At 37.6% G+C, this 52,662-nt stretch overlaps 1 protein-coding gene across 1 annotated transcript; it reads left to right on the top strand.

Moving 5' to 3' along the window:
- Window positions 1-3,066: 3,066 nt before the first annotated feature.
- DOPEY1 (dopey family member 1) lies at window positions 3,067-51,841 on the top strand (the record flags this gene model as incomplete). The annotated part of the gene is made up of 37 exons (XM_010085733.1): window positions 3,067-3,260; window positions 4,515-4,696; window positions 6,292-6,462; window positions 8,224-8,413; window positions 8,993-9,091; window positions 10,214-10,313; window positions 12,271-12,380; window positions 13,536-13,644; window positions 15,328-15,448; window positions 15,833-15,952; window positions 18,867-18,981; window positions 19,417-19,446; window positions 19,835-20,068; window positions 23,176-23,800; window positions 26,823-27,097; window positions 27,770-27,922; window positions 29,189-29,289; window positions 30,568-30,827; window positions 31,512-33,519; window positions 33,907-34,018; window positions 35,009-35,188; window positions 37,426-37,551; window positions 37,893-38,027; window positions 38,548-38,603; window positions 39,106-39,210; window positions 40,707-40,773; window positions 41,085-41,229; window positions 41,497-41,576; window positions 42,136-42,245; window positions 42,403-42,552; window positions 43,700-43,761; window positions 44,396-44,548; window positions 45,734-45,870; window positions 47,500-47,555; window positions 48,482-48,646; window positions 49,740-49,869; window positions 51,782-51,841. Coding segments are annotated over exons 1-37 (7,170 nt in total), but the record flags the coding sequence as incomplete, so codon positions are not given.
- Between the last annotated feature and the right edge of the window lie 821 nt (window positions 51,842-52,662).

Below are 52,662 nucleotides of genomic sequence, written 5' to 3'. Positions count from 1 at the left end.
CTTTCCCTATAACCTCAAATTATATAAAACATTTTTTTTAGGAGGAAAAATGAGACTGTAAGCATAGAGCAGTAAGAAAAAATAGAGTATGTTTTTCTTCTCCTCTGTGCAAAACTTCATAATGATTAAAGTTTCCGATAACATATGAATAAATGTAAATATCAATGACAGGACTAGAGTGAGTTCATTCATATCAGCTGGTGTGCAATAGACTTGTCTGAAAGTACAGGTTATTCACTCAAAGTTGTTACTGTTTTTTGGTTTTAAATAGGAAGAGAATGTTCTGATCATTTAGTAAGTCTGAAAAAAGCTACCTGTTTAACCCTGTGTTCCTGCTGGTTTTGTCTAACCTTTGGTAATCCTGAATTAGGCCACTCTCAGCTTTCAGTTTTTTCAAGCGCTGGAGGAAGGCAGAGGCCTGTTTTCTCTCAGCCGTAGGTGGTTGCGTTTGTGCTTTAGCTGGATAAAAAAAAGGATGCTGATGCTTTCTTCACTCAGGAGGCATTATTCGCTGTGTCAAGTTCTTTCTCCATCCTTTGTGCCTGGAAAAATGAGAATTGTGCTGCTTTTGTATATTGGTCCTTTCTTCTTTTCTAGTGTTTATACTTTATCTTACTTTTGGAGATCAGGCACTGGTGGTTGTGCATCTGTCTCTTTGAGAAATCTGTTGGCACTCTACAGCTTTTTCAAAGCAAACTTGATCTCCTTCTGGACTTAATCCAAAGAAGGATGGTTATTATAAAATGAAGCCATGTGGACAAAAAGCGAGATCTAAGTGCTTTATGCCAGTGGGGTGTGGCAAAATCTATCAGTTTGGTACCCAGAATATGCTTTGTTTAAAATAATGGTTTGCATTTCTGTTCTGTTTTGGAGACAATCTGTAGTTAGTCTGCCATCAGAATCAAGAGTACTAAAGGTTTGTAATTCCTGTCCTTTTTATTCACTTCTGCTGTCCCCGCTCCTTTTCTGCCTTTTGTCTGTAACTATACACATCTTTTCTTGTTTTTCTTCTTTCTTGCAACTTCCCTTACAATGCTGAGAAATCAGGAGATGATTGATTTGAGGACAAAAATAGTAAAATGATAAAGAAATGAGTAATGTGTAATTTTGGTTGTTCTGTAGCAGAAAAGATAAACGTGGTGAAAGAAGACAGGCTTGTCTGGCTCCTTAGATGTGCCCATGCGTGAAAGGTTAGGGGTGACAGAGTTCCTCTCTGCGACCCCGTGTGGCAGTGTACTGACTCTGACTGAAGCACCACTTTTTAGTGTCCTTCTGTTACTAAAAAAAAGTGCTGAAAAGTTAAAACAGTACTAATAGTGAAGTAGTTTGTAGGTTTTCGGGTTGTTCCGAGAACATGGCAAGGAGTTGGCCTTCAGGTAGCTGAAAATACCAGGTAGCCAGTCCTAGGGTTTTATGTTGTTCGGTCAGTGGTGTCTCCTGATGGGAATTGTTGACAAAGTTCTTTAATAACAGCTTCATAGCCATCTTGGTGACAGCACTATTTGAAGGGAGACGTGGATATATTGCAAATCAAATAAGGATTTTTATATGTCCGCGTAAAACATTTCAAATTGATTGTATATGACAAAAACAGAAAAGTGTTTCATGGTTTTGGTGCATCTTGCACAACTGGGGCATTGGACTAGATGACCTTTAAAGGTCCTTTCTGTCCCAAACTCTTTTATGATTATATTCTTATGATACATGAAGTAATACAAGTGGAATTGGTAGTCTTTTCCAATTGGTCCAAAAACACTTGAACTTTTTCCTGAGCAGAATTTAAAGATAAGTGCTTTTATTGTCTCCATCAACTGTCGAACCACCATAAATCAGAATGTCCCTCTATTTCTGCCAATTCTTCTGCTCTATTCTTTCACAGGCATTTTTCATTTCAAACAGGCCTGCTAGTTTGTTATATTGCTGCTCATTGGGAATAGGGGCCAACAGGGCACGTTCTCCAGTTGTTTTGGAAGGGCTCACTGAAGCCGCTGTTTCCAGCATGATTCTCTTTCTTGTACCTGGTCGGCACTCTGGTGAATATAGCTTCTTTATACCTGTTCCATGGTTGGTTTGGTTTTTTTGGTCTCCTGTGCTTCAGCCTGCGCTTCCACACACAATTGCCTTACCATTTTCCTTTAATCAAGACAGAAGAGAGCTGCATCTGCTGAGCATGAAGTCTCTTCTGAAACTGCGAGAACTCCCAAAAGACTCCCATTAAAAGAAGCACAAAAGCTTCTTTCCTGTCACAATGGGATTTCCCATTAGGAATTGTAATTGCTTGGGGTTAAAGTGGCTTTAAAAACATATTCTTTTTAATAGTAATTGAATGTCATGAAGTAAATGGTTTATGACCTATAAAAGTATGAGGTCGTGGTTCTGGAACTAGAATATCTTCATGACTTGGTGTAGACTACTGTGGGATGAAAATATATAGAGCAAATTGCAAAAGCCTCTGATTGCAGAACACTGGTAAACATATGCTTTTGGCGTGTGGACGACGGTAGTATAAAAACAAAATAGAGTTGCATTACTGAATTAGAATACCAGGTCTTGTAAAAGGAAATGTTGATGCATGAAAGTACTCCTGAACAGTGTGTGACGATTGTACGTGTCCTTCATTCTTGTCTTCTGCCTGGAAGTGATTTGTAAAGATTGGTATCTTCTGTTTTTCAGAAGGGCTGATCTGTGGAAAGGTGGGTCTTGCTGGTTAGGGTTCCAGAGGAGGAAAAAAGAAAACAAAATGTTTCTTTATTGCATTGTTTAGAATAAGCAGTGCTTTTTGGGAGGGGCAGGGCATTAATTTTCTAGGGATTTTTATTTGTTTTGTTTTGGGGGGGTCTTTTTTGGTTTTTTATTTTTTAACCAGGACTTGATTACAAATGTACCGTTTTGAACATTTATTAAATATTTGTGTGCAATGTATTAGCTTTTGTGTAGGATTTGCTGTAAACTGCTTTCAGATTGATATTTCATAATGCCTTTCAAAAAATTGTCGTGCTCTTTATACAAAATTGTTTTAATAAGATGTCTCTGGAAACAATGGTTTCAGGGTTTTTGTTTTTGAACAGGTAATGCCTGTACATGAATTGCCAGCTAGTCTCTAGTGGGGACACCGTGGGAGGATGAACACAGAGGAGCTGGAGCTACTGACAGATTCCAAGTACAGAAACTATGTAGCAGCTGTTGACAAAGCACTGAAGAACTTTGAGTATTCCAGCGAATGGGCGGATTTGATATCAGCACTTGGAAAGCTAAACAAGGTATGCCTGGCGAGTGCTCTTGGAAGAGATTCGGGAACGGACAAAGGGTACTGTTGTAAAAATACAGAAGGACAAAGTTTTAGCAGTCTTATATTTTTGCAAATATTTAAGCAGTCTGAGCCAAATGTTGGGTGTGTGCAAGGAGCGAACAAATCAAACAAACGCCTTTCTAAGGCTTACAGTTGAACCCTTTGTAGTTGTAAGTAAAGGGAAAAGTTATTTACATTTCTAGTGGAAATAAATGCAACGTCTTTTTTATTACTAACATTTACATCTAGAGTAAATCAATGTTATTGAAATAGTGCAAAAAATAGTAGCCAGTATAAATATCAGCAACATTTTAATAAAGCATGAGTTATAAAATGGGGCTCAAATCATTCATTAATCAGAGTGTTATTGTTCTCATTTGTTTTAACAGTTAATAAGTTGAATGTGTAGTATTATCAAAGTCTTTAATAGCAGTTTACAAATGAATACAGATCCTGATGTCCATAAAAATTTTGTTCTAATCAGTTCTACATATTTCTGGGGATCTCCGGTCAGGTCATAGAGTTCCCTTTACACACATTTTACTAATGTGAAGCTTTGCAGAATTTGGTGTAGAAAATTAAAGGTCTGAAGCATTTACATTCTATCCCTTAAACTTTGTGGAAAATCAAGAATGACGGTACAGCTGGCAATACCTATGGCATAATGGCATAATTCTTTGTATAAACTCCTATGTCTCTTTTTTTTTTTTGATTGTAACAGTTCTTGCTGCATGTGTATACAAAGTGAAGGCTATGATATTGCGAAAGAAAAATCTAAAGATGTAAATGCAATTCAGTGTTCCAGTCCTGAAGTGACTACCTAGTTTCAGGCAGTGGTAAAGTTTTTTATCTTGTCTAGCTCTTTGATGGTTTCCTGAAGTTATCTTTGAGCTACTGGCAATTGATTTTAACAAATGGAGGTAGTAATTTTTGTCCTCAAAAGGATGATTAAGATGAAATGGACAAGCTGTAATTAAGGAGCCTATTGCAAGTGAAGTTTTAAATACCCTGGCAATTCCATCTATAGCAAGTGTACAAGTGAAAGGCATTCCAAAGAAAAAGCTCCATGGTACTTTTTTTTTTCTCCTGTGTTATAACCTAGTTATGTCTTGTAACCTAGGTATGTGTTGTGACTCACTGACCGTGTTCAGGAACCCATTTATTAAATGTGCATTTGACGTTTAACTTGTTTTGTGCTGTGTTTCTTACTGTGTTGATTTATCAGGTACTACAGAACAACGCAAAGTACCAAGTAGTACCGAAAAAGCTGACTATAGGAAAGCGCTTAGCACAATGTCTTCATCCAGCTTTGCCGGGAGGGGTTCATCGGAAGGCACTTGAAACATACGAGATAATTTTCAAAATCATTGGACCCAAACGTTTGGCCAAAGATCTTTTCCTCTACAGGTATAATGGTTTAAATAACTCCATTCCAAATGCAGAGTTGAGATGCTTTTGGTTTCCTGCATTTTATATTAATAATATTGCTTTCTTCTAGCAAGAGTCAGTCAATTTTTCTCATGTTACTGGTGCTTGTGTAGAACTCTTCTCCCAAATATTGTATATCAGAAGATAAACAGGTCAGGATTTTCTCAGTTCTGTGTTTCCACTTGTTTTTAAAGATTCTGTGAACTCGTAGCTCATTGTTTTTGCTTGTGCAGTGATTCAGTAGCTGCAATACCTTGTTAACAGTCAGTTCTAGGGTCGTGGAAAATGTTGCGTTGTGTAATGTAACTTTTAGCCATTGTTACTGGTGCTTGGTGGAAGACTGACATTCACGTTAGGGCATTTTCAGAGATTCCAGTACTTTCATGAAAGCAGAATGACAGTGTCTGAACCTCAGATATTGAAGGATGAGTAGCAGCCTTACAAAGAAAGGCTGTGTGGTAGTGTGCTGGCCATTGAACAAAAAGACATTTTCTGCAGAAAAGAGAAATCAGTTGTCAATGATGAAACAGTAGTTCTTCTAGATAGATAAAGGCAAAAAATAATTTTTACAAATATTTTTGTACTTTGCAAAGATTATTTTTTTCCTGTAACATGGATAACATTGTATCCACAAAGATATTTTTTTTTTTAATAGTAGACTTGTACACCCTTGTCTCACACTTACCTTTTTCACTTTTCTTTCACTTTCTTCTTCATGTGTTAGGGGTCTTCTGACCTGAGTCCTCAGTGATTTTGAAAATTACTGTTGTGTTCACATGCCTTTGATTATTGGTTGTAATGTTTGTAATAATTTATGATATTTAGTAGCAATAGCAAAAATGTTTTTAGTTATGTAGGTAACTTCTTAGCTGGTCACATTTGTAACTTTCATGAATTTACACTTACATTCGTAGTAAACTCAAAACATAGGGCTAGTGTTTTCTGTCCTTTAAATGCTACATAATGAGTAGTGGGTTTATTGTTAGCTTGAGAACCTTATTTCAGACTGAATTTCTGAGGTAAATATATACTTTGTTGCTACTTAATGTGTCTTAGAATTTATCTTTAGGTTACTTAGTGAAGTAAAACATCATTATTTTTCTTATATAAAAGTATTTATGTAAATTTCCTCAAATGAAGTATTTCTATAAATTTACTCAAATGTTCTCATGTATTTTGGGTTTTTTTATTTTCATAAAAAGTGTAAAGAAAATTTTTTTAAAATACATTTTCCATTGTGATGTAATTCAGCATGGGCAAAATTAACATTTTGTCTTGCAGAGATGCTTCTGGTTTATCTTTTTTTTTTTTATTGGTGAAAGACACAGTTATCTCTGGGCTTTCAGTGCTTGCTATCACAATACTAATAAAACTTATAGTATTAATCTTGACATACCAACCTGTCAGTCTGGAAGGCAGTCTTATTGTGTGGTGGTCTATGCCTGTGCAAAATTCTAAGATGAAAACTTGATAGCTATAACTACACTGGACATGCCTGTAACAGTCTTAAGATAAATGAAATTGTCTCCCATGAGAATCTTCCTAAAAAATAAAACAAATTTATTTTTTCACAGTTCTGGACTATTTCCACTCCTTGCCAATGCCGCTATGTCTGTCAAGCCAACATTATTGAGTCTGTATGAGATTTATTACCTCCCTTTGGGGAAAACATTGAAACCAGGACTGCAAGGACTCTTAACTGGGATTCTGCCTGGGTTAGAGGAGGGGTCAGAGTATTATGAAAGGTAAGGACAGATATGTTGGACTGTTGGACTCGATCATCTTAAAGGTCTTTTCCAACCTGAGTGATTCTATGATTCTTGTTATGGATTGAGATATGTAACACGTTAGGAAAATGCTTCTTGTTTCTTTTCCATAGGTTTCCTCTAAGGTAGTTCTGCCATATGTATTTCAGGCCAGAAGTAATACTTTAACTGAATTTAAGATAACAAACAAAGCTTCCATCATTAAGATTTACTTGTTATTGTATCTAAATTGCCATTAAATCACCTATGTAAGAGACAGCAATAATCCACCTATCTTTATAGGTTATCGCTCTATTTCTAGCAGAGTGGTCAGGGAGGTAATAGCTCTTCTTATCCAGCAAGCCTAAGCCCCAGCTGAGTGTCCTGGTTTTGGCTGGAACAGAGTTAACTTTCTTCATAGTAGCTAGTAAGGGGCCATGTTTTGGATGTGTGCTGAGAAGGCAGCTGATAACATACTGATGTTTATAGTTGTTGCCAGGACAGTCAAGGACGTTTCCAGCTTCTCATGTTTTGCCGGTATGCAGGTGCAGGAGAAGCTTGGAGGGAGCACAGCCCGCAAGTGCTGGCTTAGGATTCCACCTTAGGTTTAGGATTGAGACCCAAATTGGCCAATGGTATATTCCATATCATGCACGTCATGCCCAGTATGAAGGGCTATCTGGAAGCTCTTCTCTTTCATTCAGCTCTTGGCCTCTCAGGCTCTTTTTTCTGGGATTGTGGTTTTGAGACACTCTCTGGTCCAGGATTGTTAGCCGGGAATGAGCTGGGCCTTGTTCATCAGGTGGTGAGCAGTATCACTGTGTATTACTCATTTGTATATCTGTATATGTTCCTATTATTATCATTATTATTTATTTTTAGTTTTGTTGTAGTTTAGTTATTAAATTTTTTTATCACAACCCACGAGTCTCTCTTCCCTTTACACCTTTAACTATCTCCCCCATTGGGATGGAGGGCAAGGGAGTGGCTGCATGGTGTTCACTGCTAGCTGGGTTTAAACCACGACATTGTTATCTTGACTGTGGTTTCTGGGGTGCTGGGGTAGAATCTTAACTTGTTAAAGGATGAAGTTATGCTCCAAGACTTTAAGTTCTTGGAATTGTTCACACACTTACATATTCTTGTTATTTCCAACTTCAAAAGCTGGAATTTTCATGGCTTGTATGTGAAGAACAATTTAGCGCTGACTTCTTCTATTTCTGTGTAGGTAGATACACACAGTGTAGCCCGCCATAGGGTGCAGAGAAGCTGCCATGTGAGTGGGAAGAAATGAGGACAGGGGAAGAGATTGCTTGTGCTCAAAGAATTGTGGTATTTTTATGCCCTGTTATTGTCAGAAGTGCTCAGTACAGGGAATGAGAGGGCAAAAGTTGCTTGATTCTTTTCTTCAGGAGCTATGCTTTCCTGCTGTCTCTCTGAAGCCTCTGTCTGGAGCAACACTTGGCTTTAATTAGCAGATGAGGAAGTTGTTTGGCTCTTTGAACATAAGGACCATATAAGGGGAAGCTGTGGGCAGGCAGAAGCGTTTTGCAAGCCACGTTGGCCCACAGGCTTGCTAGCTGGATCGCTTTGTTCAGGCTGCATTATAAGGTTCAGTGTATAACTGAACCTTCTCTTGGCCTCTCAAAGGAAAGTTTTTTACCTTCTTGTAACAATTTTTTTTTATATTCATTAAAATTGGGGGGCAAGGGCAAGGTCTGTGATACATGCCCTAATTCAGCTGACTTGATTTCACTGCAGAACCAACACCCTGTTGGAGAAGGTTGCCTCGGCTGTGGATCAGTCGGCGTTCTACAGTGCTCTCTGGGGCAGCCTCCTCACAAGCCCTGCGGTTCGCTTACCTGGGATCACCTATGTCCTCTCCCATTTGAACAGGAAGCTTTCCATGGAGGATCAACTCTACATAATCGGCAGTGACATCGAATTAATGGTAATGTTTTGTTGAAACAGTGAAGACATGGGTGTTACTTTTTTATATAATAGTATACTTCCAGGGGGTTTTGATGTCTTCTCTATCTTTGACCATGGCCTTTGAAGAGATAAAAATGCATATTTATTTATTATAGCTCCTGTTAAGCTGATGTTTTTGTGCATGATAAAATTGTTGCAAAGCCAAGTTAATGTTTCAGAACTGCTTAGGGTTTGTATTAAACTTTCCATTCCTGACACACTTCAGTTAGAAGTGATGAAGTTTGGTTTTATTTTTTGAAAAATATCGAGAATATTATTTTGTCTTTTAAACTTAAGATATTAATTGGTAATAAAAAAAGCAAAAGCTTACTGTTTGTGTAGTTCAGGGTATCTATGTTGATTTTATGTTTCCTCAGTGGTGAAACTTTTTATTTCCCTGTTTTATCTTGTTTCATTATTCAAAATTTTAAAATTACTTTATTTCATACATATCACTATTTATAAACAAATGTTCTTATTTTATGAGTTGTCTCTTTTATCTACCTTCTTAAAATAATAGAGTAAATAACTCTTTTGGGGGGGTCTGCTGTTACTTCAGGTGGAAGCAGTAAGCACATCAGTGCAAGATACCAGTGTTTTAGTACAGAGGAGCACGTTGGATCTTATCCTTTTTTGTTTTCCTTTCCACATGAGCCAGGTAGGTTATTAACATAAGAGATGAATTAGCAAACTCCTAAACGTTACTCCACTTCTTGAGTCAGTAGCATTATTTGATCAGTCTTTGTTAATGATATTCTCCAAGCTTGAACAAGAGCCATATGTAAGTTTCTCTGATGGGATTGGCTATTCTCATGTTGTGATCTCTGCCCTTCTGCTTTTTAACTTGATGTCTTAACTTTGGCTTTAACAGAAGTTAAAGTTAACTTCAATATAAATTATGAATTTTAGTCTTTGCAGAAGCTTTTAATTTGCTCTAATTTGATTGGAAAACAAATTATCTGTTCATGTGCAAGTTTCCAATTCTCAGTGTTCAAAAGCAGCAAAAGTTAATCCTCTTAGCATAGCTGATTCAGAACACCAGAGAATTGAAAATGTTTATTGGTTTTGGGTGAGTAGTTAGCCCTAGCAGTAGTGGGAGATAGACCTTACAACTTCTAGGTACAAATTTTTTCTTGGACTGCATTTGTTATTAGTCACTTCCTGTATTTAAATGATCCAAGATTTATTTTACTTCTGGAGGAAAACTTGTACAAGGTTGATTCTCACATTGTTAAAAATTATGGAAATGCTGCGCTTTCCTGTAAAAAGAATTGTGTTCTTTCTTGTGGAAGTGGTTTATTCACATTTATCAGTTACTATAGGAATATTTGGAATGTCTCTGTTTAGGTGCTAGAATGGTGAAATTATCAATACAGCTTTTTTTTAAATATTAAGACTTACACAAGCATTTAACGTAGTAAGAGATTGAAAGGTATTTAAAATTGTTCAGTGATTTTTTTTTTTAAACTGGATTTTAGTTGAATTTTCTCCCAAGGCTTTTACCTAGTAAACAAAATGAATGTCTTGTTACAAAAATGATCTGTTAATGGAATCAAGAATTTTTGCTGTTCATAAAGGGTTCATACTATTACAAAGTATCTATTCCAAATAATAATCATATTTTGTTTTTCTAATAGCAAGATTGTGTTTTCTTGTACTATTCTGAATTCAGAAATGTCAGAACATGGTATTAACTGTGTTTTAGAGCACATTAAGCTGTTAGCATGGAAAAAGTATTACTTTCCATAGTTAAATTTAATCGTATTTCTGACTTCTTCAGGCAACACGTCCAGACATGATCAGAATTTTGTCAGCAGCCCTTCATGTAGTATTGCGCAGGGATATGTCACTGAACAGAAGGCTTTATGCATGGCTTCTAGGTAGGTTTGTATTTCATTTCATTGTTGACCAAAAGTGGAGGAAGGATCATGTGTTCATTAGCGGTATTTTGCCTTATTGTGCAGAAAGATTCTTGGGTAAATTAAATACTTGATTTGTATCCTAAGGAAGAAAGGCACTATCTCCATGGACATAAGAGATGAAAAATGTCATGCTGGAACTCTTTCCTCTTAAATGATTGGTACATTTTCCTATAGCAGCAATTATGGGCCACACTTGGGGTAGAGCATGGTGCGCTAGGCCCATGTAAACAGACGCTGAAAGGCAACTTTTGTCTCTCTAGAAATATAAAATGGGAAATACAGGGAACAGGCATCATAGAGTGTAAATGGCAGTTGAAACACAACAGCATGGAAGGGACGAAAATAAAAGAATGTTGAAAAATGTTGATATTACATTGATGGAGGCTTGAGTATGCAAATCTTAAGCTTCATTAGATATTTGCAAGGTTGAATTAACAAATCACTAATCACTTATGTTCTCCATGCAACTAGAACATTATTTCAATGCCTTTTTGGGTAAAAATCAATGACAGGGTACGCACTTTTACGTCTACCAAATGGCAGAATATCTATACAATACACATTTAATTTTTTCATGTGAAACCATCGTGTGTGATCAGAAGAGGGTAGCAGAGAACAGTATCTCCTTAGAAGACTAACTATTTAGGGAATATTTAGAAATCTAGAAATTAGAAAATTTTAGAAAACATTTATTCAGCCTTGTTATTTTAAGGAAATGAAGCCTGTGGTCACATGGAACTGGCCTGTTACTTTTTAAAACCACTTCCATCCCACTTTGAGAGAAGTCGGAATCTCTGACATGGGGGTTCCTAAGAGTGTCACAGAAACTGGAGACTAAATGAAGAGACATAAATTGTTTCCCTACTCGAGGGGAAGACTGTTTTGCAGTCTGTTGTTACTTCTTTTGTTTGGCTTCCCAGCTCACCATCAAGCACATGTGTGCTTCTCAGGCTACCCAGAACCCTTCCCAGCAACTCTTGCATCGTTCTCAGCCGATAGTTAGGACATCAGAGGCAGGTAGCCTGTGGGTGGTCAGGGAGCAAGGAAGTAAGAAGCACATGAGAGAGAACTGAAGTTAGGAAGGGAGGGATGAAGTTAGCAAGAGTGTTTTGCATGAGGGGATTGGTTTTGTTGCTGTAGAAATTGCAGGGATTTAGAAGATAAATATTTAAAAATCATGGTTTCTTTAGTTAATAATTTCTCAAGACACTGACTTGCAAATTCCTTATCTTTTAAAGAAAGGCAGTGAAATGCACTGTCATGCTGCATACCTACATTTTCCAGTTTAGGAGAAAAAATAATTTCCAGATTAAACACTGCACTAATGATTCATCTTTTTTTTTAATCTTTTTTTTTTCCTTAAACCTAATTTTTATAGAATAAAAATTTTACTTGATAAAAGAAAAGGTACAAACTTAGAAAACAAAGATCTAGCTCCTTAATGTAATTTTGAATAACAAAATTGATTTTGTGTAATATGACTGATATTCTGAGTGCCTTAGTCATGACAGCGTGTTTTGGTGATCATCTCTTTATATTTAAAATACTGAATTTTGTGGTCTCATAATAATATTAATATTGAAATATTTTAGTAGGACGGGTTTTTTTGAAGATACTCCAGGACTATGTGGTTCAGGCAGTGTTTGTGAACATTTATTTCTTTTGTGCAAGTAGTAATTTGGTTAATGTTGCATAAAACTAAAGTTTGTAATTTGTGTGCAAACTGCTTGCATGGAAGTATCACTTAGTTTCCTGTATTAAACTCTATAAAATCATCTTTCTCTTGCCAACACTACTTGGACTTCATCTTGGTAAGTTATCAGTGCCAGTGTGTTGATTTCTAGTTTAAAGAAATTGTTAAAATATTCTGTTAAGAGACAGATACTTATTTGCCTTGCCTTCTGTTTGCTTGAAGGTTTTGATAATAACGGTGCCCTCGTAGGACCCAGAAGTACAAGGCACAGCAATCCTGAGGAGCATGCCACTTACTATTTCAACACCTTCTCTAAGGAGATGTTAGTCCAGGTAGCTATATGATGTTTTATTGTGGCGTATATCTTCATAAGTGGATGCTGATCAGAGTTGCTTCTTTTGACTTGCCATTTCAATGTGACCATATAACCTCTGTCTTTTTTGAGATAATGTTTCCTACTCTTCTAAAACCTTCTTAGTGGAGAAATGAAGATGTGGAATAATGTATTCCTTTAGAATAACAGTATGATCAGGACAAATATTAGATTTCCATCTCTCCCCTTCTGCAATGAATGTAGCATATATGGAAGATATTTGATGGTGAGCGCATTGGAGCCTGTTCTTACACAAAACGGAATTGGAGAATTCTCTTCAATATATGGCAATGAGAGCAGGGATTTCAATATTAGTAGCTGACACAAGAATGTTTATCTCATCACAACTTCAAGCTGATATCCAGCACAGGGCTAGCACTTTCAGTTTTACCTGAAGGTAATGAGATCTTCTGTTTACTGATGAGGAAAAGACCCCAGAAGTCCAGTGCAGCAAGGAATCCTTGACACACTCTCACCCTTCTCTTGTCACCCTTCTGCCTCCCATGGCAGGTTATTCACAAATTATCCAAGCGTAGAGGCCTGAATGAGATACAGTTTCACATGTACTTTTATACAAAATGTGGTGAGCTTTTAGCAACATTTAGGCATTTATTGATAGGTTGTGGTCTTCCTTTTAAATCTGTCTATCTTTCTAGTTTAGTCAGTGTCATTTGAGCTTTTCTGTCTGCAAAAACTAACAGTGTAGGGTTGATATAGTCCATCTGATTTTTTTTTTTCATAGCAGGCACTATTGCTACAGTAGAATCGAGAGTGGCTGCTTTTTATAACGGTGATTACTCACTTGTGTGTCCTTAATATCTACATGCCTTACCTTCTCAAACAATTTCTTCATCACATTTCATGTTTTCTCTTTTATTCATATGAAATTTTGAGTTGCCATCTGTTTATAATATTTTCTTTTAACTTTATACAAGTTGTGAAGTTCTGTTCCACAGAAATATTCTCACGGGCAAGTTTAAGAGAATACTTAAGCATGGAGAGAATGAGCTGCAGTGAGAATTTTCCCTTTATATGCAGCTTTTATTACGTCTTTCCTTCAAAACTGTTTTCTGGTTTTGTTTTTGTTTTCCTGATATGCTTTTGCTCTTTGTAGGCAATGGTTGGAATATTACAAGTTAATGTGCATGGAGAAGAAAGCACATTAATGCAAGACTTAAAGCCTTTTCGAATTCTTATTAGTTTGCTGGATAAGCCTGAACTAGGTAATTTTCACATGATTTCTAGTCTTTAACTTGTTTTACATGGTTTTGCTTTGATAATTTTTCTCTTTTTTTGGTCAAATTAAAAAAGCTGTATTGTTAATGACAGTCTTAGTACTGGCAGGGCAGATAGATTTCTTAGACCTTCCAAGCTAATAATTTAGTGTATTCATTAGTTTTACCTTTTACCAAATGCAACTTCTTTTACATTCAACACAGGAAATAGTAAGTTAAAGTTATAGAAAGAACTGACTGCGTTTTGGGAGAAGTGCAGATTGGATCTTTTCCATTTCTTTAATCAAATAGTGACTTTCACTATTTTAAATCTCAGATGTTGGTTTTGGGAATAATCTGTTCTTTCTTCTAATATGCACGTAGAGGTGAAAGATATTAACAACAAAACAATTTTCTTTTTTTAAGAATATTTTATCCAGAGGAAGAAAGTATTTTTTTGGTTTTGTGGGTGGTTGTGGGTTTTTTGTTTTGTTTTTTTGTTTGTTTGTTTTGGTTTGGTTTGGTTTTGGTTTAAATTTCATTTCCCCTGTTTAAAGTGTTTAAATGCCCTTTTTAGCAAGTGAGTGCAGAGGACTGTGGGATGAGTACATGAAGCTAAAGTATTGACAAGAATTAAGTGTTGAAAATCTTGCCTTTTTCTTTGGAATAACAGTTTTGGAGGTGACTGAAGATACCAAAATAATTTTTGAAGTCTATCCTAAAATTTGGGGATGGGATATACGTGCATAAAAATACAACAATTAAAGAGTACAACTTGAAAGGAAATGGTTAAGACAGGCCACAAAGAACAAAATATCTGACAAGAATTTGTCATCTTCATGGTCGTTTGTGGTTTCTGGGGGTCAGTTTAAATTTTCCAAGGCAAATGTGTACATTAAGATTTCATGAAGTAAGCAGAGCTATGAGGATTCTTTCAGCAAAATGGGGTGGAAGAAGCTAATGGGATTTGTACTTAACTCAGTGAGAGCATTCTCACTGAAAGCAGCTCAGTGAGGCTAGGAGAAGGCATGAAAAAACAAAGGATATTTCAAGCAGATCACTTTGTGAATCCTTTCAAAATACGTTTGTGGTTGTTTTTTTTTTTTCTTCAAACTTGCCATTTAGCTCAAATGTAAAGGAGGTGCTGTTTCAAAAAGTATCCTGCAGACTATATCTGGAATTAAAGAAACCTTGACTCAAATTGAAAGGAAGGAAGATGCTAAAAATATTTTACCTTGTATTATTTGTATGTAAATATTTGAACGAACTAACTTGTGGGTGGGTATTTGAAACTGTTTACTTAAAAGCTACCTTTAGTCTGGAACCCATATAGTTACATTTACATGTTACTGAGCTGAACTAATAATCCCTCCAAGAGGATGTCTTAACTTGAACATGGGCTACAGTGATGTGACTGCCTGGCTTTTGAACTAGGTGTGTTTGTATCCAGCCATCAGTGTACACATCCTGTATCCTCTGCTTTTGCTTCGTATATGCTCAGGTATTACAATTGCCTGTGTATGTCTGGAATGGAAAAAAGACTTCTGAAATTGAGATGGTTTATGAAATTGAACAGAAGAAATTTTATGGTGTCAGTGACCAAAGCTATCTAAAGACCTGTGTAGTTTTCAGATGTGGACTGTTAGCAGTGCTATAGTGAATAAGACAGTAATTGCTGATATTTCTCCCTAGGCCCTGCCATCCTAGAGGATGTATTGATCGAAGTGTTTCGAACGTTATATACACAGTGCAAAGCAGAATTGGAGCTTCAGGCAGAACCTTCTTTCAACAAAGATCACACACAGCTAAGCAGGTGGATAATTAGTTGTTGTAATGTATTTTGTATTTAAAAAAAACCCAAAACACAACATATATACACATACATGTTTTGAAACCTGTGGGACTGTGACCTGATTTTTTCATGATACAAGTCCCATTAACATTAATTGCAACTTCTGTGTTCAGTGCAATGGTTTGAAGAGCTATAGCTTTATTTTTTAAAAAAATGTTTGGTGTACATTTTACTCTATGAGAAAAAAGTGTGCTTGATACAGCTGGATGGCAGTATGACAACGGTATAGATTAGTTGTGGCGTTCTTTACATCTGTGTTCAGTGGGTAAACTCACTGTGATGTGTAGTTATGTAACTTGGAAGTGAAATGTAAAAATATAAAATGTTCTTTTTATTTTCTTTCAGCAAACTGAGAGAAAACAAGAAAACAGCAGAATTGATTAAAACTGCCAATCTTCTCTTTAATTCCTTTGAGCCTTATTATATGTGGGATTACATTGCTCGTTGGTTTGAAGAATGTTGTAGGTAGGTTGTAATACTTAATCTCTGCAAAGTTAAAGTTGACTTTCATTTTACAGCTTGTTTTTTGGGTTTTTTTTTTGGTTTTTTTTCTTCAGAGGAATTAGTCTAATGGAATCATTTAGGCTGTAAGTCTCTTCGTTCCCCATCCCTTTAACTTTGATCTTTTGGCCAGTTTCAATCAGTTGTGATTGGTAGTCTCAGCAATGTGAGTTCATGATCTCAGTGTCTGGGTAAAATCAGGAGACAGAAATTAACACATATCCTGAAGGGAAGATTTGAGAGTGATTTCAAAGCTAGTTGTTGTTCTTTCCGGCCAGTACAGGATGACTCCCTGGTCACCTAGCAACCCAGTCAGCTTCACCAAAAGTAACTTGCGGAATCTGTTGTCTTTTGCCCTGATCTTTTAGGGAAGAAAATGTGTGTCAGTCCCATACACGGCAAGGAGGGCATGGGAGGGAATGTAGTAAATGAGGGAGAACTGAAAATATTAACAGGTGGAAGGGGACCAGGTGACTACAGGAGAGAAGGGGTTGTTGCTGTGGCAAGGTATAGATGATGTAGGGATTTCAAATTAAATTTGTAAAAAACAAAGTTTTTTGGTTAGGTTTTTTTTTTTCCATTGTTCTTGGAACAGCTCAGTGTTTTAAAAATTTGACACCAACTTGTCTGTGAACCAACAGCATGCTGTTGAAAGTAAAGCAAACTGTGTCTGGGACTATGTTAGGGGGAGCGTGGTCAGCAGGTGAAAGGAAGTTATTTTTCCCTTCACATAGTGTTTCTAAAGTCATACATGGAATATTGTGTCCAGCTTTGGACACCCCAATGGAGGAGGAGTGTTGAGATACTGAAGAAGCTCTAGTAGAGGACTGCTAAAATGGTCAGTCATAGGACACATGACCTGCAGGGAAGGTTGAGGTAAGTGGGTTTGGTTTAGCTTGGCAAAGAGGGGGCTCAAATCGCAGCCTATGACTTCTTGAAGGGCACTTACAAAGATGATACAGCCATACTTTTGGTGATGGCTGACAGAGAAACAAGGAGCAGCAACAAGTGTTGTCTCGGGGGTTCAGGTTGGACTTTTAGAAGAGCTTTGCTAGGAACATAGTGCAGCAGTGGAAGAGGCTATCCAGAAAGGCTGTGGAGCTTCCCTGGGAGATTTCCAGGGCTCTTCTAGACAAAACTGTGGGTGAATTTACCCAGTGTTGTTAGCAGTCGTGCTCAGTGTGAGAGGCAGGACTAGGTGAAATCCCTTCCAACGTGTCTGTGACTTAGTTTTGTGTATTGGACTGAACTGCTAAATTAAAGAAAGCAGTCTACAACCAACTAACAAGCAGATGAGAATTTCTCTACATGTAAGTAGGTGTTACTGTAAGCATAGATACCAGGTTGGCTTATTAACAAAAAAAATGGAATCTGGAGAATGGTTTTGGGTTTTTTTTTTTTTTAGTACATGGGTGTTATGTAAATTATTGTCTTTGTGTTGAAAAAGATGCACCGTTAAGTGAAAACATAACCAATTGATTTTAAGCAGTGAATTTGTAAGTTATCTTTATATCATCTAGTCTGATTGCTAAATCACAGTTACTGCTTTTAAAGCAATTTAGATATCCCTCTGAATTTGTCTTGGGCTTTTTCTTATGCCTTTCCCCCACTAAAAGTTAAAAATAGGATTTCTTGTATCTGATATTTTCTCCCTTCTAAGTGTTGTTCACTGCTATTGATCCTTCTCTCAAAGCGATTTTTGGTAAGGGGCTCAGAGACTTGAAGTCAAGTCATCTTTTATGAAGTATTACAGTGGAACAAATCTGCGAGTAATTTATGAAATAGATCTTTCTGGGTAGGAGCACAGAATGTGAAAAAATAATTTGTGGTATGATTTACATGAAGGAACCATTTCACTAAACTGTAAAACAGTTAGTTTTATGAAGAGAGTTATCTATTGTTAGAGAGATAGACTAACCCAGTGGAGGTGTGGATTAAGTAGAGTGCTACTTTTAAAACATAGGTTACTGACAGCATGCAATTTAAATATGATTTTAAAAATTTTTTCTAATCTTTTGATAAATACATACTGCCACTGTTTCATACTTAGTTTCTATAATGCTTCTATTATTTCAAATAAATCCTTTTTTCAGTCATGGCATATATGTTCATAAACTCTTCCAAAACAGAGAGAAAGGATTAGCATAACTATTGCTGAAAATGGGACACTGCCCTCACCACCACCTCCAGCAGAATAAATGAATTGGAGAAACAAAATATTATTCCTTTGCTCATCCTTTGTTTATAATATTGTCCGATTGTGACATGATTTCACAGGGGACTTGTGTTCAGTCTGTCCTGTCCTGGTCTGTCCTTTGCTGCTAGCCAGTCTCAAAACCATGACACTCTCTTACTTCACTCAGAAATAAAACTCAACAAGTTATGAATTGTCAGTAGTAAAACAATGCCGTCAGCTGACGTGGACATTTAGAAGAGTCTGTTCTGTTTTCATCTTGCACAGCCTTAAAGCTTCGTGGGCCTTTTATTTCACTTTCGGTTGTATTTATCACGAGGGCTTAATGCCTTGGGTTTAGATCTCTTCAAAATTCCTGTGCCTGCAGTAACACTATCCCTTAAATGTGTTACCGGTGCCCATGCTCATACCAGTAAATATTGCTGTATATGATGGAGTCACAAATACAATTTTCTGTGGCCTGAATTTTATGGATGAAGACTTGTTTACAGTGAAAAGACTGGTTGCTGCTTTTTTGGAAAGCATGCAATGAAGCCAAATGAGCTACTTACCAGTAAAATGAGAGATTGCTCATTTGTTTAAAAGAATTATCCCTGATGTGTACAGCTTGGCATTAAGTTCCAGAAACATGGTCAGTGTAAGGGATGGGGAAAAATCCTGTGAAACCCTATTTGCATTTTGCAGGAGGACATTACATGCCAGACTTCAGACTGGGCCTGGAGGTGGCAGTGAGCAACCTGAGTTACCCCTGACACATTTCTGCTTGTTAGTGGATTTTTTGTTGGATATAGTTTCTTTGGTAAGAACTGCTTTATTCATTGCTAATACTGGGACTCTATAATCTACAGAAATAGTGTGTCTGCCTTATTAACTTTTTCCTGAAAATATATTCCCATAAATTGGAGGGCACCTTTAGAAGAAGTTTTGGGTTCATTGTATGATTCTTGATAGACTGGTTGGATATAACAACAGTGTTTTTTATGATGTTTGTACCTGAAAATGTTTGTCTGTCCTTGATTTCTTTTTGCTAAAACTACACTGTATTCATTACAAGTATAGTCTTTTGTAGTTTGATATGCTAGTTTAGATGTGCAATTTTCTTTTAAGGGTCTTGTGAATGTCATTATAAGATGTATCTTCTTTTCCTGTTGCCGTTGCTTAATGTAGCAAAGACTGTTGGAACTGTTTTTTCTATACCTGTCTTTCCTCAATTCTTTGCTTTCTCATTTCAAAGCCTACTAGAAGTATGAGAGTGCTGTGTCAGGTATGGCAATCAGCCTGTTTTCCCTTAGTTCTTAATAACTTGTTTATCTTTCGTTCTTACACTGTTATATTAAGGTTATTAAAATAATAATAGTAGTAGCGTTCTTTAGCCTTATTGTTATGTTTTGTGATGTGTAATGAGCAAAATGTAGAATTCTGAAAAAGAGCTAAATATATTTGTTGGTTAACCAACTGTACAGTTAATTTTGTAATTATTTTTGAGTAAAGCATGTGTTTCTCATTCTGAGATATTAAGATTTTAATTTTCCTTTTTATGTTTTCCATATGTTTAGAACACAGTTAAGCAAATGATAGGTACCATTGTTATAGAAAATAACTTTCAGCGTGGAATTTGTGTTACAGTTAGTGTTTTCCTGTTGCTTTGGTAGGAGACTTACATTGAAATACAGACAGAACACTTGCCTCAGCTGTTGCTCAGGATGATTTCTGCGTTGACGAGCCATCTTCATACTTTGCACTTGTCCGAGCTTACTGATTCTCTCAGACTCTGCTCGAAGATCCTCAGTAAGGTTCAGCCTCCATTGCTCTCTGCTGGTACAGATGGTATCCTGCAGCTTCCTAGTGGACACAGCAGCTCCATCAAAGAATGGGAAAATAAAAAGGTAACTGATTATGTTTTGCAGCATCTTGTAAAAATACTTTTTGTTTGGAAAGGAAAAGTGGGCTTGCTAAGTGTGTGCTGCACCACCTACAAGTCATTGATTAGATTTAGTTTAACAATACATGTTACATGTGAAACTTGGGTCATCAAAAGAAATCATAATTGGGGACTTTATTTGGTAAAAGGTCTTGATTCTTAAGGGATTTTATCTATATTTAATATTACGCATTATAAATCAGTTCAGAATCAGGGCCTAAGAATGAACTAATCAACTAAAGTTTGAAGCTGTAATGCACTTCGAGTCTGATCACATAGAATAACTTGACTCAAAATAATTCTCTGTTTTGACTATGTATCAGGCATATGTAAATTCTCCTCTCATCCAATTTCTGTGCATCAAGTTAACAGCCATCAGTTATTTTACTGTCACATATAATAAAGAAATAGAAGAAACAAACCAGCCAGCAGCTCTTTCTCTTTTAACATTGTCCAGTTTAGTCCACGCAACCATGGCTCTGTAAGGTATGCTAAGTGACATGCCCTGAAATCCTTGTTCTCTCATAGATCCAGCTGAAGAAACTGGAGGAACATCATAGAATAATTTAGGTTGGGAGTGACAGTTGCAGGTCACTGCTCAAAGCAGGGCTGATTTCAAAGTTAGATTCTACTTTAAAGCTAGGTCAGGTCATTCAGGATCATATCCAGCTTAGTTTTGGATATCTCCAAGGATGAAGATTCCACAACTTCTCTGTACAGGTTGTGTGTTTGCGCTGTGTTATTTAATCAGAATTTCCATTGTTACAACTTGCTTGTTGCCTCTTATTCTTTCACTGTGGATTTCTAAGCATGCATCCATCTTTTCAACTACCTAGTGGGAAGTCACAGACAGCAATAAAGACACTGTCTTCCTCTCCGCAACTCTCAGCATTCTTAAGACTGAGCAAATCCAACTCTGAGCTTTCCTCCTATGTCATGTGCTCCTATGGTGGCCCTCCACTGGACTTAGTACATCAATGTCTGGTTTGTACTAATCACCGCAAACTTGGACACGGTATTCCAGATGTGGTCTTAATCCTGCTGAGCAGAGGGGACTGATCACTTCCCTTATTTTGCTAATACAGTCCCATCTGCGGTTGCCTTCTTCACCAGAAGGGTCCACTGCTGGCTCCTGTTCACCTTGTCCATTAGGACTACAACATCCTTTATGCAGGATCCTATCCTTTTACTTTCTAGTAGCTGATAGCTGCCTGGTTTTGTTCTTTTGCCTTTTTTTTTTTAATAAAGCCTATTTTGTTTGAATGATATTGCCCTTTGAACCCTCAATGACCTTTTTCTTTGAGTTACCATGGCCTCATATGTGGCGATGTCTTCTGTTAAGAGATAGTGAAATTAATTAGCATGTTTGGGATCTCCTTGACGTTGTATTCTGTAAGACAGGATCACCCTTCATGTCTTTCCAAGCCTTTTAGTACATATTAACACCGGAAACAGTGAAAGCTATCTCAAATTATCATTTTAATTCTTACTCCATCTCTGGTAAAGCAAGATGTAATTCACCATTAGATAATGATGTATCTGTTTTTATTTATTAATGAAAAAGTTGTTCAGATTTTTAGATTATGTTCAAATTCTGTATTTAAGATGACTAATGATTAGTATGGCAGACAGCAAGACAGCTTTATGGGCCCACTAGATTTCGGGCAACATCTGCCATCACTGGTAAGATAGCTAATTGAGAAGCATGTGGACATGTTCTTTACCTGCATTGACTCCCGCTGGTCCATGCGTTTCTGTTTAAGTTGTTTCCCTATTCACCTCACACCTCAGCCAGGAGGCAGAAACTGTGCTACCAGTTGCCAACAAGGCTACGGGGGGCTAGAGCAGCCCAGAAAGCCACTGAGGGTTCTTTTTCAGTAGAAATCATTCATCAGATTTGTGCATATTCTGAACTGATGAGGAATTAAGATGCACGGTGAATTGTGAAGAACAAGGGTTTCTGGGAGATTATTATTTTTCTTCTTTCTAGTTGCAAATGGTTAGCAGTTTTAAACTGAATGTTTATTTCTTCTTTTATAATTATAACTTTGTATTTGAAGGAAATCCCCAACTTACAAATCTCAGGATTGGTATATAAAAAGAATGATGCTAGTTAGTTATAATTATACCATATATACATCTATGAATTAAGATTCCATCGACATTTAAGAGACAATTTTTTCAGTCAAAGAGCGTAAATTTTATTGAGGAATTGAGTTGGCTTTATTAGTATAAATGTGAAAGTGGGAAAAATGTTTTTTTTAAGTTATGAAAGATTTTATTCTTCATTTACAGCTCCACAGTTCGCTTTTTTTATGGTTTTTTGACAACTTTTAGTTGTAATGTTAAATGACATTTATCCTGCCTTCCTAATGAAAGAAAAGTTTAATAGTTGTGGTTCTCCTATCAGTAGTGTATTTAGACAGTTATTAGGTTAAAATAATATCTAATGTGATTATTTGCTTGTACAGTGGGAACTCCAAAAGCATGATCAGAGCAGTGTATGCTTTTTCCTGCTCTCTCAAGTCTTCCCGTTCTTCTTGGCTGACATCTCCTTTTTGTCTCCTTTGCCTCCAGGCATTCTTTACTCCTTTCTGACTGCAGTAGTTTCTGATTAACAGATAAATAGCTTGTCCTTTTGTAGAATGTGCTAAAATTTAAAGTATTAAAAGAATCTTACTAGCTGAAGTGACCATAAGCAACATAGTTCAATGTCCTGCTTCCTGCTGGAAGTGAGGTGTTTTCTTTAATGTATTAATATTTTGGTTTATGATGCTGTATAAATTAGTAATACCTGTGCCTGTGCATTTCAGCACTTTTTTCATAAAAAATAGACATGATTATGATATGAAGAAAATGTTATAAGGAATAATATTTAAGGTATTTTACTTTTTTTTTCATAGTTAGCTTGGTCTGGCAAGTTTACTGAAACACCAAACATAATTTTTGCATAAAATGTATTTATATTAATAAAAAAAATGTGGAATAAAATTGTTGCTTTCAAATGGAGAAATTTTCTCACTAGGACCTCAATAACCCATTTTGAACAATCATTAAACTTATCTCACTCAGGTGCCGTCAGTTTTACTTGAAAATCCTAATGATGTGTTTGAGGATGGTGAAAATCCTCCAAGCAGTCGATCATCAGAAAGCGGATTCACTGAGTTTGTACAATACCAGGCAGATACAACTGATGACATTGACAGAGCACTGAACGAAGGTCACGGTGCACCTGGCATTCCTATTATTGGTAGCACGTCCTCAGAGACTGAGACGGCATCAACTGTAGGATCAGAGGAGACCATTGTACAGCCTCCTTCCATAATGACACAGGGGACAGCAACTCGAAGTGGGAAAACGATCCAAAAGACTGCAATGCAGTGCTGTTTGGAGTATGTCCAACAGTTTTTAACCAGATTTATCAACCTGTATATCATTCAGAGTAATTCCTTGTCTCAGCCCTTAGGGGCAGAGCTTCCAGTAGACCCCACTAGAGAGCAAGGACAGACCACAAAATGGGACAGAGAATCACAAGGTGATGCTAAGGTGAAGAAGACTAACAAGAAAAAAACACCGAAAGAATACCTTCCTGCCTTTATTGCTGCTTGTCAGCTGTATCTTGAATGTTCAAGCTTTCCTGTTTACATTGCTGAAGGAAACCATACTTCGGAATTACATCCTGGGAAGCCTGAAGTTGGTAAGCTGCGCTCTTCTTTGTTCTTTGCTTTTAAAATATGGGGGCTTGTTTTGTTTTGTTTTTCAAAAAAAATTTAAAGTAATAGTATTTGTGCTTTGTGTGTGGTGCTGTTTACTGTTCCTCTCAGAAGTGTAAGTTTCCTTCTGTATGAATTGGTTTGTTTTCTGGAAACTAAACTATTTTCTCTGAGATTTTAAGAATATTGCTGGCATGGTATTTGACACTAATTAATATTGGGGTGACAAATATAAATTATACAAACCGAAGCCTGAGAGTAGAATCTGGATTTTCAGATGTTCCTCTTTACTGTATGGATCCGTGATGTTTTCTGTGTCATATTTTGTAATAGCCACAGCTGACATCAAGTATGTTTTTAGCTTTGCTTTATCAATTTTGGATTGCTGTGCACATTGATCACTTTGTGCAATACATAGAAATTAAAGCTTCTGTCCAATAAAAATCAAGCCAGATAAGAAATTAATTAATTTAACTTCACTCCTATTAAAGGAACAGTTCTTGCAAAAAATTATTCTAGCTACAGTTGCATTAGAAAACAAAACAAAAATGGTGGGTTTTGTGCAGTGTGTGTTCACAGGTAGGTGAGCACATTCAGATACAGAAATGTGATTAAACTGTTGAAGTTCTGGATTACTGTAAAATGTGACATTTTAGATGGACAATCATTTTTACAGTTTGTAAACTCTTCAGTTTACAGTTCTAATTTTGATTCCACTTCTGACCTGTAGCTTGAGAGCTGCTGCCTTAAAATGATATCATGGTGGATATCCTTGAAGTATGCAAGAAATAGTTACAACGATTTTGGCTATTGTCACAGTCATCTACTGTGATTTTTTTTTTTTTTTTTTTTCCCCTAGGAAACTTCATGGTTGCAGCTTTTTGTTCTTAGCCACAACTTTAAAAATCTGTTAAAGGCTAAGGGGTGGGCACTGCTTCGAGATGAAGTTTTTTGGCTTTTGGAAATAAGCATGATAAATTAACATGACTGCTTCTTCTATTTCTGTAGTCTTTGAGACGTGTTCTATATGTCTTCCTTATACAGCCAGGAGCAGAGCATATCTTTGACTTTGAGATCCAAACATATCAAATGTTTATGTCAGTTGAAGGCAAGTTGGTTACAGCTGTTTATTCATTAAGGGTACTGAAATGCTACACGACCACTGCCTTTTGTAAAACATCTAACACAGGATATTTGTGCTTCTATATGATCTGCCTGACCCTGAAAAATGTGATTGTACTTATTTACTTATTTGTTCCAAAGACTAGCAACCTACAAATCAGTGTTGTGGCAGAAGTCTAAAAATATTTTAAAAATCAGCACTTTGCTTATTACTTTTCTGTGGATATAGCATTTTTGATTATCGTTGTCTTGAAAACTCTGAAGCAGAAAGCCTGTAGATGTTGAGTGGGATGTGCCTTGCATGAAGGCAGCAGTGATTCCAGGAATCCTTTTCACTTTGTTAAATGTCTTGGATTTGCCTTGCTTGTTCATCGTCTGAATCTTCCTATTTGTGATGTTGCATTTGCAGTCTATTAAACAACATGACTTTGAGGAGGAAGCGTAAATTATAGGTGGTTGAAATAAAAAGGATTTTGTTTCAAACGTAAACATCTGTTGTACGGAGTGGCAGGGCAGATGGGAATAGCGATGGGAATGGGGCTTCATAGCTATCCCAGGAGTCCTGCTTCCCGTAACGAGCGTGCCGACGCAACAGAGAATGGAGAGTGGGAGCAGGTAGTTACCATAGTTTGCACATCAGCCTTTTCTTCATCTATTGATATGTTTTTCTACTGCAGAAGAGGCTGGTTTTATGTTCCTTAATTTGGAACATACTTTGGTGGGTTGCATTAGTGATGTGACCCAATTGCCTTTAATCAATGGTGAGAGTCATCAGTCTGTTTATTTGAAGGAGGCAGATCAATCTGATATTGATAGAACATAATTGTGGTTAAATTTTGCTGTATGCTTAATTTCTCAGATAAATGTGTGCTGGTTTTAATTGAAGAAATTAAAAAGGGAACTGAGTCAAACTCAGAATAATGTTTATGTCTGTAAACTCTAGAACACTCTGTGGATTTGTTAGGTATGTGTAGGCTCCAGTTTACATTGCAAAATTAACTTGTGGCTATAAATTAGAAATTGCATCATCCTTCTCTTAATTCAAAATAGATGCTGTTATTTGATCCTATTAAATGGCACTTCACTTTGGTCCGATTCTAGAAGCATTTGCCTATTTTTAGGAACATGATCAACAGAGTTCTTTTAAGTTTGGTACCTCTAAAATAACAGGGTGCATTATTCACTTGGAGAGTTGACTGTGAACTTCAGAGAAAAATGCTTTCATTGTCAGTACTAAGTGAGGGGACAGTAAAAAGGGGAAAACAACCACCTACAGTGAAAGTAGAGTATGGTCTAATAGGATCAAGTTTCTGCCACATAAATTTTCACAGATACTTCTAAAGTGTTACTAGGAAAATCTCTATATTTTTTGTCAGTTTGAATGTATGTCAATAATTTTGTGTTTACATTTTAATATCTATATAATATATAGTATATATAAAGTTATTATATACATATGTAATAGTACAGAATTATTCCAGACTGCAAACTACAATGTTAAGACTTGATTGCTCATCAAGAATTTCCTGAAAAAGGAAAGTGAACGGAAGGATGAGTGAAGTTTTAAAAGTCCAGTTTTGTCTAAAACATGAAATTGCGTGGATGCATTTCCATTAAATTTATTTTTCTTTTCTTTGTTCAAATTTGCTTATTCATTTTTGGTTATGAAATGTTTGAACTGATACAGTATTGCATTCTTAATTAGATTGTTTTAAAGATAGAAGTATCTTTCTCTTGCATACGTTTTCCTAAACCCGCACCAATACCTAGGTTGAACTATGAAAGACGAAAGAGAATTGTGCATGTGGTTATAGGATGTAAGAGGAAAAATTCATAGTATTTAAAATGGTTAAATGAATGTATCGTCTGTGATTTTTATTTCAGACTGTGAACAAGTACAGCCTCCACTGTGGCTACAGACTTTAATGAATGCTTGCAAGCAAGCAAGTGATTTCAGTGTGCAGGGTGTTACTATTTCCCTTGTGATGGACTTGGTTGGATTGACTCAATCTGTTGCTCTCGTCACTGGAGAAAATCTGAACAGTGTGGAGACTACTCAGCCTCTTAGCCCTAACCAGGGAAGAGTGGCTGTGGTCATCAGACCTCCTCTTACTCAAGGCAATCTGAGATATATGGCTGAAAAGACAGATTTCTTTAAGGTACAGTGTGGTATCTCATTGCTGTTTTTGTTAGACTTCTTTTCCTGGCTGGTGAAGACTGACAGTCTTGGCCACTTTACCATTGTTGGTATGGTAAACCAAATTTTCTTGCTGAGTATTTTGATAATAGTTGTAACTTGTGTTAGACTCTAAATGGAAAGATATAGTAAGTTTTCCCACTGTGATTGTCTTACTGACTGCTTGGGTGAAAATCCTTGTTTGAATGAATATTTTAAAAATATAATTTATATTTTAAAATATAAATAACACCTGATTGAATAGCATCATTCATTAGCAAAGGTATGAAACTGAGATGTGCATAATGTAGGACTCTGGCACAATCTCTGCATTTGTGTAACTTATGTAAGAAATCATTTACAAAAGATAGCAGCAGAGTGAATTATAGTTCAGTGAAAATTTATTTCTGGAGATATCTGTGAGTTCTGACTCCTAACAGGAGTTTTTTACATAGGAAGTTATTACAGTGTTTCAAACAGTTCCTCAAACAAAAATATGAACCAAAAAGAACATTTTTATAGATTGCCTGTTGGTCATATGGTGTCATGAGATGTAATGTCTCTCATCACTGCATGAGCTCAACATAGTCTAGAGGAAAACAAGGGATGATACTCATTCACTTGTCTCTTGCAACTTTTCTTTTCATGTACAAAGCATATAGCTTTAACTCTTTGGGACCAGCTGGGTGATGGAACTCCTCAGCATCATCAGAAGAGTGTGGAGCTCTTTTACCAGCTGCACAATCTCGTTCCGTCTTCTAGCATTTGTGAAGATGTTATTAGTCAGCAGCTGACTCACAGAGACAAGGCAAGTTGTTCATATATTTACTAAAAGATGACTTAAATATATAACTACAGGTATAGTTATTTACCTGTAGTTATATATTTAGAAAAAGGACTTGGTGCCTCGGAAGGCATAAATAACTTCACTATTGAAAAAATATAGCCTTACATTCATTGTTTCCAACATAAAAAATACTGTTACCTTTTTTATTTGCATGCAGAACAGTCATCTGTTTCTGTTTGGTAATTTCACTCTTTATTCAGCAGATGTGAATTGTTTTGTGTACCTGCATATATTTTGCAGCAGTGTTGTGGGTCCTTTCTCCTGTGAGAAGTGTGTTTTTTCTAAATGCATGTGAAGCTTGCTTTGCTTTCCAGAATGCTGCTGTTTCCCTTAGGTTTTTTTTTTCTAGACTGTGATCAGTCTCATGTCCTTTCTGTAATTTTCAGGTTTTACAGCTTTTACTTAAAGTTTTCATTATTGTGGCAGATATTGGTTGTATTAGCCATTGCCTAGCCATGTATTTGTACCGTAGCATGGCGTTTACTATTGTTTGCAGCCTTGCTGGAATAACACTTTGCCTTGATCAACCACAATAAAGAAATAAAGGCATAAAAATTGCTGGTTTAATACCATTTTCACCATGAAATATTCTGCATATTGTTACTAGTCATTAGAAGTCCTTTGGGCAGTAAGCATGTCCTGTTTGTCCAAATAAAACTCCAAGTTCCAGAGCTAAATTTGGCATGTTAGTGATGAACTCAATTTACATCGTATCTGGCTAGACAATTCTTATGTCTCTTTCTAGCCAACTTATTTTCATTCCCTTATTTCCATGGATACCGTGTTTAATCCCGTCATTCCAGACATTATCTCTAAGAAATCCAGTTCTTTCTCTGCCTCTGTGTGCTTGAGTTTTCATATTGAAAACTGTGATCTCTTCTGGTGCCTGATACATACAGATAAACCCACTGGAAACAGAGCTGTGCAACTTGTGAGAGTAAAATCAGTATTGTTCAAGATATGACATTGTGTATTTAAAACTTTTTCAAGGTAAACTGTGAAATTAAAGCAGCCAAGGTCAAGATGGGGGAGAATCCTTTCATGCTACTAAGTTGTTCACATGGACCTATTGCTGCCTATTACTGTTTTTAATGTTAGAAAATAGGATTTTAAGTTAATTTTAATAATTTCATTATATATTTTAAGCTGCTGTATACCTCTTGTTTTTCCAGTTCTTATCAGAGGCTGTTGTATTCTGATAGATCTAATTTATAATTTGATCCACAGAAAGTAAGAATGGAAGCTCATTCAAAGTTTGCGGTTCTGTGGCATCTCACCCGTGACCTTCATATTAACAAGTCTTCTTCCTTTGGCCGTACCTTTGACAGGTTGGTGATTGCAAGCAGAATTCACTTGAAATAATTTTGCTTCAAAATCTTTTAACTTCATTATTCTAGCAGCATAGAGTGTTTAGAAATTGGAGAACTACAGTGTAACTGTGAGAGCGAGGAAGGAGGATGATTAATGAATTTGTGTCAAACAACGTGATTTTCACAATGATGATTATGTAAGCTGTAAATTTTTCTGGTAGCTGTAAAGAGTAGGACAGGAATGGTCACACAATTCACGTATCACTGTGGTTGAAATATTTGGGTATATTGAAAGTAGTATGTGAGTTCTTGCTATGATTTGGTGAAAACAAAAGAGAGAGAGGTGAACCCAGAAGTGAATTTTATGAGAGTGGAAAGTAACAGTAAAGCTAAGAAAACTGAAGAACAAAATTGCAAGTAAGCACTAAGAGAAAGTTCTTTTGTTTAATCTGTGTGTTTCGTGTAAGATCTCATTTATGGCAAGCAGCAGAGGATTTCTGGTTTGTGTTCTGGTATCAGAGTACCTTCTTAGAGTCTGATTCATTCAGCTTTTTCTGAACTAGTCTGGTCTTCCTCAGCTAGCACAAATGTTGTGGAAAGTGCTTATTTAAATTTCCTAATGTATACTTAGCTGGAGGAAGTGGAGTAAAAAGGTTCTTATTTCTTTGGCTTGATACTGTCACTCCTTGCAGAAGTGGTGATAAATCCTGTACATACAGCTAAGAGCTTATGAACATGTGCTACTGGAGCATGTAAAACAGTTGGTAAAATTCAGAGTCCCATTTATATAATATTGTTTTTCCCCAAGTCTGAAAAGGATTCTAAAGGCTACAACTATTACAAGAAGAAAACAGGAAGTGGTGAATTGTCAAGTATATTTCTCTTCTCTGTTGTTGAAGAAAAGGTCTTTGAATAGGTTATCTTTTCTATATATCTGTGTGAGCTGGCTTTTAAAGTTTTATCTTTTTTGTACTGCACTGGCACTTAGTAGGCAACCAAAGCTTGTTATGCTAGTAGCTGTACAAATACTTGAACTGACTGTGCAATTGCTACTATTAGAGCAGTTATCGTAACTGACTTTATCACCAGCTCTTCCTGGCCATTTCTTCATTAGGCTAGACTAAAATATAAAACTGCACGTTGCAAAGTTTGAATTCCAAAGAAAATCCTGTTTTGTATGGAGAAGGCCCTGGAGTATGTACTGATATGTTGAAAATTATCATATATAGGATTAAAATGGGATTATTCTGGGAGTAGTGTAGAATTCATGCTAAATTATTCTTCTTTCTATTCTAGATCTTTGTTTATCATGCTGGACAGCCTTAATAGCTTGGATGGTTCTACGTGGTCAGTGGGACAAGCCTGGTTAAATCAAGTGCTTCAAAGACATGATATTGCAAGGGTTCTTGAACCTTTGCTCCTACTGCTTCTCCATCCAAAAACTCAGCGAGTTTCTGTTCAGCGAGTACAGGCTGAATGTTACTGGACTAAATCTCCCTATCACCCTGAAGAAGAAAATGAAAAGCACTTTATGCAGAAGTTTAGCTGTGCTGATGGTATGTACACAAGAAGACTAGGAAGTTCCTAATTAATTTATTTATTTTCTATTTGCATGCAACATCAAAAACGTAGTAAAAATTTTTGAGGGTAACTCGCAAGACAAAGTGCTGGAATAATTACTGCTTATATGTGCATTTGTGCATGTTTTTTCTAATTCAAGTTTGGATGTCCCAAGTATTGTGGAAGTTTTATTGTTCTCAAATGAAGATGATATGCAAGTATTTTAATGCAGAGCATTTCTTTATGTCTTACTGAACTTCAGTAGAACTTAAGAATATGCCTTGAAGTTTAACCATGAAATGCTTTTATGAACTAGGACTGCTGATGTGGGGCTGTCTGAAAACACGCTGATCAGGTTTGAAGGTGTTTGCGTGTATTGTGTAATTTTAGTAACATACTAATAATTTTTTTTTTTTTTGTGAAAACACCAGCAGATAAGACTGCATAAGGCTTCATGTTGTTTCGCTAAGGTCTACTGCTAAAGTGATCATGCTTTGGTTATGTGAATGTGTGTGTCTTTTGCATATTAACATTTTTTTTTTCCGCTGTGAAGCGGAAAGACACTATCTACTATGCCTCTATAATTTGAGGTTTCAATAATAGTTTAAATTCTAATTCTAAATTCTTATTCTGAAGAGCAAAAGTATTATGTCTAATTTTTTTGTGTGTTTTTCTTTAAGCATTTTCCCACGTGCCTATAAGCCAAGGACAACTTATTATACCTAAAGAAGGCAATGAAAAACAGCTCACTATGGATGAAATGGAGAACTTCAGCCTGACTGTCAACCCTCTGAGTGACAGACTTTCCTTGTTGAGTACCAGCAGTGAGACCATACCAATGGTTGTGTCTGATTTTGACCTTCCTGACCATCAGGTTGAAATACTTCAGAGTTCTGACTCTGGCTGTTCTCAGTCATCTACGGGAGACAACATCAGTTATGAGGTGGAAACAGAAAGCCTGAGTGCTCAGGATAGCTCTCAGACACTGAGAGAAGACTCACCAGATGAAATTGTGCAACAAGTGGTTACAGATCTTATATGCAAAGTTGTAAGTGGTCTTGGAGAAGAGGTTGAACCAGTTAAACATAATGTACATTCTGAGGATACTTCATGTAAGTTCAGTCCTTTGGATAACTCTGTAGAGGTGAGAAAAAATGAAGATCAAAATATTCAAAGTAGCCAGAGTAGTTTGCTTAGTAATGACAGCTCCCAATTGCTATCGGCCTCAACTGAGACTGGACTTGAGAGCTTAAGAGATGAAATTTCCAGAAATAACTCTTCACCCTGTATTGCAGAAAGCCAGCAATCCCTCTCTGATCTCACTCTTGCTTCCACTGAATCAAAGTCCAGAAAGCGAAGCCACAGTAGTATTCAGTTCAGCTTTAAAGGAAAGGTACCAGAAAAAATGTCAGAAAAAGAAACAATTGTTAAAGAGGCTGGTAAGCAACCAGGTGCAAAACCTAAGGTGAAAATAGCCAAAAAGAAAGATGAAGAGAAGAAGAAAGCACAAACAGAAAAGCTTAAACAAACAAATGTCTTCTTTAGTGATGGTCTTGATTTAGAAAATTGGTACAGTTGTGGGGAAGGAGAAATTTCAGAAATAGAAAGTGATGTGGGGTCTCCAGGAATGCGAAAATCTCCCAACTTTAATATCCATCCATTGTATCAACATGTGCTGCTTTATCTCCAGCTGTATGACTCTTCAAGGACATTGTATGCTTTTTCTGCAATTAAAGCAATTCTGAAAACAAATCCTTCAGCTTTTGTAAGTGCTATCTCCACTACCAGTGTCAACAATGCTTACACTCCTCAGCTGTCATTGCTCCAGAATCTTCTAGCCAGGCATCGAATATCTGTCATGGGCAAGGATTTCTACAGTCACATCCCAGTGGATTCTAACCATAACTTTCGGAGCTCTATGTACATAGAAATCCTTATCTCCTTGTGTTTATACTATATGCGGAGCCACTATCCGACTCATGTTAAAGTAACCTCACAGGACCTAATAGGAAACCGTAATATGCAAATGATGAGTATAGAAATTCTGACACTTCTCTTTGCTGAGTTGGCAAAAGTGATAGAAAGCTCTGCAAAGGGCTTTCCTAGTTTTATTTCAGACATGTTGTCCAAGTGCAAGGTTCAGAAGGTGATCCTGCATTGCCTGCTATCATCTATCTTCAGTGCACAGAAATGGCACAGTGAAAAGATGGCTGGAAAAAACATAGTGGCTGTAGAAGAAGGTTTCTCTGAAGACAGCCTTATCAATTTTTCTGAAGATGAATTTGACAATGGTAGTACTCTGCAGTCACAGCTTTTAAAAGTACTTCAACGGCTGATTGTGCTGGAACACAGAGTAATGACTGTGCCTGAGGAAAATGAAACAGGCTTTGACTTTGTCATAACAGACTTAGAGCACATCGGTCCCCAGCAGCCGATGACTTCTCTTCAGTATTTACATTCCCAGCCAATAACTTGCCAAGGCGTGTTTCTCTGCGCAGTGATACGAGCTTTACACCAGCACTGTGCCTGTAAAATGCATCCCCAGTGGATCGGCCTTATCACTTCTACGTTGCCTTACATGGGAAAAGTTCTTCAAAGAGTGGTTGTTTCAGTGACTCTTCAGCTCTGCAGGAACTTGGATAATTTAATTCAGCAGTATAAATATGAAACAGGATTATCTGATAATAGGTATGTGTATGTAGAGATGGATAATCTTTTTAAGCATGTTTGTTGGGGAGGGACTCTTTATCAGGGAGTGTAGTGATAGGATGAAGGGTAACAGTTTTAAGCTGAAGGAGGGCAGATTTAAATTAGATATTAGGAGGAAGTTTTTTTCTGTGAGGGTGGTGAGACACTGGAACAGGCTGCCCAGAGAAGCTGTGGATGCCCCATCCCTGGAGGGGTTCAAAGCCAGGCTGGATGAGGCTTTGGGCAACCTGGGCTGGTGGGAGGTGTCCCTGCCCATGGCAGGGGGTTGGAACTGGATGATTTTTAAGGTCCTTTCCAACCCAAACTACCCTATGATTCTTTACAATCAGATTAACCCATTAAAAAAAAATGAATTTCTTATTTTAGGCCTCTCTGGATGGCATCAGTCACTCCTCCAGATATGGTTCTTACTTTATTAGAAGGGATCACGACCATAATTCATTACTGCCTCCTGGATCCATCTACGCAGTATCATCAGGTAAACATATCTGGGTGTCTGAGAGGTTCCTATGCAGTCTATGTCAAATTAAGGACCGTGATTATATTAGCAGACATGAAGATCTGAGTGGGAAAGATACAAAATGTAATGTCTTAGCTGTAAGTATGTTTTTGTTGGTAAAATACACATCTCAAACTGAAAAATAATTTTCTGCTAATTATACTTTTAAGAGAATAGTCTTAGATTTGTTTGTTTGTTTGTTTTGGTTTGGGTTTGGGCTTTGGTTTTTTTGTTATCCTGAAATAACTAAAGTAGAAATTCCTTAATTTGCAGACCTCTAAAATGCCACTTTTTAGAGCTGGCTTTGTCTTGTGGAACTTCTCAGACTGATGCCTGTCCTGTTACTTTCTGGCTAGACTGTGTTCATCTTGCAATACTTCAAAACATTCTCTTTCTGCTCCTTCTGTATATTCCCAATTTGTCTTTTTAGTCAAACAATACTTCTAGGTCTGATATTTTGAGTATAGTCTTTGTTAAGAATTTGGCCAGATTCATTCTGCAAGAAAATTTTTGTCTTGCCCTCTGCAATCGTGGTTTTGGTGATATGGTGTTTTTTTGTAGTTTTTGTACCCCTTTGTCTTCCATTCATTTAAGTCATAAAAGTAACTGAAAAGTGTTTATTGTCTGTGCAAGTAAATAATTTTGCCTAGAGTATCAGTTACACTTAAAATTCTGAAATAATTGTTTTGCAAAGGTATAGGCAGATGGTACAGAATTGATTGCTGTAGACATGAGGCCTCGTGTTCAGAATGGATTTGATATTAAACAACTGAGCCAAAAGATTCTTTAACTATTATTTTTAATAGACTCAAAACCTGCACATACTGTAAGAATTATTGAAAAACTGTTTTGAAAAAGAAAGTTAAGGTTGAAAGCTTCTCTGTTAAGTCTCATTTTACACTATTTTACTTACGCTATTTGTGTAGTTATTTAATGCTCTTCCTCCTCTCTCCCCTTCAAATCCACTAGCTTTTGGTTAATGTAGATCAGAAGCACTTGATCGAAGCACGAAATGGGATCCTGTCTATCTTGCATATGATCATGTCTTCTGTGACTTTGCTGTGGAGCATCCTTCACCTTGCGGATTCTTCAGAGAAAACTACAGCTGCTGCTGCATCCATTACCATTATTAATCTTGGGTCAACAAAGGTCAGAATATCAGGGATAATATCATTTAAGTTGTTCATTAATACCTTTGTCAAACTAAATCCAATTCCATTCCCTTAAGTGTAAATTGAGTTTTGATACCTTTGTCCTCATCTACTCACCCACCCCACAAACGAGGCTTTTATGAATGGGTGTTGAATCTGCTTTTAAACTCGAGTGTATCAATTCAAGATAATGTCTCACCTCTTTGCTTTCTACAAAGAAAATAAAATCTGTCCTGAAAAAAAATTAAGCCACCCTTTTTTTTGCCTCAAAAGATATAAAATATTAATGTAAAATCTTAGCAAAAGAGAACTCTCCTCTTAAAATATCTAATACTAAGACACTTATGAACTAGTTCCTTTAGTCATTCAGTTGCCATACAGTGATGTGACTGTGCGTGGGGAAATGTCATAGCAGATAGCGAGCTGGTAATTGTAAAGAAAAGAACCTGAGTAGGGGTCACATAGGACTCTACGGAGAACACTGCCTAGCCCTCTTATTGGAAGCAGTTCGAACTTCTTATACTTCACATTATTAAATAGGAAAGTGTCATTTAGATTTGAAATCTTTTAAAATAAGATTTCCTCAGTTAATTTAAAATCTGTCAGATGCTGTTTGTGATAATGCTGTGTTACATCCTTTTCAACCTTCATCATTCAGATTGAAGGAATGAAAAAATAACTTATCTAAGGCTCCATGTCTTTGCACAGACAGCATCCATGGTCATATTTGTGCTGGACAGAGGGTTTCCTGCTCACTGAAAGGAAGGGGGTCTGTACTTGTTGATAGCCTATAATATTGTGCTGCTTCTGTGGAAAAAAATACAAGCTTTTGTACTCTGGTTAAACATCAACTCTTCTGTACACCCCAGCTTTTCTTTAATTTGCCCAAATCCCTAGTATTCAAAAGAGCATTCAACATGTCCTGTATATGAAGAAGTCCAGTTTGAATTTAGCTTGTTTGGTGTAGTATCAGAATAAGTTATTTTACTTTTTCACCTCATTGCTTTCAGGTAGTGCTGCTGTAGGTGCCTTGGAGATGGTAGATGTGGTTAAACACACACAAAACTGGAACTCTACAGAATTGTGTGCCTAAACAAGCTTTTTAAGCTTCATTGCAACTAGGTTGCTTTGGCAAACACACTCTTGGCAGGTGCATGAAGCTTATAGTTAAGCTCTGGAATCATACAGAGCAGTTTCCTGCAAGCTTAGACAATTCCTACTGAAATATCTCTGACCAAGATAAAAATGGTTTTCAGAAAACCGGTAGAAAGTACATTTTTGTCTGAAATCTTCATGTCATAGAAAACAGGCCAAGACAGATTAGGAAATACATTTCCTGACCCAAGTGTGCCTCAATAACTTCTGACATGCTTAAAAACCACATTATTAAGAGTTTCAGCAGTATTTCAGCCTTCCAGAGTAGTGTGTTCTTCTAAATCTTTATCTCACTTGCTACAAAGCAAGTCCATTGCTATTTGTAGCAGACATGAACATCATCTTCCTTTCTTCTTCCTAATGACCTCGTCCACATTTGATAACTGTTATATCTCCACTTATATGTTTTTCTCCTGGCTGTAGACAAACCCATTTCTGCCCCTTCTTGTAGGCTGTATTCCATAGCATCTTTCTTTCTATAGTTTGAGTTCTGTCAGTTTGTGGTACATTTTTTGAAGCAAGATGTCCAAAACTGGACATGGTGTGTGGTATATTCTTTCAGGGGAAATATTTAATGTCTTTCATGGGGTATTGCTATTTATGAATGCTCTTTTCCCCTTCCTTGCAGAGTTGTCATGGTGAGTTTGTGATCCATTATTATCGCAAGATTTTTTTTCTGTAGCACCATTATCTAAACAATTCTTCATCCTGAATCACTAAAGTTGTTTATCCCTATCTTTGCATGCGAAGATCAAGCCTTTATTGCAGCTTATCTTTTTTCAGGATGCTTTTTGAGTTTGTAACGTCGCTTTTAGTTCTGTACCTTTCTGTCAGTTGCTTCCCACTTCATTACCATCTGTAAATTTAACAAGTGTATTTTATTTTCCCTTGTCTCAGTCATGAATTAAATGGTTGAAGAGTACCACATGTAGAATAGAGCTTTATGACCCCTCTGAGTGTCCTTCAATTTTTATAAAAGTTAGTGGTTGTTACCATCCAAGTATGTCTTTCTAACTCTGTTTTGAACATAATGCGGAGGTGCTTACCTAAAGGTCTATGTGTTCTGCTTCCACATTTCAGAATTTGAGGCAGCAGATTCTTGAACTTTTGGGTCCAATTTCGATGAATCATGGTGTTCACTTCATGGCTGCTATTGCGTTTGTATGGAATGAAAGGAGGCAAAATAAAAATCCTTCTAGGACAAAGGTACGTGAATGCTACAGTGGTCACTTCAAATAGTGGTAATAGCTTTAATGTTTTAGAAGGAGTAAGGAGAAAATTCAGACATTCCACTGAAAAAAATACACAGTACGAAATATGGAGAATGTTTATATTGTATTTCTAATTGTCAACTGTACTGTCAGGGAGCTAGCATTTTATTTTAGAATGGGATAATCCTCCTGAATTCTTCAGGAAAATAATAAGTGATTCCAAGTCTCTAGATGAACTGTTAGTAACTAACATTTCAATTCTATGAGGCCAGCTGCCTTCATTTTGGCATGGACATCGTCTGATGATAATCCGTGCCATACATTTGATTCTTTTAGGTTATTCCTACAGCAGGAGAAGAACAGCTTCTGCTGGTTGAGCTAGTTCGCTCTATCAGTGTTATGAGAACGGAGACGGTCATACAAACAGTGAAAGAAGTTTTGAAGCAGCCTCCAGCCATTGCAAAGGACAAGGTATGAAAACTGTAGAGATGCTATTGATTTATTTAATGTCCTCTTGCTGAAGCTTAGAACACTGATGATATGGATACTTCATTCACAAAGCTGAGCAGTACCATGTGAAAATTTTCACGATATCTGGTAGGTGGATGAACTTTTGGAGGGAAGTCATACCTCCTTAAGTCGTCATCATTTACTGAACAACTCCAGAATCCTGTTTCCTGCTTCTTTACAAGACTGAGTTTTGTGGGGATAGGGTGCTTGCATTAGGGAAGCAGGTGCATACCCTAGCATCAGGTTGGTTTATTTTATGGTGGAAAAGGGAAGTGGGGAAAAGAGGGAATAATAAAAAAGAGAAAAATAACTTCATGGACAGATTGCCTAAATGGACATTTGTAATGTCCTGTTAATGAATTAAGCTGTATCTTCAGACACTGCAGTAACATCATAGCATTGTCAGTTTTGCCCTGGCAAGGGAGGGGAAAAAAAGTCACTTGCTTCTTCCTGATGACACAGGTTGTGTATCTTTTTCTAGAAACATCTTTCCCTGGAAGTCTGCATGTTGCAGTTTTTCTATGCTTACACTCAAAGGTAAGACAAGAAGTTAAGTTTTATTTCTGTCATCAAGAAGCAGATGGACAATTGGAATATTTCACATCTTTTTATAATCCCTAGAATGAGAAAGAGCCTGTGTAATGTAAATTGTGAAGAAAAAATGGTTTTGAACTGTAGTTATAAAATATAGTATGTAGTTATATTTAGTGGGTTACCCAATTGTGCATCATCTTTCTTCCCTGACCTAAAAATCCTGCAGAAAATCTGCCCCCTGTCCAAGGAAAGCTGGCCTTAATTGTGCCATAACTCATTGGTGCCACTTCAAGCTTGGATTGAAAAGCATACCTTTCGAGTACACTGTTCTTCTGCCTTCCTCCTTTTCTTAATGACTTGAGGTAGGCACCTAATATTAAATGAAAAGCCAAAGAATCTGTATGAATGTTGATTCACAGATTTGTGAATTTGAGGTAGAAAGAAAATGAGGAATACCAGAAGGAGATGATGCTGTATTCATTACCATAACTGCTCTTTCTCTTAGGATTCCAGTGACCAGCTTAGTAGATAGCTGGGCAGCACTGCTGCTTCTGTTAAAGGATTCCATCCAGGTTGGCCTTCCAGCTCCAGGACAGTTCCTCATACTTGGGTAAGTGATCTTGATACTTGCAATTTCCAAATAAGCTCAAATGTAAGTGTGTGAAATCATACTGAAGTGTCAGTGTTTTCAAATCTCTATCACTTATTTTTGAGTGGGAGCTGTTGCCTTAGTTCCATGCATTTTATCAAATTAGTTTCTTCTTTGAGGAATGGTTAAGTATGTTACATTTTATATTATAATATGATATAAGCTATGAGCTGACCTTACTGGTTATTTGAGTGATTCAGGCTCTTTAAACAGTAGATTTACACCAAGCTTGACACCAAGCTGACTGGTGAGGTTGACACCCCTGAGGGACAGGATGCCATCCAAAGGAACCTTGACAACCTGGAAAATTGGGCCTGTGAAAACCTCATGAGGTTCAAGAAGGCCAAATGTAAGGCCCTACACATGGGTTGGGGCAACCCCCAGTATCGATACAGGCTGGGGATGGAGAGATTGAGAGCAGCCCTGCAGAGAAAGACCTGGGTGTCCTGGTGGATGAGAAGTTGGACATAAGCTGGCAATGTGCACTTGCAGCCCAGAAAGCCAACTGTAACCTGGGCTGCATCAAAAGAAGCATGACCAGCAGGTCGAGGGAGATGATTCTGCCTCTCAGTTCTGCTCTTGTGAGACCCCACCTGGACTACTCTGGGACTACTCTGTCCAGCTCTGGAGCCCTCAGCACAGGAAGGATGTGGACCTGTTGTTCAGCTTGGAGAAGAGAAGACTCCGAGGAGGCCTGACTGCGACTTTCAGTACCTAAAGGGGCTTATAAGAAAGATGGGGATAAACTGTTTAACAGGGCCTGTAACAATAGGACAAGGGGTAATGGTTTTAAACTAAAAGAGGAGAGGTTTAGACTAGATATAAGGAAAAAGTATTTTACACTTAGGGTGGTGAAACAGTGGAACAGATTGCCCAGGGAGGTGGTAGATGCCCCTTCCCTGGAAGCATTCAAGTTCAGGTTAGATGGGGCTCTGGGCAACCTGATCTAGTGGAGGATGTCCCTGGTTCCTGCAGAGGGGTTGGACTAGATGACCTCCATGGTCCCTTCCAACTCAAACTATTCTATGATTTAAGTTTCAGATTTTTCTTAGAAAATAACTACAATGACTATTTCTCAGGTATGTGTAGATTTGCAGTCCACTCGAAAGGATTCATTACTAGCGTGAAGGCTGTTTGTGGAGTGTTAGAAGTAAAATATTGAATATGGTTGTCTGTATAAAGCTTCAAGGACCATTTTCTTGAATTTTTGGAATTTATCTTCCATAGTAAACTGTCTCTAAAGATACTTTTGTGTATAGTGTGGTAAAACTGTTATGGTATGATCAAAATTAAGAAACTCGAAAGTTGTTCTCTAGAATACTAATAAGTAGCAATGACTGAAGGTTTAGTGAATAAGTATTGTGCACATAAATCTCTTCAGATTTGTCCTAGCTCTTAAAATCACTGCATAATGTATTGTGAGAAAAAAATCTGTATCTACTTCTGTATTTTTTCAGTGTTCTTAATGAGTTCATTATGAAAAACCCAAGCCTGGAGAATAAGAAAGATCAAAGAGATCTCCAGGTAAGAACTTTGTTGTATATGTGTCTCTTTTGGAAAATACTGAACAATAAATGCTTGAATGTACTAGAATTATCTGATACATCAGTTCTGTCTGAAATAACTCTTTAGTGTCTTCTGCTTAGTACTGTTTACAATCTAGGGAAAAAGATCTCATTTTCTGTGGAGTTATTAATCACTGAAAGTATAGAACAGAAGTGATTTGAAAGCAGTTTTATACTTAGTTATATAGATTTTCTACAAAAACACATCGGACAACAAATGCAGCCCTTCTGCACAAAGTTCTTAAAAGCTTGGGTTTTTTTTTCTGCCAGGATGTAACGCACAAGATAGTGGATGCCATTGGGGCAATTGCTGGTTCTTCCTTGGAACAGACTACTTGGCTAAGACGAAACTTGGAGGTTAAGCCTTCCCCCAAGATCATGGTTGATGGAAACAACTTAGAATCAGATGTTGAAGGTAGTTTTATTTTCATCTTTATTTTAAACAAAACATTGATTTTTCAGACCAAAATGAACAAAGAGGACAGCTCTAATATATTTGAATACATTAAAAATGCTTCAGTATTGTCCAGGCTTGACTTGTATCTGGCAAAGACAGTGACACACGGACAGTGTATATGGCAAAGTCTGTACATCTTCAAAATATATGCTATTAAAATATTCTTGTAAGGTAAATAATGGCTTAAGAAAACTAACTTTGGACATGTTTTTTTTTGTCATTTAGATATGTTGTCTCCAGCAATGGAAACTTCGAACATAACTCCATCTGTTTATAGTGTCCATGCGTTGACCTTACTTTCTGAGGTAAGTGTCTCCTCAGATGTAATAAATACTGGCTTATAATAGACTTCTGTATTGTGAAAAGCTTTGGACTAGAAGCCTGGGAAAGAGATTTAATGGGAAGCACTGATGTGAATGGATTCTGGATCCTGTCATGTAACAATATATAAAACTTAGTTATTAACCCAGTTATAAAGATTCAGTGAGATGGATGAGATGTAAAACACAGCCATTCAGATGTGTAGTATAGGAAATTTTTTTTGGTGGCAGACTTTGTGTATTGTTAGTGGTATGTGTTACATACTGCTGATAACTGCAGTTAATCTTCGCTTTTTTGTTGTTTGTTTGTAGCTTATTCTGTAGAATGCTTTGCCTGGGAGCTTATGCTTCTGAGTTTTTTTATCTTAGTTTGTTGTAAAAATGACAGGATCTTTATACTCTGGATTTTATATAGTACCTGAAATATGGTCACTTCTATCACTAACTTGAATGTTCAGTAAAGGAAATTGTACAAAAAATGCCAAATAGTAGATAAAAAACGATTTGAGGGTGCATGATAACATATCTTCCTCTGCTTTTGTAGGTTTTGGCTCATCTCTTGGATATGGTTTTCTACAGTGATGAAAAAGAGAGGGTTATTCCTTTGCTTGTAAATATTATGCACTATGTTGTTCCCTACCTCCGTAATCACAGGTATCTTTACAATTTATTGAATTATGTAGATCTCTGTAGCCAGTTGAAATTTAGTGGGTGACGAGTTGAAACAGGCATGATAAGGATTAAATGTTTATCAAGCTTTCTATAAAGTAACAATTCAAAATTGTTTCATGTTGACTTTTTTTTTGTTTAGTGCTCACAATGCATCCAGCTATCGAGCCTGTGTCCAGTTATTAAGCAGTCTTAGTGGGTATCAGTATACAAGGAGAGCATGGAAAAAAGAAGCATTTGACCTCTTTATGGATTCCAGTTTCTTCCAGATGGATGCTTCGTGTGTTAACCAGTAAGACTTTCTTTTTCCTGCTTATATCGATGGCTGTTACAAATTTTATGCACACCATTACACAAGAGTATGTATAATGTGGAGCAAAATTTCTCTCCAGGTATCTGTTGAGAGAAATAAAGAAGAATGTACTGTGTTTTAGATTTACCACATGAAATATGAAATTCGCTTACTCGAGATGTATTTCTATGCACTAGTCCATTTTTTTTTTAATTTAAAGATTTTTAAAATGTATTTATTCTATGAGAAAAAAAGTCGTTAACGCTTATCCCATGGGCAGGGACACCCTCCACTAGCCCAGGTTGCCCAAAGCCTCATCCAGCCTGGCCTTGAACCCCTCCAGGGATGGGGCATCCACAGCTTCTCTGGGCAACCTGGGCCACTGCCTCACCACCCTCACAGTGAAAAATTTCTTCCTCATATCTAATCTAAATCTGCCCTTTTTCAGCTTAAAACCAGTACCCTTGTCCTATCACTGCACTCCCTGATAAGGCGTGCCTCGCCTTCTCTTCTCCAGGCTGAACAACCCCAACTCTCTCAGCGTGTCCTTGTATGGGAGGTGCTCCAGCCCTCTGACCATCTTTGTGGCCCTTCTCTGGACTCTCACCAACAGGTCCAGGTCTTTTTTATGTTGGAGGCCCCAGAGCTGGATGCAGTACTCTAGGTGGGGTCTCACAGAAGCAGAGTAGAGGGGGAGAATCACCTCCCTTGACCTTCTGGTCACACTTCTTTTGATACGGCCCAGGTTACAGTTGGCTTTCTGGGCTCTGAGCACACACTGCCAGCTCATATTCAGTTTTACATCCACCAGTACCCCCAAGTGCTTCTCCCCAGGATTGCTCTCAATCCACTCACCACCCAGCCTGTATCCATGTTTGAGATTGCTGAACTTCGTGAGGTTTGCATGGGCCCATCTCTCAAGCCTGTCAAAGTCTCTCTGGATGACATTCCTAATTTTCTTTGAGAAGGGGCTTCAAACAGTATAGTTTCAGATCAAATTGCACCGAGTCAATGGTACCTGTGTAGCAGAGAAGTTGGATTGGAAGCCTTAGCCTGAATTAAAGAGCCAAAAAATCTCTGTAAATATGCCTGCGAATTCCTGCTTTTTTCTTGCTTTTCTGATTTGTGAACAATCTTCCTCTTTTAGTTGGAGAGCTATTATGGATAATTTGATGACACATGACAAAACCACATTCAGAGATTTGATGAGTAAGTATTTGTTGATGTAGTAGTGACTTTTCTCTAAGGGAAACACTAAAAAGAGGGAAAACAAATATCTTGAAGAAAACATTTGTTCAACATTTATTCCAATCTGTTTGGTTTAATCAATGTTTTTCATGTTTTCTTCAACTACTTGTTTCTGGAGATCCATAAAGAAGTTCACTTGAAGTGAGAGAATCTGAGACCATCCTGGCACAGTGAATTTTGCCTATGTGGCAAAGTTGATTAAGCAGAGTGGGTGGGGGTGGTTTTGGGCTTTTTGTTTGTTTGTTGGGATTTTTTTTAACATCTGACACTAATTCCCCTTAAGGAAAAATTGACTCTGCACACTACAAACTTCTGAGAATCTATACCTGCAAATTGTGTTGAAAAAAAAATAAATAGCTAAACTCCCTCCCAAAAGCCCCCAAACTCAGACACTGTTGTATATATTTACAAGTTCTCTTTCAACATGTGTTTTAAGTCACTGTGGTTAAAAATACAAATTGCAGAACATGGGTTGTCTTAACATCTGCTTTCAAACTACATTAATGCAATGAAAGTGAGAGCTATTTGTGCCTTAAAGTGAAACAGAGGGGCGATGTTTGAAGTTCACCTCTGCACCATGCATTTTCTCTTTCAGCACGAGTGGCTGTGGCTCAGAGCAGTTCACTCAATCTGTTTGCTAATCGAGATGCAGAGCTGGAACAGCGTGCTATGCTCCTGAAGAGACTGGCTTTTGCAATTTTTAGTAGTGAGATAGACCAATACCAGAAATACCTTCCAGACATACAAGGTCAGTAAAAATGTATCATTTCATGGACTTCTGGACTCTGATGTTAACTGAGGTATATTTCTATGGCAGGGTAACAGGAGGTTGTTTGTCTCCTGGAAAATTGGTGTGTGGTACTATTTCCGTGGCTGGATGCGAAGTTTCTGCGTATTTTGGTTGTTTTCAGTCTTAAGTGACTACAAGCTACACACATTTTGTGATTACCAATAGACTTTTATCCAGATTATTTCACTGATCTGTCATTTTATACCTTGATCAATGTCCTTGGGTACCTGCAACATGCATTTTGATATCAACATCAGAGGTACAAAACACCTATCAAGTAGGGATAAATAGAAAGGTGACCTTGAAATTTTGAATTCTTGACTTTTCTAGCTGTTCTGTTTAACTGTCCTCTTTATCACTGAAGAATATCTCTTCCAGTGACCTTTTACATTACATGAATTGGGAAGGGGAGCTGCTGGTTTTATTCTAAGATGACACAAATAGTTACAGCAGCAGTTTCTAGATGTTAGTGCTGCCAAGGTGGAGACTTTGGTCTCTTCCTCCATGTGGAAAGTCAATTGCACTGTCTGTCTTGTTTCATTTTGTCCAGGATTTATTCTTTGAATTTTTTTTTTCACAGTCAAGTCAGTAGCCAGGCTTACTATATTCAAGATATCAGGTGGTTTTACTGCTCTGAACTGCAGAGTGCATGTGTTGGTTTGGCTGAAAAATTTCTTTATGTACCTGCCTCTTGTAAATGTTGAATGCTTTGAGGTGGTTATGATTAAATAAGAGCATATTGTCCCTGTGTAATGTCCCATGTACTATGATGATGCAGCCTTTTAATAATAATATATCCTAGCTGTTCAGACTGTTGTTGTATTGTTTGGAATCTGTAAACTCCTCTTTTTGCAATGGGTGAAACTTCGCATAAGATGAGCAAAGCTTCCAGATGCTCTATTGCATTTATGTGGGGAAGTCTAATCAAAATACACAACTGCACTGTTTTGAGGTTTCTTGCTTTTGTTCATTGCTTGGTGAAAGTGATTATTTTTTATGTTGACAGAATAAAACTGTAGCAAAGTATTGAAACAGTAATGTGGCAAATATTTTAAAAAAGTAAAATTTGAGAGTAAATGAGGGAAGGAGAAAATGCTAGTTGGAATTACTCTGAACTGAGGAAACCTTGGTTTTTTGTTTCAGAAAGGCTGGTAGAAAGTCTCCGTTTGCCACAGGTGCCCACCCTTCATTCCCAAGTGTTCCTGTTTTTCAGAGTATTGCTTTTAAGAATGTCTCCACAGCACCTTACCTCTCTTTGGCCGACCATGATCACTGAACTGGTGAGTTGCAGTTAGCATTCATGATTTGGAAGACTGGTGCAAATTTGAGACACAACCTCATTCCTCCTCAACACTTTTAAGAAAATCTCTCCTAGATATTGTGCATGTAAATGTACAATGGACACAAATTGGAAGCTGACCTGGTTTCATAGTCCTAATGTCTATTTTTTGCAACTAAATAGAACATCTGTTGGCTTATGCTATTTAAGCTTTTCAGATGTCTCCTGAATTAAATTTGTGTTTGCCCTCATTGTTCGCTACTAACTCCTGCTTCAATTTCTGCCTACCTATATGTACCTGCTCCACCATTCCCACTCCTGCTCTGCTCAGTGTTCCCTGTTTCTGCTTCCTTAGGCTTTCAGCCTTCTTTTGATAGTGACAGGACGAGGGGGGATGGTTTTAAACTAAGAGAGGGGAGATTTAGGTTGGACATAAGGTGGAAATTTTTCACTGTGAGGGTGGTGAGGCAGTGGCCCAGGTTGCCCAGAGAAACTGTGAATGCCCCATCCCTGGAGGGGTTCAAGGCCAGGCTGGATGAGGCTCTGAGCAACCTGGGCTAGTGGAGGGTGTCCCTGCCCACAGCAGGGGGTTGGAACTCGATGATCTTTAAGGTCCTTTTCAACCCAGGCCATTGTATGATTCTATGATTCTTCCTCTAGCAATGAGGATGAGAAGCCACATAAAGAAGGAGTCAGAATCCATGTTGTATTGGCAATTGATGGTCATTCAGCTCACATTGTGGCTGAAATTTTGTAACTAGATTTATACAAGGCTTGACTGAGCTTTCTTCTTTCTTTTTTTTTTTTTTACTCCACATAACAAGACAGGATAAACACTTGTTTTCACAGCTGCTACTTACAGAGTCTCCAGTGTTGGCTGTTTGACACACTTCTTTGGGTTTCAGCATTGGCAGTGGGAATGGAGGAGAGTGGTTAGAGCATCCTGTGGTCTGTTTAGCCAAGGAGTTCCCAAGGGACTGGCTAACACAGAGCAAATCAGAATCACTGCTGTGACTTTTTCTTTAATATCTGTAGGCACCTAACCTAGCCCTTAGTTATCCACAGATCTAAGCAAAAAAGGGAAAAGCTTTATAAGGTATTTTAAAGATCAAATGCATTGTTTTAGCAATAGATACATTTAATTTTTGTCCTGGCAATAGCATAAATATTAGGAAACCCATTCTGCTCAGTGTAGCCCTCTGATTTCTGTGCTGTCCCCTGGCCTTTACACAAGTTACACAGCCCTGGAACCACTTTCAGTGGACAGGACTGTGTTACTTCTGGGAACTCACACCTGAGCTTGACTGCTCCATTACATGGTTCTTTCTTCTCATTTCTTTTAGGTCTTGCTCTCTTTCTAAGTAGTGGAGGGGAATGGCCTCTGAGAGCTTTCCTGCCCATGAGAGAGAGAGTTTTTATGGCTCTTGTGCTACTCAGGCTAAGTGTAAAGGAAGAAAGAGCTTTAGGGTGCCAGTTTCCACTCATAGGTCAGAGGTTTATTTCATCATCCAGCAATGGAAATAAAGCTCCAAACAGTTCCTCTACGGCTTATTATTCAGTCCTCCCTACAGCATTTTCCTGAGTCACACACTATAAAAAACGGTACTAAAATGTAGCGTTTGATCTTCAGGTACAAGTGTTTTTACTGATGGAACAGGAGCTCACTGCTGATGAAGACATTTCCAGGTAAACTGATGAACTTGCAACTTGTTTCACCTGATAACAGTCTCCTGGCATGCTGATGGGCAGTCGAGTCATTCTTTAGAATAATTAGTCTTAGAAAGAAGTGTCAGGCTCAAATGAGAAGGACGAGTAAAGGGAAGTTCAGTCTGACTGCAGTACCAGGGACATAACATTCAGGACAAAACAAAAAAATCCCACTGTCAGATTGCTCATAAACCACCAAGGTAAATTATGCAACGCAAGCATGTTAGTTCTTACAGTGTTTTCCTAGCTAAAATGACATTACTTCTGAAATTAAAATATGCATGGTATGACTTTACAGCTTTTTTGTATCATACACTTATTTAGAATAAGACTCATGCACTTTTGGTTTTGTCTAGAGAAAGATGTGGTTTTGTCTAGTGTTAAAAAGACATAAAAATGAGGTAGATAATTTTTCTTGTTTCATTGTCCATTTCTATCCCATCTACCTTCTCCACAGTATGATCCAATTTCAGTCAAGCTAACAGTAGAGGCAGTTTTCTCAGAACAGGAGGAATTATTTGCCCAAATCTTCTTCACTTTTTTTCCTAGATTCTCTGTTCTTTTGAAGAATTTTTCCCTAAATAAAGTAATGTTGACATAAGTGGAAATTTTAAACTTGTAATGTGGATATCTGATAGGAATGAGATACAGCATAACATGTTTATTATGTGTTAATATTTTATCTTATATATATTTATATATACACATAGATGATCTATATATATTATATGTATAAAACCATGCAAAACTCCACCCATAGCACAGACTTGCAATGTTCTGGTTTGATTTATTTATTCAGTTGGTAAATAAAGAGTTGTGTGTTTTTGAAGGCAGGTAAGAAAGATGGTGTGCCCATAGTGGCAGAAGGTTGTTATTACTCACCTGCCTGCTCTGATTTATTTTAGAACTTCTGGCCCATCTGTTGCTGGTCTGGAGACAACGTACACAGGTGGCAATGGTTTTTCCACGTCCTACAATAGCCAGAGATGGTTGAACTTGTACTTGTCTGCTTGCAAATTTCTGGACTTGGCCCTAGCTTTACCATCTGAAAACCTGCCTCAGTTTCAGATGTGAGTAGAAGACCGCGTCATTTAAGTTGTTGGATGTTTGTCCATGCCTCTTGGTAAAATTCTCATGTACAAAAATCTTTGTTTTCCTATTTCCTTCCCTTTTCTGGCCTTCACCCAGGGCAGCCCACAGTTCATTCCCTCCCAGTGTTAAGAGTGGCCCCCAGAGCAAATGATGCTGAACACCCAGTGAGCTCAAGCTGGTTTGATTTAACCTGTGGCAAGAGATTCTCCACACTTGTGAGCTAATCAGTAATGGTGATTTATTAAAATATTTTGGTTTTAAAGTATTTAGTTGCAGTAATGTCTAAGAACTCAAAATACACCCACACATCTCAGTGACTAACACATGAGATCAGACGACTGTATGTCATCGCAGAATGACTCGTTTAAATCACTCCTGCGTGATCTGTCCGGAAGATGTTGCAACAAACCCACTTGTGAAGAGGACCTCATAGGTTTTTCTTGGTCGGTAGTGTTCGTGTGTGCAGACTGCTTCCTCAGTGCCTCTGCAGTCCTGTTCTGTTGGAAAAAAATTAATGCAAAACAACTGGCATTTGCTGAAGGCCCTAGAAATGAGGGGCCACCAAGGACAAAAGAAAGTATCTCGTCTCTTCCTTTACACTGCACAGTGGTGACTGTGTGAAAGGTGCTGCACTGGCACAGCTCTGGAGACATTTGGTCACCTCTAATTATCCTGTTATTTAAAAGATGCTCATGTGGGCTAGAGGGTGGAAGGGCTTGTACCCGCTGGGTCAGTTTGTGCCCTGTACTATTTCTAAACTTAAAGCTAATCTTGAAGGTTCTTTTATTTAGCTTCTCTGCCTTATCTTGCTCTTGGCATCCTTGAATACTTTAAGAAACTCTGAAGGACAAAGACAATGCTGCATTCTCAGGCATGTTCCCTCCTGCTGTTCAGAATGTGCCTTCCCTATTCTTTTTGTCAACATGTGTTGTTTTTTGTGTGAGTTGGTTTTGGTCCCCTCCCTTTCTTTGATACTTAACTAGAACTCCTCATTCACTCGTATTTTTAGATCTCGTGGAAAAGCCTGCATGTTCAGTAAGGATAATATCTGCTTGTGTTATCTCATGACAGGTATCGTTGGGCTTTTATTCCAGAAGCATCAGATGATTCAGGCTTGGAAGTACGAAGACAGGGTACACATCAGAGGGAATTCAAACCATATGTAGTGCGTCTAGCAAAACTGCTGCGAAAAAAAGCAAAGGTATGTTGCTTTCTTCCAGTTTGGTTTTAATGGAAAACTTTCATATACAGTAACTTACAGCACTGTTTCATTTTGATTGTATTTTTTTTTTAAACAACAAAGAATAGAAAGGAGTTTATCTGGTGTGGGAGATTCCCACTGGAGTAATCTCAAGTCAGCATCAGGCAAAAAAAACATATATAGGTACCTAAAACAAGACCAACCAACCAAAGAACCCCAAACCTGCTATGGTCAAAAAAAGACTGTGGTCAGTGACTTTGAAGTTTTCAAGTAAAAGTATTATTTGTATTATTTGAGTAAAAAGTCAATTATGCTTCAGTGTCTAATATATTTTAACATAAAATCACTTTTGGATAGTCATGTTTGTAGATACTAGTATAGCTGACTACCTTTCGAAGTAGAAAGTTCTTGTTAATAATAATTGCATTTAAATATTTAGAAAACTGTTGCATTCCTAAAAAATGATAGAACCAGGAGTTCTAAGACTGTGCAGAGTTGGGAAGGGCGCGGCTTCTTCCCTGAAGCAGTTTTGATGAATGGAAGAAGGCAGAGATCAGCAGAAACTGTTCTGGAGAAATATTGGCTGCACAGTTCATAGAGCGTGAGCAGAATTAGGGCTGGCATTATGTGGGTGCATGAGGTACATCAAACCCTCTTTGGCTGGGGTGAAGGCCTGATCTGCTAATGAAGCTGATGGCAGTTGGCCAAGTCCTGTCCCAGGGAGTTCCCTTCTGCTCCCACAGAGTAAGAAAATTGCTGTCAGATACCTTGCTGCTCCTGCTGTGAGGACAGAGCTCCCCTGTGCAGGCACTTCCCTGGCTCACCAGCAACTTTTCCCAGGGAAACACGCAGAAGGCTGGAAGTCATGGGAGAAAGCTTTGAAGTTTCGTTCTTGGGTTTCCCTCCAAACAGATGGCATTGCCAGGGCTGTAACACTGGCAGCGTACTGTAGCTCCTGCATTTACAGTCTCTAGTGAATGTTTTCATTGACCACTGCTGACATACAAGTGGCTACATAAAATTTTGGGATAACTTAGTTGCAGGCAGATCTGAACTATTCAAGCAAGGCTCACAGCTCTAGGGGATAACACAAGTACCTGAAACACGTCTGCATTCTTAATTTTATGGTTTTTGAACCATGAAAAAAATTTCTTTTCTCACATGTGTAAAGAAATAATCAGTTTTAACTGACTGCTAATCGGGTGTAGCCTCTAACCCTGGTGTTCAGTGTAGTGTGCTGTACCTGTTAGAGAGTTGTCACACTCCAAATAATCTCTGCATGAATTATAAAATAGATATGAGCTATAAAAAACATGTGCTGGTAAGTACTGTATGTCGAGATAGATGCCTGAAGTCAAGACTTCCACAGTATGCTTCAAGACTATAGAAGGCTTCCTGGAATTTCCGGAACCCCCTAGTCCTGGCAGCGGTTGCACACTGTGAACCATAGCTAGGGGTATGCTGATGAGATAAACATGAGGTAGTGAATACTGGCTTCCTGGCCACTTCTTCTTTGTGCACAGGAGAATACTGTTGCATAGAGCTGTGGGTTTTTCTTAGAGAATAACTGTTTCCAAGCAACATGTTCCAGTGGATTTTAATTTTCCTTCAGGGCACTCTGACTAATACTCAGATTCACGTAGTACGGTGTTGCTCAGGCGCTGTTGTCTGAAGGAAGTGTGCTTAAAAACCTCCTGTGGCACTACTGGCAATAAACAGAAGAACAAAGTGTCAGTGCTGTTATTGTCTAATAGTGTCTTGGCACGCTAGCTCCAGAGTCTGCTCTTGCTGGACCATGGACTCTTTGGGGCTGAAGCGCAGCACCCAACCAAGCAACTGCATGGCCTTCATGGCAAAGTATTATTATGATATATGAAATGCAGTCTGAAAGTTCTCCTCTTTCCTTCCACAGGACAAACAGGAGGACTTTAAGACGGTGGTTTTGGAGGGATTGGAGATGGCCAAGCATCAGGTGAGGGTGGCCTTTGATGCTTGAGTTGTGAAACAAGCTCACCATAATAATACCATCACTTCAAGGCCTTGGGCAGTAATTAGCTTTCAGTAAGAACTGAGAGAGATCAGTCTTGTTAGAGGACAAAGTTGAGGGATTTTTGAAGTTAAAGAATCATGAGGCCCTGTATTTTTATAGATAACTTAAAAAAATATTTTAAAGTTGGTTTCCTACATGAAATCGATTACAAGACGTTATTGTTAGTTCTGAGAAGAATTATGATCGCAAATCGTTATAAAATTAAATAATAAAATAATTTTTGCCAAACGGCAGGTGTGAAACACACGATTCATAATCTCTGTCAAATTAACTGTTTTAAGAAACTGAGGAATTAGTGGTGATTACTTAGCAGATAGCGCCGTGAGGAAATGGCTCGGACAGATTGCATGGCACTGCTTAGAGAGAGGATGACTGTTTGCACATGCACCGTGTTTGGTTAGTGGCTGTGTAACACCGACACTTGCTGTGTGCTGGACCCAGTCTGTGCTCGCCGTTGGGTAATACCGGGCACAGTAGAGAACCAGTACTGAAAAGCCTCTCTTCTGGGAGATTCAGTGCTTTTAAAACTAGGAGCTTCTTTAGAAGCACGAGTCATCAACAACTCTTTGTGTTGGAATGCAGTCTTCCCTTTGTTCTAGGTCATTATGAGCCTTTCTTTTCTTGAGATTTTGTAGAGAATAAACAGTACAGCTAGAATAGTAATCTCCTGTGACGGAGCCAAACCACCAGATTAAAATACTAAAGACATTCATACAGAGTTTGCTTTGGTAGATGAAAACTGG

The sequence above is a fragment of the Pterocles gutturalis genome, unplaced genomic scaffold (genome assembly GCF_000699245.1).
Source record: "Pterocles gutturalis isolate BGI_N339 unplaced genomic scaffold, ASM69924v1 scaffold21475, whole genome shotgun sequence".
Taxonomy (NCBI): Eukaryota; Metazoa; Chordata; class Aves; order Pterocliformes; family Pteroclidae; genus Pterocles; species Pterocles gutturalis.
This window is presented reverse-complemented; position numbering and strand designations above follow the sequence as displayed.